Source organism: Phalacrocorax carbo, chromosome 4 (assembly GCF_963921805.1).
Source record: "Phalacrocorax carbo chromosome 4, bPhaCar2.1, whole genome shotgun sequence".
NCBI classification, from domain to species: Eukaryota; Metazoa; Chordata; class Aves; order Suliformes; family Phalacrocoracidae; genus Phalacrocorax; species Phalacrocorax carbo.
The window spans coordinates 40,906,816-40,978,559 of NC_087516.1; the positions used below are offsets into that span (position 1 = coordinate 40,906,816).

The window sequence follows — 71,744 nt, forward strand, 5'->3', positions numbered from 1 at the left end:
ATTAGCAATGAAAATTGGACAATATATTTCTTTAGAGATCCCATTCCATCCCCACCAAGCCCTCAATACACCTCACCAGTCATGCATGCGCTGGACACAAATTCCTCCTTGGCCTTGCTGGCTATGTTCTAAAGCATGAGATTTTGATATTTTTTAAGAGAGTGAAAAGTGTTCTGATGAAAACACAGAGAATGCAGAAGGGACTACCTAAATCCTGGAAGCAGAACAACAACAAGAAAAAGCTTTGAACAGAAACACCAGACACCAGTTCAGATTCCAAGTCCAAAGATCCCCTTCCAAAGGGATATACAGCCTCATTTTTTCCCCCAAGCTCAAAACAGAATTACATTAAACATTTTCATTTTTACACCACTGCTCAACGCTGTCCCAGTTTTAAAGGGGTTCCTGGGTAGAAATCTTGTTGAACTTCTGATGGGTCTAGGAGTCTGAACCGTTCCACACATCACCTTTGAAGATTACAACTTAATCATCATTTTGCCTTGCTCCTGAAATGAGCTATTCCATTGTGATATCAGTACAACCATCGCTGTACTGTATTTTCCCTACTCATTTGTTTTATTTTCAAATGGCTCTCAATATTAGTATACTTTTAATTAAATGCACCCCCTTTGTACTTTACGTTGTTTGATTGTCAGACACGTTACATTGTAAACCTAACTTTTTAAGCGCTATTTGAATAAAATATGTCCTGCTGACACCTGCTTTTGGTTCATCCAGAGACTTTTTCCTGCTTCCCTTGTAGTTTCATTTTTATCTCATCCAGAAGAATCTCCTGCAACCGGGAAAGGCCTCCATATTGAGGGCATACATTTTTCAATGCCATAAACATCTCTACTAGGACTTCAGTTTGCTCTTTACTCAAGACAGCTTCTCTCCTTAAGCAAGAAGTGATTCACGATGAGGATTAATCTCACTTGTTGCTAAGATGAAACTGTACCTGTACAGCAAAGCTCACAAATCTTTCCAGAACACCTCCAGATCGTCCCAGCTTCTTGTGGTTCTAAGTCAGTATTAGTTAGTATATATTTATGTCAATCTTTTAAGTTGTGGGCAAGACCATCAGAAAACTCACTAAACCAAAATCCAAAGTATATCAAAGCCGTGCCTATAACAAAAATACTTTCACTCAAGGCCAAGGTCATTAAATCAACTATGAAATAACTAAAGACATTAATCTTTTTCAGTGTCTTCCCAATCACTAAAACAACTGCTTTTGGTTTTTTATGCTAAAATAACAGTTGCATCCTTTCCTTCTGTAGAGGTATGAGGATTTTTTATACTGACGACAATTTAGGATTAGTGCATCAACGCAGTATTATGCAAGTCAAAGTCAGCTTCAGATGAAAAGTTTGATAGGGTTTAATATGTCATTAAATCACAAAATACTTAGGAGCAATAAATTGTTTGCTGGTATGTCTTCATAAAAGAGGCTATGTGTAATAGAGAATACAGAAATGTTCCAACAGTCGTGCAAAAACACCTACAGTTACTGGTCTTAAATTGCTGTATCACAGCTTAAAAAGGAATTTGATAAAGTATTCAGGCTAGCAATCTCCCACCACATCAGCACCTATTTTCCTGTAGTTCACACAAAAGCAGAACCACTTTATCTGAAATTATGACAGCTGTCAACTACTTTTATAACTACAAGAAGCTGGAGCTTAAGTTACTACTAATACATAAACTCAGGTAAGTTCATGAACTCACCCTGTAGTTCCTTCTATAGGTTCCAATGGAATGGTTTCAATTAAGAGAACTCTTAATACCAGGCTACATTTTTTTCCATTAGCTTTTTTCCTGAGTAATTCTTAAAGTGGGCATAAACAATGAACCAAACCACATAATACTCTCAGGAGGAAAAAAAAGGGAATCACCTAATTTTACAGTTCGAGAAAGCAGACATAAAAAAGTTACTATGACTGACTTATGCAATGATATAGGGATAAGGACTCTATGTAATCCCAGATCATAAGTCAGTATGATAGGAAAGCCATTGCACATTCAGCCTGATCACCTATGAAACAAATGAACATGCACTGCTAAAAATAACTGGAGAGTTTTCATGTATATTAAAATTCGCTTATATTGATAGTAATTAAATGCTTTGAACTACATTAATTATATTGTCTGGCTTATCACTTTACAGTTAAACTAAGGGTGAAAGGAGGATTTGTTTCACGTTTTTATAATACAGTGTGATCACCTATATGAAATATTATTTTAAATGACTTATATGTGCATATGTTTATAACACAATACAAAAGGTTTCCAAACATATTCCCTGAGGATTGGTTTTGCATTTGCCTGTACATTTTATAGTCATTTTACATAGCAACAGAATTTTTTTTAAACACAATGAAAAATATACCTCTAAATCCACAAAAATTGACTGTGGGGGGAGGGGGGACAAGATGGGGGGCAGAATCAGAAGCACGTGTAATAAATAGAGCTACTTTATCACTTGAAAACTGACCCAATTGCAAAATGCAGATTCCCTTTAACCCTATTTTTCAGACACACATTTGCCCCTTCATTCAGTCAATTCAAACATAAATTAAACAAACATGCAATAAACAAGATTTCATTAATTCATACACTGGGACTTTGCACTGGAACTTCTTTACTTCTAGAACACTATGGGCTCAGAGAACAAATCCTTCAGCAGTAAAACACTAGCTTGACCCATTCTCCCTCCTGCTGCCCAGTTAGTTGTTGTCACCACAGCATGCTGCTCCAAATGAAAGTTCAGGCACAAATATTTCTAAGTAATGTCATAAACTGGATCACAGAGATGATGTGGATGGGAAAAAAAAAACAAAAATCACATCAAAAAACCCCAATATCCCTCACAACGCATTTTCAGAAGTGTATACTTAAGTCACATCGGTTACAAAACGCTGCTCATAGCATAGTCAGATGGGAATGAGCAGCAGTGGGAGGAAATCCCTTAAGCTGCCAAAAACTTCAGCTTTGTGAAACTAAGCATTCACAGAAAGTATTCAAGGCTCTCTAACTGCAGTTCTCTCAACCCCAGTTCATATTTCAACATGCACTCAATGAAGTCCAGCAGCTCCAGGTAAGATGAGAACAGACATACAAGTGTGAAAGTTTATGAAGACCTTGCAGTATGTTTTAGAAATATAATTGTGCCTTTGATTAAAATACCCTGAGGTATAATATTCTTTGATTTTGCTTAGACTAAAAATTAATCATTCTAAACCTAACATTGGCAAAATTATATTTCTGCTGATTTTGGAGCCTAACATCAAAAGTTATTTTGCTTTATGGCATATGAAGCTTCCTTTAGGATAACTGGAAAGGTAAAGGGGAGGGGAAAACCAACACACACTGGTGTATTAAAACACGAGCGCTCCACACTACTGCTTGCTGTTGTTAACCTATCACAAGAGCAGTTTTCTCCCAGATAGTAAAAAAGCCTCACTACTTCCAAATCAAGCATCTGCTCTGGATAGAGGCTAAAGAAGATGAGTTTTGCAACCATCTTTCTCTCTTACATAAGGTCACATTACATAAACAACGCTACTAAGTTTACTACACCTCATAAATAAGCTGTGGGATGCTTAAGTGAAGGAGTATCACAGTTTTAGTATGACTTCTTTTCCCCATTTGAAACACTCAAGTAACAAGTGTTTTAACTAGTACCTTTGTATTGATTGCATCATCCTAAGTATCCTACAAATAACAAAACATTAGATCTCTCTCACACAGAAATCTGCCTACCTACCACAGAAGCAACATACTATCATGAAACAATTTTTGCACCTTTCACACCTTTCCTGAAGAAGCTTATTTTGCTGACTGAGAATTATAAGTGAACTACTTAGATTTTCACCACGTAGAGTTGAAAAAATATCTGAGAGAGAAACTGAAAAGGATCTACAGGTGGCATAAAGTGTTTGGAAAGGTAACTATAATGTCAAATAATTTCAAGGTGGAATTCGAACACCTGCAACTGTTCGAAATGTCAAAACAAGCAGCTGAAATAAAAAGCAGTTGTAACCCCTGTTCACTGATGGTTAGTAAAGAATTTTAAGCATCTCTAATAAAAAGTAAGTAAATTCCACAATTAGTAGCTTTTAATACATTTTGATCATCTTACTTTTAGTCTTCCTCCAGAAAAAACCAAACTTTTACAAGACAAGAATGCACTTCTCAAACTTCAGTGTGTCCATATTCTTGACTTTAGTTACTATAATAAAATAAAAATAGATACAATAGTTCAGACAAAAAAGCCAATGCACAAAGGAAGAGGCTGGAGGAAGGAACAAAATAGCCATTAGAAAAAATTTGGGTTTAGTATGAGCAATAGGCTTATTAGGCTGGTTGTATCGCAGGCTGTAATAGCAATTTCAGCAACACAAAATTTGCTGTGAAGCCATAGGGGCACCAGACAGCTATCCCCACAACTCAGCACATACTCTTGTTTAAGAAATTAAAAAGAATAGCTCATTTGAAAGAACTATCAACCTATTTGATCTTCCCCTTGGAGAGAAGAAAACTGCCACTCTCATTAGGTATAGCTAAATTGAAGTCACAACGCTACATGCTACCAGCAGCGTAAGCTGAAAAAAAAACAAAAGGAAAAAAAAAAAGGAAAAAACCCACCACCACCATTTAATATACATGCAGTATTTTTCACATTGGAATATTTCTTCAGAACTCTATAACAAATATACCACATTACAAGAAAAAAAAACAGCAATAAATTTTTCTTTTTATTAGAATTCAAAGAAGATGGTTCTCCTAATCACTGCTAGACTGACAGGGAAGGAAAAACAAGTAACCTCCTTCCCCACAGAGTCTAGACTTCAGTTCTGCAAATTCCATGAAAGATTTTCTCCTTAATAGAACTGATTTAAAGACAACAAGTATTCTGTATCAGGCAAATTTGAAAGAAAGTACAACTTTAAAAAACATTTTCAGTCCAAGTTGTCTTCTGCACCATGTTTGCTGTTGGACTAGAAACTGAATTGAGCCTGACATGGGATATGAGACTAAACCAGGTCAGAAACACATAAAAGAACTCCAACAGTAAGCATAAGAAAATTGGTTATACTTGTAAGGAAACAGGACACACTCAGTAATTAAGGCTTTGAGCTTTGATACACTTCTGATGATGCAAAACAAGTTAGGCATAAACACAAGGATATAACCGAACCCAGCCTGTCTCATACTTGGGTACAACCAGACTGAGCAATCTGCAATACAAGTATCAGATCTTAAACATCAAAAGTAACATCATAAAGAATATATTCTAGTGTCAAAACGGCAATAATTTTCTTAGTATTTATGACACAGAGCATTAGAATTCCACAACATATAGCAGTAGATACACAAACTGAAAATATAACTAGAAGAGGTTATCAGACTGCTTTTCAATGTTACAGATTTGGGGTGAGAGGACTCTTATTATGTTTTAATTTCAGTAAATGAATTAAAGTACATACTGATGTTAGATAAGGCAGAGTCAAAATAAAGTTAGAGAATCCTGTTTTAATATATTTAGAATCTTGCTAAAAAAATGTTAAAAGTATATTTTTGTAGAAGATTAAGTTTTAGCATAATCTTCTACATTAGCGTTTAGAAGAATTAGTTTTACTTTAATGCAATTGTACTTCCTTATCCCAGGTAATGCATAAATAGTTTCAGTTATACAAGGCAGAACTATCAATGTTTAAAGAAATAGAGTTATCAAAACAATTCTTAACTATAAAATTAATAATATATATTTTAAAGTAATCATTAAATTCAGTAACCTTAAACAGCAGTAGTTCAATTAAAAATTTATAATCATAGAACATATATCTTGAACAGCAGGAATCTTTTCCAAGTCACTGGAAAGAGCTATGCATGCTAGAAACTGTAAGGAGGAACATTCTCTGCATTAATTTGATTTATGTTTTGGAAGGTATCTAACATTTCCTGTCACTCAGCAAGATCCACCCATGCAACTGTTTGCACATGTAGAATGTCAACTCTTTGAGTGTTGTGACAATGCTCGAAGTGGCATTGTGCCAGTAATTATTCAAAAACTGCTATTTTCAGTCATGGCACATATTTCCCAGCATTGCACAGCTTTGGTGAAGTTTTACTGTGATACATACCGCTACTAGTTCTAACTCTTTCCAATGACAGAATTAAAAAAAATTATGACTCAAACGTGTAAAGAGGGTTTGAATGCACTATGAATATTTCTTTTTCAGACGATGGCACTACCTTCCAAAACCAGATTTCATTTGAAAAAAGACAGCAAACATGAGAGGAAGACCTTTAGAAAACCAGCTCCACTGCCCTCACAGTAAAACACCCTTGGCTTCAGTTTGATCAAAGTGATCCCCTGCCTGGTCCTGAAAACAGGAAAAGCAAAGCCTTTAATTACAAAGGCTGAATCCCATTGTGCAGAGAAAAGTACTGCATTTAAGCTTGTGGAAGAAGGAAATAGTTTAATAACTCTGGATTTTCAGTTTTGCAGTACCCAGTAGAGATCACATTAAGTTGTACGCTTACAGAAAGACCTTTTTCTAACACTTCCACATCAAGCACATGCATTCAATGATAAATCCTTGTAACTGGAATCATTTATATTGACTAACACCTCTCATTTTTGCCATAACATCAACAATAGATTCATTGTTCTGGTTCCTGCCACGAACATAATCAAATATCATACAGAATAATTATCTTACTTAACATAAAAGCCTCTTCAATTCCAAGACAAAAAGGAAAATTTAAAGACAAGTAATATTTCAAAAATATTTGATCATTACTGGTTTAATGCAATAACTTTAACTGTATAAAAATATACTTTTTTCCTCCTTTGCTAATTACTTTGTACAAAGGTTTCCACAAGATGGTGCTGTAGTCCTGTTTTAGAAAATATCACCTCTTCTGTTCGTCTAAGATTTATAAGAAAATCTTATTTCAATTCATTATTAGGATAATGAAGTGATTTGCAAGGTCTATTTTCAATTAAGGTACAAAACATGTTCACATCATCTAACTTTCCGATTTTTGGCGGGGGGGGGGGGGGGGGGGGGGCGGGGGCAGGCAGGGAACAACTGGAAAACTGGAAAAGTAAGTTCTATTGCAAAAGTCCAAAAACCCTCAACTAAACTTTATATAACATAATGGATCACCATATGTTCTTCTGTTTGTATGTAAAATAAAGTCAATCTACATTCCATATGGTTACAGAAAAAAAGAAATCATAATTATTGTTAAAACATATAAACCACTTTTTACAGCATAAAGTCAAGCAGCTGCTTTTGCCTTTCTTTGCAAACTCTGCCAAAGAAGTCCACTGGTTTTGTGATAGCAAACTCTAAAAATTTTTTCAAATGAAGTGCATATTATAGCACAAAAAAACCTCAATACGATAGGCTACCAATTTACAAAAATAAATAAATAAATAAAATCTTAGCAAACCCCACACATCTTTGGTTTGATTATACGCTTTATGGAAGTCTTACATCTACTTCTGTCTCTGAAGAGAAATTTTAATATGGCTTCAAATCATAAAAATGTTGTGTATCTTTGTATACTGGATGGTGTCCATCTGTGCTGCTGGTCTTAAAACGTGTTGGGTAAGAACACTAAAACACTCAACACATCTCTTGCAGTCAAAGTCTGTGGACTTACTTGCACGTTTTAGTGTTTAGGCTCAAACTGACCCTCACTTTGTCAGTGTTAATGGAAGCCATAATGTGTTGTTGCTCTCCTGCTCTGCATGAAAATTTATATTTTAAAAAAACAGCAAAAAGGTACATATTTAAAATTGTGTATTTAAGTTTTCATTAAGATTTATTCAAGAGTACAGATGGTAAGATGGTGTGTAAGAAATCCTCTTGGGTGCAATATGCAAGTCCCAGCTGGAATGTTTCCAACAGGATGTAAACCAAAGCCTGCACTTTAAAAAACATATTACTTAGCACACTGCTAACAAACGTCAACACAAAAATACACTCCTGTGATGACCTCACTTTACAAAAGTGGAGAGGAAGCTATTTGAACAGTTTTTAAAACGAAAAAAAATCAGGGCCAGGGGAGGGAAGTCAGTACACAGATGCATTAGAAAATATTTATTCAAAGGAATAAAAGCACTGGTGATCATTACAAATTTGATATATTAAAAATTTAATGCTGTACAAACATACATATCGGTTCTGATATCCGTAAGTCTACAGAGACCAGGTCTGAAGACCTGTGCTTTCAGGTCTTCTCAAAGGTGTTGCTTGAGGTTTTCAACAATTCTGAGGTTTCTTCAATTCTGAAAATAAATGTTGTTTACGTACACTTATTAAAATACAGTATGAAATAACTGACTTGTCTTTAACTTTCAAATGAATCCAAAATACTAACAAGCAGCAAGAAACTTTAAATTTCCTCTGCAATTGGTTTGTGTTTTAAATGCCTACCATATATCAATAAATCTTAAGTATACAAAAAGAAAGAAGTAACCCAGACAATAAAATTAAGTAACAGAAAAGACTACAGCTTTCTTCAGGCCAGGCACTTCCAGAATAGTTTCCTGCTTAAGAAACATTATACAGCAATGCACTTCTCTTCAAGCGTAATAAAAATATTTCTTACAAAAAAAATTTTCATTACAGATCTCAGGACTAGTATCAGATAAACCTTAATAAAGTTATCAGAATGCTTAGCCTGAAATTGGTTTTACTTTTCCTTAAACAATAAAAAACAGAGTTAAGATACTGTAGTTTTTCAGGAAGAAAAGTTGCAAGTACTAGGGAATTCCTGTCGGAAGATAAATAATATTCCTATTCCTTGTCAACCAGATTCTAAACACTCTTTAATCCCTGGTTAATACTATTAAGAATGTTTTCTATTGCTTTTTAGAAACCAAAACAGTGACTCATCCCACAAATACAGAACTGTAAGTGGATTTATTATCCAGTGGAGTCATAAGGAAATGCCACACCTGATGTGGAGACCTTTGAGGTTTGGAACACATATGTACATTCTCTATATGCTGTAGTCTAGTACAACTCCCTCCTGGGAAATGAATTCCTGCTGCCCTTTCCTATTACTTACATTTTACTTATCCTTTCCATTCTTTGTCTTGTTGTCTCCTGCAATTTAAAAGCAACAAAGTTAGTGAACTCTTCAAAGCTAACATTCTTCAGACGGACTTTCAACCTGAAAAACACAGAGAAAATGTGACTTTAAGCACTGTTTACATATTAAAAGGATTTTTATGAGACAGACCTAGATGTAGTTTTGCATAGCTTCCTTGTTTTTCACTAGTAGTATATCCAACTAAAGCTAACGCTTACTTGTTCTCTTGACCTCAGAAAGGAAATCAGCTAAGCATTTGCCAGTTTTACTTACCTTTGAAATGTCTGTCAGACCACAAGAATTAACGGTCATGGCTCTGGGAGATGGGTCTGTGGATAATAGTGAACTGTATCCAGACGGCTGATGAAGACTCTCTGGCATCTCCTCCTTCCTCTCTGTATCTACAGAGAAATACTCATTTTTCTGTCACCTTTGCCTTTTTGCTCTCTTATTGCAAGGTCAGCTATCAAAGGGCTTGATTTACAGTACATAATAACAGAAGATAATGTATTGTTTAGAGAGGGGAAAAAGAAAAGCTACTGGTAAGGTTTCTCGTTTTCTTAAAATAAGGTAAGTGCAGTATACTGTGTATAAAAATGCTACCATTATCCTGTTTATAGTGAAATCACCACCTATGAAAGTCTGATTACTGGGTCAAACATTTAAAAGTAATTTCAAGTAGTTTATTTTTATTGTAAACTACCTGTTCACACATTTCTTTAATTTCTAAGTAACCTGTCTTATAAGCAGCAGACACAAACAAAATAATGACCTTCTTGTTTAGCTTAAACTTTGTATCAGGCTCTTGCTGTTTCCCTAGCTCTCCCCCCACTGGGATAGGTTATCATCCATTCAGCAGAAAGAGACTTTTCTTTTACATTGGGAAGGCTTTGATACTCTTTGCAGTTTCAGAACACTACTGTCAGGGAAGAGAATTTAGTATTTAGGAGAAGAGAAAAAGTGTTCCTACATCCTTATTTTCAGTAAGGCCATCAGCTATGGATCATACCTTTGGAACGTATTTAGCTACAGTATATTTAAAATCATATTGAATTATTTTTAATCAATTGAAAAGTGTTTATTCTGTACAGCTGTGATTCATGAAGAGCACTACAACCAAAAAGAGCACCAAAGCATTCCGAGTACTGTACATCTCAGATATAAGAGTTAAGACTGGATGCATTAAATTGTATGCCTAAAAAGTTTCCTGAATCATATTTTAGAAAAACAGGAATAAAAAATTCAGGAGAATTCCATAAGTCTGAAAAAAAAAAATAAATTTCTTTTAAAGACCATCAGCCCGCTTGCTGACTATGAAATCCTCAAGTGTCAGTAGCATACCACTAAACTCATGACAGGAAGTAAACGTTGCAAGCTTTCTAAAGGCCTGTAAAAAGAAGGTCCCATTTTTGAGACTTCAAAATTAAAACAAATTTTGACATAACAAAGAAATTGCCTTCCTAATTTCCACAGAAACTGGATTACTGAGATTCCCTTTTAATTTCAGTGCAACAGCCCAACACTGGACAAAAGTGCCTAACAAGTGAGAACGGGAAACAGAATATCCTCCTTACTGCTAGTGGTAGGAATAACAGCTGCCATGGGGGAAACAGGCCAAATTAATAGAGAATGATGCAAGGTAGGACTAAAGAGCTGCCACTGAGGAAGAGAGAATTCTTTATGGCCTGGGGAACATTTTTAATTTCTTTCCCACTTAAGGCTGTTTCTTTTACCTCTTGTACATTAACAAAATTAAGTTGGAAATAGAAGATTTTATCTTGCTCTTCAAAATAAGGAAGTTTAGCAAAATGCTAGTTGGATAGCTGCTAAGTGCTTCAAAAGGGATGAAACTATAGAGCATGTTCAGCAGTGATTTGAAAAATAACATGGATTATGAATGAATAAGCCCTGATTTTTCCTGAGCTCCATTATAAGAAGTAAAAAACAACATAAATGTGACACTATTTTAATTGTAACAAACCCGTGGCACCACACAATTTCCTTTGTGCTTACAAATGGCTTATTTTTCAAACATTATGATAACTGCTTTAAAGTGCAGCTAACATGATTGTTTTTCACAGCTTTAGCTATAGCACCTAAATTAAATTTGCATCTTTGAGACTTTTAGTAGTTATTTGCAACTATTAATTACTATGCTATATATTTTTATTAGTGCCTTAAAAGCTATTTCAGTAAATAAAGCTTCTGAAGAATAAATTACAAATATTAAATGACAAGCAGGTTAATTTCTAATTTGCAGCGTGCATTTAAACTCAGAGGTCACTAAATTGCAATTGTCTACTTAAAAAACTCTATTTTAGTCAAGGTCAGCCGCGTGTTTAGCGTGCGATGTTAATTAAAAAAAAATCATTGATACTCACCAGGAGAAAATGGAGTCCTATTAGAAGTACATTCTTGACTTATATTGCTAAACTCTGTAGATAAGTCTCTCTGAAATACAAGTTTACTGCATTTTAGCCACACACCCTGTTTAAATCACTTCTTCATTGAACAAAAGTATATTTAAGTACTAATTACGTATGCATCTGCTACACCATCCAGATATGTTGGCACTGCACAAATGTATTTACAGGACTAAAAAAAAATCCAAAGTTTCCATACATACATAACATCAAAAACGCAGTCTATTTCATGGTGACTTTTTTAATATCAATATTGATGTACGTAAACAGGTCAAAACATAGTGCCTAGAACTTAGGTACGAGCAGAATAAACCACCAAACTGTTCTTTGCCTGTACTAACAATTACATCTTTGGCTGCCATTACCTTAACAAAACAGGCATACCTTCTACTTCTGGTTGATATTCAGAAATGCAGCTCCTTGGTCCTAAAAAATTAGCCTATATATGAACTGAAATTCATTCAACTTAAATGCTTAGAACTCAAAAGTCTATTTTAAGCTAGTTTCCCAAGCTTCTAAATAAAAGAGGGCTCTTTTAAGAAAGGTTCTCAGTTTAACTCGGTCTAGCTTAGAAATGATTGTTCATAAAAAAGGAAACAGCATTAATGTTGTACTAACAATAAATGCTTTTTAGTACGATTTTCTAATTTCAAAATTTAAAAAATCCAACACTCAAACATCATTTAGAGTTTTTTCACCAATGAATTATTGTTATGATTTGAAATCTCAGTCTTTGATGAAGTGTATCACTTTATACACTGGAGTAATTATATCAGTTAACAGAGGAATATTATACCCAAATAAGTGAATGAGGGAGAAATAGTAGGTACTGTGTCAGAAGAAGCTGAAAAAAACCTGTAATAATGGATACCAAATTAAAAAAAAAACCAAAAAATTAAAAAAGATAGATATCTGCACTGACTACTTCTGCTCAATTCCTTTCATTGAAACGGATTTCGAAGCTTTCAGATTTTCCCAGAGCTAAATGCACAGCTGCTGCTACTTTGGCAGCAGTGCAAGACAGATCTTAGTGTTCCTGCTATGTTGATTAGATGCCAAAAGTTCCCCAAACATGCAAGACTAAGAAGAAAAGAGACATTCTGGCTTGCTTCTATATCTGTGAAGCACAAGTTGGACAGAATTTCGTGATATAAAGAAGCAGCAATTCTCTGGCCCAAAGGATTTTCTTGGCAGTTTTCAAACGCCTATTGGAAAAAAGGTTAGGGTTTTGAAGACTTTTTTTTTTTTTATATAAAAACCAGCTTTCTTTTCTTTGAAAAAGACAAGCAACAATGCCACACAGAAACTAAATACAAACTTGTTTCTGCAGATGACTTCTTCAATAACAGGCAGTACAGAACTACTATTATCTTACTGGAAATTTTTCAGTGATACTAATGTTAAGTATTTTCCAAATACCATTCCAAACCTTTGAACAACTGCAATAATCATGTTACTGAGGTAATAAGTCCAATTTACAGAAATAGAAGAACATGCCTAGTCTGAAACACAAGCTTTCCTGTGCTGCTACTGTCATAAATACAGCAACTATCTCTTGAAGAGAATACACTTGAAAGAGGAGTAAAACTGCCTATGGCTGTTGAGCTGAAGGCCTCTTGAGACTGCTAGCAGAAGAAAACATTATCATTGGTGGTGTTATCTGGACATATGTCCACTGTTAATTAAATTACAATAACCATGAGAAATTTATTTCAAATAGTAAATCACTTGAGTCATTACTGACTTGAAACTGTGTTTAAAAAAAGTGACTGAGATTGTCAATCCTTACCATTTGAGCTACAGCCTTTAGAAATAACCTAGTGATCAATCTAAACACGTCTTCGTTTCAAGACTTTGCATAACTAGCACGCTTTCAAAGCACACAGAAAAAGATGTGTCTCATACACAAGTATTAGTGACTTTTTCGAATTTGCAGCACTAGCACCACATTCAGAACGCCTGGTAACAAGTAAATTAAACATTTTTATAACTACAGAGAAATATATGCAACACTGATCAACTATTTTCCACAGGGGTTTTCAACTTCTGGAAAACATCTGACAGTATCTGAAGAATACACGAGACATATGCAAATACACTTCAAAATTAAGCATGTGATCCCCAAATTGATGCCATGGCTCTCTGCATCTCACATTACATATGCACATATATGAAATTATATAATCTGCATACAAGAACCTTTCAACAGCATGAAAAATAAGACTTTTAATGCAACAAAATACTTGATTTGCTCTGACTAACATGCCAAAGGTAGCCACATCGCAACTGTAGCAATCTCACACATTTAAAAATTCAATGAACACCACAGACAAGAAATAGGAAGGTGGGGGAGTGGCATGCAAAAAGGAGAAAGACCATTGATTAGGCTAGAAATTTTGAAGAGTCACAAACTAAGAATAGGACTAAAATAAGAATTAACTTTTCCATTAATCTTGTGTTTTCCATTGAGCATGCCATCTATTTTTGTTAATGATAGTAGGAAATATCCGTATCTGATCAGAGTTTGGAGAATTAAGAAACAGACATTCAACTGTAACAGCAACATTTGCAGGCCAGTATAAGAAATTCAGAATAATGCAGACCAGAATAAGGAAACCCTTAAATGTGTCACTAGCATGATGAAATTCTCAACTACAGAAACATTAAGCTTTCAAAGACAACATAATTGAGTCTTCAAAAGCTTCCTTCTACAAGTTTGCTAGGCAATTAACACAGTCGTTACGCGTGAAAACAGGCATAGCTACACCTTCTCTTCCTACAAGGAAAAAAATTTCCAATAGAGAGCTTTGCTCCGTAGAGCATGAGAAAATAACAGAATTTAAAAGTTAAGAAAAAAATACCACCAACTCCATAAACAGCACTTCCATTCAGATCACATTTTTAAGAAGAGTGAAAAGCACCCATCAGGAAGCAGGAAGAACAGAAACAGGCTGACAACATTGTGTCAGGGCAATTTCTGCTGTAGAAGAAAAACAGAAGTTAACATACCTTTTTGGATTGCAACAACAGTTCTGTTTCAAGAAGCAGAACTCGACTCAACAAGTTACTCCAGTCCTTCTCATCTATGATCACCTTTCCGTTCAGTTTCTCTTCTAAAACATGTAGTTTGTCTTCCATCCAATCTAGCTTGTTAAGCTTTTCCTGGCAATCAGCAAGCTGACTCTTTAGGAACTCAATCTGACAATTATCTTCTATGACCTGAAAATATGGATAAAGAACACATCCTCTAATTTCAAAACAGATCTAATTCATCAGTCAGTCAATTAAATTAATTGGAATCTTCCTCAAATTCAATAAGCACATTCTGCTACATTACAAAAATTATTTTTCTTTCAGAACTGCCATAAGATGCCTATTCACGGAACTTGGCTTCTAAAGAAACTGTTGACAGAACTGGCTCTTGAAAGGACACTACAATTTAACTGACTTTTTTTTCCAATATATTTATTATATATCTTTTAGTTAGTTATACTTAAGGAGCATCCAGCTATCTTTCTAAAACCTTTATCCCTTTAGAAAAGCCCTGGAAGAAAAGTTAATACATGTGGACAGCATCTTAAAAGTTCTTACTTGTTCACATTTAACTTCCACAACATCATGATCTAGGTACAATTCTTCTTCGTTACCTCCCTGTGCTGGAAGGGGTAGTGGATGAAGGTCATCACTAACTTCATTTCCGGAATGCCGTTCTACTTGAGGCTTCTTTTGAGCATGTTAAAAAAAAATTCACTGGTGTTATTCATTACAAGAATATTTCAATTCATCAGCCAAGTAACTGACACAAAAGACCTATCATTTTAGTATTTACTGATTTATTTAAAACTGACAACATTATCCCAGCTGGCTGCAAAACACAGAAGGCAACAGCAGGCAGTTTAATTTAAAATATGATATAGTCATGAAAGAACTGTAAAACAAATATGCACACACTTCACCACGTGTACTGTGTACCTTGGTTCCCTTCCATAAGCAGTAATGAAGGCAATAATGTCATCTCTTATTGTAAGGGTTGTTCGATTTCTAAGTGTGGATTGGGAGGTATGAATCTCACTCTATGTATTAATACATGTACAGGCAGTTCCAACATCAAAACCTCCACTCAAACATTCAGGGAATAAAAAAGTTTAACTCAGAAGATTAGAACCCTCTCTTTTCCTTGACAACTGTCAGCAAAATAGCCCTACTAAGCTACACATTTAATTTTCTTTGAATGCTTCCCTTAGAACAAAATAAGAGACAAATTTTGCCTCTCTTTCCAGGCCAAGAGAAGCATAACGAATAAGATCAAGTGTTACTCTTGTAAAACCAAAGCGAACAGGAATGTTACATTAAGAAATCTTTGCTGAACAGATCCAGACAAAAGAGCAAAAAGGGTTTTGAAAGCTGCAATGTTTGAAAACATTGCAATCTTAGGCTAAACGCACTTCAGTCTCCAAACAGGATGTACATTATTTTTCCAGTAGCATCTTCATGTTCATTGCTTTCCCTTCATTTGATACAATTCAAATGTTAAACAACAGTAGTAGATAACTACCACCAAGACTTTGACTTCAACTATTCATTAAAAGAGGGAAGCAATATACTCTTCATTTCAGCTATTATTTCAGTCAGCCACACTTTGGAGAAAAACCAAAAACAAAAACACCCAAGTGGTCTGATCAGCATTAAAACCTAAATGAAAGCACACAGTCCAGAAAGAGCCTGACCTGTTACAGATGAGATCAACCTTTAGACACACAACATAAAATCTATTTTCATACCTGTTTTGAATTCAGAGCACTGCCACTAGAATCAGCAAGGACATTTGACCATACTTCATATTTAAAAGATTTGAGTTTTTTCCTTGTTTGGGATTTAACCTTCAAAGTGAAGAGGAGAATATATTATGCTTCTAATGGGGTGCGGGAGGATGCATGCAGCATGTTGACACATCCCATTTTCTGCCATCATTAACAAGCAGGAATATTGCATAGCACACATATTTAAACCTATGCAGTACAATAATGCCTAAAAAAATTAAATATTACCCAAATTTACAGAGAAAACATCAGGAAGTAAATGACATATTCATATTCATTAGCGCCTATGTGAGGCTGCCTCAAAGCTGGTCCTAACAAGAAAAGACAACTTGCACCAGAGTTGAAAGACAAATATGAAAAAAATGTAGTTATCCTCCCAAAAGTGAAAAATGAAGTATACAGAAGTCCTGAAGGCTGTTATAAACTGAAATGAAACAAAATCCTGCAAAATACGAAGACTGAAAGTTCCTTCTATTAAAGCATACACTGATACACAGCATATTGATAAAAAACCCAATGCCTTAGCAATGTAAAACAAATATGATTAATGAAAATAATAATTTGAGATGTATTTGTGTTTCAGTGGTATACAAATATCATGTTTAAATTAAATGTTACAAGAGCATCAACATATCAAATAGTTTTGCTTTGTTTTTAAGTATACCTCCAAAGTCTACCAAGTTACCCAGTCACTATGTTGAGTATACATCACTTATGGTAAAGATACCAAGTACTAGATTTATTCCACATGACATCACTCCAGCATCTTACAATGAAACTTCATACTAATTTCCCCCTATTTTGACTATCAGTGATGCTGCACCTTCATCTAACCACTCTTCAGCTTCTACCTGCAGCATCAAGCATGTCAAAAGAAACTTGTCTCATAATAAAGTTACCATTTAACCAGTACCTTGTTTGAGTTACTTAATTCCTTATGTTTCTTCACCACACAGTTGATAATGTCACAAACAATTTGCATTTTTCTTTCAGCAAAGCCAAACTGAAGAAACTGCTGTTTCGTTAAAATTGGTTTATATTGAAAATGGTCTCGAAGAAGCTGCAACAAAATAAGAGTTTACTTCACTTTCAAAATCACCACGCAATTTGCTATAGAGATGGTATGCTCAGGTTCTTATTTTTCGACAGTCTTTTCTTTTATTTTGCACTTCGGCAGTTAAACCTTTTCTCATTTGGTTATACATTCTTAGCTGTTTTTTCTAACCAGACTTCCAACATATTTCTTCCAGAAACATTTTTTTTTACTCATATCACTCTTGTAAAGTTTAATTCACAGTTTTAAGATTCATTAAATAAATGATTGTAGATATTAATATTTTAAAAGTTAAATAAAAACTTTCCAAAGCAAATGCATAATAAAAAGTTGCATTAATCTCAGCAAATGCATCAGAGGGCTAAGTAAGGCTCTCAGAGATCCTCTTTGTAAAGGAGTCTCTATCCTCCTCAGACGGTAAACTAGTCTGAATAAGCTAATACTCGCTAATATATCCAGCCAACTTTTACAAACATGTGCTTATCAATATATTTAAGGATAGTTCAAAATTATTTTCATTCAGTTAAGAATTTTATTTGATTCCAACTTATAAACTATTAAGAATTGGACTTTGTGTATTAATTTTGCATGGTGTTTTAAAATAACTGTATTTCTTAACTGTGTTTTCATTATAATTATTGAAGTTTGCTGTGATTTTTTGGTTATGATTTCTTCTGAGGTCACTTCTATAAAACCTATTGTGTAATAAATATTTCAATATTCTCCACATTCTCCACAGAATATTACTGATTCTGCAGTCATCTCAGAATTGCAATCTGGCTAACAACATCCAGCCTTATTTTCATGACAATCTAAATAAGGACTTACCACACAGTGACTTACTACTCATCTTAAATCCTAACAGAATTACAATTCACATTCATCGCCTAAAATTTTTTACTTTCTAGTAAAACCCATACTAGATGTTTAATGAGGCCATACTCAAAACCATGTCTCTTCTGCAAAGAACATAAAGACAGATACCTTATAAATAGCTTCAATAAAACGCAAGTCGCTCTTTGCTGTGAGTTCCACATCACACTTTACCAAAAGTTCTGCTATATAAGTTGAAAAAGATGTAAAACAATAGCTGATGATAGGCAAAAATGCAGCTGGATCACCCTTTACTAACCTATTGAGAAACAAAAGTATTTTACACAGCAGAAGATAACAAAACCTTTTCGTTACATGAATTCAAACATTTAACTTGAAAGGTGCTTTAATATACTGAACGTTATACCCAAGTGTCTCCTTTATTTTAAGATTTTTTTCCTGGTATACCTCATTCATCAGTCTTTACTGTTATCTGTTAAGTGCTCAAAACAATGCTTTTGTGACCCTCATATAATTTTAATATTGTTAGGTCTGAAGCCCACCAGCATTCCCATCTCAACATTCAACACTCTGTGTTTTTTTTTTAAATCTTTAGAAGATAAAATTTCCTGAAGAAAGTTTTGCTAGCACTTATAAAGAAATTAGAAAGGTGAGAGATTAATCAAAGAAAAGAGAAAAACAACAGAAGAAAAGAGCAAGATAGTGATACACTTCAGGATTAGTCTAAGGATCACGCAAAGAAGCAAAACTGCATTCTTTTACCTTCCTGTTCACATGTATGAAACCCCAGCTACCCACAGACATATGCCCTGCCTACTCACCACTGGGTGCAATGCTAATATTTATACATATCTTGTATACAGATCTTGCTGTCATCATGTATTAGCATAAATTTATTCACACCACCACTTACATTGTATAATCCACATCTCTTGGATAATTTAACAAGCGAAGTCCTTGTTCTATTTTTCTTAAACTTCCTTTTAGGTCTCCTGTTGCCATCATTCCAAATGCTATTCTTCTTTCAGATTATGAAATAAAGGTAACGTAGTACAGTCTCCTCCTTAAAAAAAATTATGTACACAAAAATTACAAAATGCAAGAGAATTATCACTGAAATTCAAAGGTTTTTGCTCCTTTTTTCTACACACTACTATTTACAAAGTGTTACAATACAGCACAGAGCTAGGGTTCAATACCAATTAATATCAGTCATCATCTTCATTCATTCTAAATGGGATCAGGTAGTAATCCTAAATCTGATCAACTATCAAAGATCTTTAAAGATATCTGAAAACATATAAGAATTTAGGGCTGGCTTAAATCCAGTAAACCTGAGTGAAAAGAAGTTTCTTCACTATTTCAAAGGAGCGGAAACTCCAGAAGCAGTAAAAACCTTTTGCGTTCTTCAGTTTAGAATTCTTATCCTTTTCTTCACTAGGCCCCAAGATCACTGACCAAAAGAGCAATGTTTGGACATGTAAACGTCAGAAGGCAGGACTAGCAACTCATCACAGACAATACTTCTCTATTTGGATGATCCATTAAATACACTTAAAATTGTTCACGTGGCCGGGGGGGGGGGGGGGGGGGGGAAGGGAACGGGTAACAGGCTGCGTAGATATCCCAAAATAAGTGCAAGTTTACTGGGATGATAACCAAACGGACCCTGTTTAGCTTCTACATTATAACACACAGGTTGAGAACTACTTGTAATATATTGTGGGTTTTGCTTCACAGAAGAAGGACTCTTCTAAGGACTCAGTGCAAACTACAAAAAGGTGCCTTTGTCCCTGCAGAACTATTCGGCAAGGAAACTGAAGACTGCAAGAAAGGGGAGGGGGAAAAGAAAAAAAAAAAAAAGAAGGAAGAAAAAAATCACACAACCACACATACAACAAAAGAGAATCAGCAAAGCATAAAATCACCATCATCCAAATCAGTTTTCAGACCTATCAATGGGATAACTAAATACAGAATGCTCACAATTTTAATACATTTTGCCAAACAGAACTGATTAGTAAATTCTCAAATGGAGGAAGAGGAGACTGCAGAGATTAATATATAAATAAGTAAATATTGCCTTAATAGATCTTAAAATACTGGGAACTCCCCCTGGCTGGCAGAGAGTAAAAAGAAACACCTGAAGCAGTATCTTCAAATATCACGTACTAATAATAATCTTAAGAACCTTGTCCCTAACTCCACTGCTTCATACTACTTTCATATTTAGAGACAACATACAAGTACTATTTACTGTATCTTGCAACTGTTTGTTTATAAGGAACTAATATTAATTCTTCTTCAACACAAGGCTTTAAAAGAACAGCCTGAATGATAGCCCAACACTTAAAGTCACAAATGAAAACAAATGACCTGCATCTTATTACTCTGGACAGATGGATGGAGCTTGAGAAAGTCTATTAGCAAACTGCCAAACTCAGTGGGTTCAGAAAACAAATACTTTGAAGCCTACCAATCCAAGCAGTGAAGAGGCATTGCCTCACAGCCTATACATGAAGGGGTACTATCAAAATACAAAATTTTATATCATTTCTCTTGCTGACGTGAGATTCAGACCAAAAAACCCAAATGGTCCAAAGAGATTATGCCTAGCCTTGTCAGAAATCAAATCCAATGGGTACTCCACTTTGCAGCTTTATTCCGTGGTCCTACCCCTTAAAGCAATGAGTCTTTTTGAAAGGAACTTCCTGACCACACACTTCACTTATAGTAAGAAAAAAAACAACACCAACCTATTAAAAGCTTGCACTCACAAAGGGGTTTGGTTTTTTGTTTTGATTTTTTTTTCTTGTGCCTCTATGGTGTTTAAAGCTTTAAACCAGCAGTCTTTAATAATATTATCTTCACGTGTGTTCCACCTTTGTTAAAGTATTTCCTTCCCATTTAATTATTAGGTTTTCCTCTTTAATCATAACGCTCTGGGTTATTAGTCATGCTAAATATAAGTACACTCACGCATTGGTAAAGGCTAGGGACAATTTAACCTCACATATTTGTAAACTGAGGCAGCTCTCCTTCCAGCATTACCTTACAAAGTGATCCACCCTATGGTTTTGCCAATTTAATCAGCTGTCAAGCCAAGTATCGGAGAGTGTGACATAGAGATGAAGCTCTAATCTGCAATGCAAATACTCAAAGAAGACACCCTCACAGGAGTTCATCTAATTGTATAGGCTGTTTCCCAAAAATATCAACAACACTTTCTAGGGTGGACGTCTGGATGCAAAAACTGGCAACTGCTGTCACTAGAAACATAATAGCTTAAGATATCATAGAAATAACAGAGTTAAGTTAGCAGAAAATACTTTAACATCTTGGGAAGGTGAACACTGTAGAAAGTGGCACATAGCTTTTGCCTGTAGGAATTCATGACAGAACAGTTACAGAACATTGGCTATCCAGAACAGAATCAGGTACAACAAAGCTTTAAATGATACCCTAAAACTGCAAGTGGTTTCAAGAACTCTCAAAATTGCATACAGTATTCAAAGAACTAATGAATGCCCCCCCCCCAAAAAAAAAAAAAAGCAAAATCACCAAAAAGAACAGGCAAGTTACCAAGTTTCTTAGCACTGTAAACACTGTCTTTGAAATGTCAAACAAAAAAGACTTGATTTCTTCAGGTTGTATTTAGACTTCTCTGTTACACGTGGCAGGGAGCAGAGGGGGAATCACATCATTATCCAGAGATGCAAAAACGTCAAACACAAACGTTGCACTTCGCACAGAGGACGCTTGCAAACGGGCGAACCGCGCGTGGCGGGCCGGTTGCCCCGGGCGCCACCGAAACACCGGCAGAAAACAAAGCGCGGCCCTGCCAGGAGCAAGGCCGGCTGCCCTCCCGGAGCACGCCCCTCAGCGCGCCGAAGCGAACGAAGCGAAGCCGCCAGAGCTGGGCCGCGGCCGGCTCTCTGCCCGCCCTCCCGCTCCCCTCACCCCGCCGGAGCCCGGGCCTCCCCCTCTCCACCGCCGGGCTCGCCCGCCCTGAGGAGAGGCCGGGCTGCTCGGGGCCGGCCCCTGAGCGGGGAGAGGCAGACCTCTGCCCCAAGAGAGAGGCCGACACCCCCTCGCGCCAACCAGCGCCGCTGCGGGAGCCCCCTCCTCTCCCCGAGCCCCGACCGCCAGCAGGCACAGACCGAATCTGCCGCCGCGAGACCCAACCGCCGCTTCCGCTTCCCGCCCGTCCCTCTGCCGTGACGTCACTTCCAGCAACAAATAGCAAACGTCAAGCCTGCCAGACAGGAGACGGGGCGGCAGTGGCCTCCGTGCGTGCCGGTGGGGCCTCCCTGGCTCCCACCGCCGCTCCGCTCCGCGCCGCCGGGGGCTGCTCAGCCCCTTCCCGCCCGGCGAGGCTCACGCACTGACTCGAGCCGGGCTCGTCGCGGCGGCGGTTGGGACCCCAGCTCGCACAGGTACGGGGCCTCCGCGGGTTCCCTCAGCGGGGCGGGCGGGCGCGGGGACGGGCGGGCGGCGCATCCAATCGAGAGCCGGGGCCGTTGGGGCGGCCCAATGGCGCGCGGGGGCGGTGCCCGCGGGGCCAGGCCCGCCGGTGTCCGCTGGGCGGGGGGCGGCCCGGCCCAGGCCCCGGCTCCGTCCGCGGGGAGAGGCGCGGCCCGGGGAGGCGGCTGCGAGCCGCTCGGGAGGCGAGGCAGCGGGAGCGCGGCTGTGGGGCGCTGCCGCCGGCCGGGGCGGCCGCGGGCGCCGGGGACCGGCTGTGCCTCTGGGTCCGGTCGTGCCTCCGGGAGCGCCGGCGTCGCTGCCCGCGGTCGGCTTTGGAAGGCACTCGCGCTGGGGGATGAGCCGGCTTCGGTTACCAACGCAGCTGCGATGAACGAAGCTTCGGCTTCGGTAACGTCGAAGGAAGGAACGTTCCTCCCTTAGGGTAATTGTGGTGGTAAAGCAGCGGCTGTAGGGATCGGTGGAGGGGGGTTGTATCGAGAGCGAATGCTGTGTTGTATTTTATAAAGTAGAAGCCAGCATTAGTCTGGTTTCAAATCAGTCAAAAGCAGAAGCGTCAATCTAGCTTACATTTAGCTTTTAGTTTCCTATCATGCTCTTCAACGCTGCAAAAGAATTTATTATGCAGCAACAAAGTAACGTGAAGAACATATGATTAAAATTGAAATCAGGCTCTGATAGATTCCAGGAAGAGCCGGGGAGAGCAGCAATTTATAAGCAAGCTTGATGTTATTTTTACTGTGATAGTTATGACAGCCGAGCTATCAAGAGGTTTCAGTTTTTAGATGAAGTTACATAATTGTAAGTTTGGAAATGTACATTTGAGCAGACTCTCTGGAGATTGAAAATGTATGTTCAAAATAACTTAGAAATATAGTTCTGGGCACCATTGTTTAAAGGGCTTTATAATTACAATGAGTTTACTCATCTTATTTTATGAATGAGTTCTCAAAGCGTTCATCCTGGATTGTTATAAAGCTGAAAGTAATTGTGTGATGAGGAAAATAAGATGCAATCTAGCAAACGGCATATAAGCTGCTGAATAGCTATACACATATTAAAGCTTGTGGATTTCCAGCAGCTAGTTCTAGAATGGTTTGATTTGTGTCTCACTTTGTTTCTTCTCTGAAATTTCTTCAGTTGGTACTTAAAATAACAAATATGTAAAATTTTATCATTTTTTACATTACAAAAGACTTTTAAACCATTTCTGCAGTGTTACCTTCTGTATAAGCATGGGAGCACGTTATAAGAAGGCTAGTTTCTTGAATGACATAGTGGGGTTTTTTCTGACTTGGAGCCGCTTCTAGTGTTAAATAATTTAGAAGTGATTATGTTGTTGTTGTCGATGTACAGCAGTTAGCTTTTGTGTTTGGAGAAAAACCCTTTGAGCACCAGCAACTGTTGTTCATATTCTTGTTAGCTCAGTATTCCTCAATAGAATGTATTTTGTGAACAGGAACTCCTAGTTGAATACTGCGATGAAGATAATAAACTGTCAACTAAAATTTGTGTATTTGATTTGGGGCTAAGCAGGAAAACTTGGTCCTCTATGACCACTACCGAATTCTTTACAGGTAGTACATGTAGAACAGAAAGATAATCTGACTTTGAAGAGGTTTGAAAGCTATTATAAAATTGCCAGATGTTACCTGATAGCATAAAGGTCAGTTGATAATTGACTGGGCACAGCCTTTCTATGAGCTGTTTCTGATAATGCTGCTGGTCTTTCTCTCTTATCTTTCTGGTGTATTATGATTATGCAACTTGTCACACTATGATTTCTGATGATCTTCAGAGCCTTGAATTTCCTGTTACTCCTTTTTTTTTCCTTTTATTTAAACTATGCCTAAATAAAAAAATCTTCTGAAGATACTAGTAACAGTTGGACGTTAACAAATGCATATAGAAATGTGTTTTTTTTATAATGACATAAACTAATGTCAGAAAACTTGGCAAAAATGCTAGCAAAGTAAATTCCTTTATTTGTCTTACAAAAAGTTACCTCAGCAAACAGATTTCTGCATTTAACAAAACTTTCCTTTCTTTTTACTTGACATCCACAGTTTACATAGAATAGGTTGTCTCATTTAGTCTTTTGTAAAATGTATGGTTTAATATTGCAATGTCTTTTTTTTTTCTTGCTGGTTTCTGTTGATTTAGTGGTTAAGGACTTGAAATAATTCGGAGGAATTACAAGCCCTTGCTCCTGGTTCTCTGTCCCTGAAACTAGTATTTTGCTGTTTGGTTATTCTATCATTTTGTTCAGAGTCAGTGCTATATTTTCAGGCGGCCTTTATTTTTGTATTTACTTTGTCAGTGTAGCTCTTTGTGTATGCACATTATATTTGAGTTACAACTACTTGTGTATGTATACATTTACCTTTTTCAAAACCCTAAACTTTTTATGTAGTTGAATTGAAAGATCAGTATTATTCAGTCATTCAGATCATCTGATATCTTCTGAGAATGAACACAGCCTCTAAACTTGGCATCTACGTATTTGAAAGTGTAATGCCTTGGTGGCAGTATTCAGTTTACTCTCAGGGCTAAGGTGAAGAATTGGTTGAAGCCTCCCAAGGTATTAGAGAGATCTCTGTACTAAGTATTGTACTTAAGAAATCAGCAAGCTCATATACAGTACCTAGCAAAACAGGAACTTTATTTTAATTGTTCTGACAGGACAGGAGTAATGGTTTTAAACTAAATGAGGGTAGATTTAGAATGGATATAAGGAAAAAATTTTTTACTATGCAGGTGGTGGAACACTAGAACAGTTTTCCCAAAGAGGTGGTAGATGCCCCGTCCCTGGAAACATTCAAGGTCAGGATGGCCGGGACTCTGAGCAACCTGATACAGTTAAAATGTCCCTGCTCAATGCAGGGGGGTTGGACTAGATGACCTCTAAAAGTCCCTCCCAACCTAAACCATTCTATGATTTATTCTAGGATTCTAATTGAATCCTCTAGCGCAGTGATAGTGTCCCTTTCTGAAATGTATTTGCTCAGAAATATTCCTTATCTGCTCTTTTCATCCCTTAGGAAACTGTCCCCTCTTCCTTCCAGTCCTTGGCTATTACTGCCTACCCACACAAACTGGTTTTTAGTTTGCTTTTTCGCTGCTCAGCAGGGGCAATGGCTGCAGCAGCTGGAATCGGAACAGCAGGCGACTTGATGGGTTTGTGCTTGTAGTCCCAAATGCCAATTCTGGTACACCTACCACTGATTCATTTCATAGCTCTTGGTTTTATTGTGATAGCGCTTGGTGATCCTCCTTTGGGTTGAAGGTTAGTAACTTTCTTCTCCTTGGAGAGATTTAGTTGCTCAAAAACAGGAAAAGGCAGCACTGAGCAACTGCAGATCTAGCAATGTCTCTTTAAGAAAAGTTGCTACCTCATATTTTAATCTAGCTGGGCAATGAAAAATAAAGGCAGAGTTCTTCATCTTGTGGAGAAATACATTTTAGTTACAGCTAGAAGTTTCATAAATTAATTGCAAATACCAGCATGAATTACCAAGACCCACTTTCATCAGACTGTTCATCCTTGTGTTGCCACTTTTTAAATGGATTGTGGTATAGCTTCCTCTCATGAAGCAACTTTACTGGTAGCCCTAGGGACTTTTAAAAATGTTATGCTTCTCTCAAGAAAATTAGAATACCTTCTGTATGCATACGTTCTTGCAGCCAATTGTATATCCTATTTATGTTGTGACTTGGTATGGTTTTTCTTTTTTAAACTTGCCTGATAACTTACAGCAGTTGATCATGGTTTAACATGCCTCTGTATGATAAAAAAAATTAAGCCAAATATATAACTGCACAAGAAATGATAATAAAAATATTAATTTATGTAAAAGCTTGCATATTACTAAATTGAGTATAATACATTTGACTAGTTTGTTTCTTCACAACTGTGCTCTTATCTAGAAATGAATAATTGAACTTGCTCTGAATAGATTCTTATGCAGATAACTGCTTCACCAGCTAGCTGAACCTGTCTTCTGTGTAATTCCACCTCAGTTATGCTTTTTTTTCTTGTAATTTCTCCCTTCTCTCCCCCTTCCCCCCCCCCGCCCCTCCCCCCAGTCACATCTGTGGCTTGTTTCTTTCTGCTTATGTAGAACAGTTTCCATTCATGGCCAACATTTAACAGTTTTAAAGCCCCGTTTTTAGTTCCCTGTGCTAATAGAATATAAATAATTTCAAATACAGGTGAGACCCTACCAGACAGGGCCATAAGTGTTTCTTTCTTGAAAGTCAGCATCAGGAACCTGCAGATTCCTTGTATGATCACTTTAGTGATCTGCCATTATAACAAAGGTTGAAAAATAAGACAGATCATCATATATACGATACCTGTGATGGGATTAAGACAACATTCCATGTTGAATTAGTATGCTTTTTTGTACTTTACTTTTCTCTCTTGGTAAGTAGAGGTGGTTCCTGAAATTTGAGTTGTGGCATTCAGAAATCTTGACAACTGACTAACATTCAGGATCTGTTCTTTTTATTACCATCTGCAGCAAAGTTTGATGAAAAATAACACAGTGACAAGTAAGGCATAGAAGCCTTATCGTGAAGTTTTTATGCTACTGTGCAGAAAGCTTGAAAAGATATTTTGGGTGCTCAGAAGTAAGAAACTGAACCCTTGATGCATTACCATTGAAGTTGTCAAGCTTTGTCTTAACGTCAGTCACAGTCTAATTTTGTGTGCTACCCACTTCTCAGGACATTTTTGTTTCTCCTTAAAATGCTATAAAATGTATAGCACTTCACTGACTCTAAATAAGCTATTTTTATTAAATTTTAAGGGAAGTGTGGAGATAATTCCAAATGTTCTGATGGTTAAGGCTTCTTAATCTGCACAGGACATAGGTAATGTTTGGTACTGTTTGCAGAAGCTTATTGTTAATTTTGTAACGCTTCAAGCATAGACATTTTTGAAAAAATCTTCTAGGTTTTTTTATGGCTTTTGTTTTCAATATTTATTCAGTTTCTCCACTGGAGGCAGATTACATCGTCAGCATAACTTTGACCAAACTCGCTTTTTTTTTTGTTTTCCTATTCAGATCATTTCTACACTTTTATTTTTCTAGTTTGTGCTGAGGCTGTCTTACAAATATTTATAAATAGCTGCCAACATTTAATTTGGATTTTATGTCCAGCAGGCTCGCAGATGGGTCAGGGACTCTGGAGAGTTGCTAGGAACCAGCAACTGCAACAGCAAGGATACAGCGGACAAGGCTATCTTACCAGAGAACATGGTAGGAGGATAGCTACTAACAACATTTCCAACACAACCCATCGCAAACAAGCCCAAGGAGGCATTGACATCTACCACCTGTTGAAGACAAGAAAATCTAAAGAACAAGAAGGATTCATTAACCTGGAAATGCTGCCACCAGAGCTTAGTTTTACCATTTTGTCATACCTGAATGCAACTGATCTCTGTCTAGCTTCATGTGTCTGGCAGGATCTTGCTAATGATGAGCTTCTCTGGCAAGGGTAAGCAAAAAAAAAAAAAAATCACCTGGACATAGTAAAAATAATTACTAGATTTTAAATTTGTCTCAACATGTGCTTTTTGTCATTCTAACCTTAGCAAAGGTTTCTTAAGTTAAATGAGATTTGGTATAGGGGAAACATGAATATAGTTTAGAAACCCAGAATAACATTTTTAACTACTGTCAGGTATTAGTGGAGATTACTACAAGCACAAGTGTGCTTGATACAAGTATACATGTGTATTACTACACATCTGTTATTTGACTTATCGTGGGGAAAAAAAGACTTTTGTCTTTGCTTCTGTGTTGGCTCAAAGCGCATCTCAAATGTTTGTATTATTACTTTTCTGAACTTCAAACAAGTATCTAGCTTGAGCAAACTAACCTATACAGGTGAAGGTCCAGGTAGAAAGGGATGAGAACTCAGCTACTATACTTGCCTTAGAGCAGCTTAAGTGTATGGGGTTTGGGTGGCAGTGATGGGAAGGGGAAAGAAAAAGTCAGTTCTGCAAAAGAGTCAAGTGGAATTTCTGCAGTCTAACAGTTGAAATGCATTTATATAACATATGCAGAGTTTGTATGTCCAGGAAAAAAACTAAAGGAACACTATCAAATAAAATAGTATAAAATTAAAATTAAATTAAAAATATTTTCTTCAATATTTGGTGTTTTACAACACTAGGAAAGACTCATGAAATCATACCTAGCTTTAGAGTAGATGGTCAACAGAACTTGTATCTTCTTTCACAACATATTCTTACCTCTTAACTTAATAAACAGTAAATAGTATTACTGTAATAGTTGGGTGGTTGTTCAAGTTCTGTTTCTTTTCCCTTCGTGGTGCTCTGTGTCTCTTCCTTCCTCATCTATTTCTTTGCTCCGCTGCATTTGAATTAAACAGCTTCCCTTCCTGTCATGCTTTATGAACTCAGCAGTATGATAATGCAATTATAACTTCTTAGTCACAATTGTTCTGCGGTTGGGGACTGTTGTCTTGGCAGGAAACAGGAATTCTAATGAAGATCCTGCTAAGCTTCTAATAGCTTGGCAGTTGAGTAAGTATGCATTGTATTGTACTTGGTTCTTGGTATCAAAACCACGCTAAATACAAATAAGCTCCCTGGACCAAAGCCTGAAGATACTAGAACTCCTTAATTGTATGCAGTATATATTCACAACATAGAGGGGAAAAAATCCCATATTTTCCTCAGAGTTCATCTTGGGAAATAGCTCAATTGTTTTTAGTAAAAGCTTCCCAAATAATACTCAGTTCAAAGTAGTGAAAATGTGTCCTGATTTAGCAAATTAATAAAAACCTCAAACTGCATAATCACACAATCCCGGAATGGTAGGGGTTGGAAGAGACCTTGGAGATCACCTTGTCCAATCCCGCTGCTTGAGCAGGCACACCTGCAGCAGGGGGCACATGAACGCATGCAGGCGGGTTTTGAATGTCTCCAGGGAAGGAGACTCCACAGCCTCCCTGGGCAGCCTGTGCCACTGCTCTGGCACCGTCACAGGAAAGAAGTTTTCCCTCATGTTCAGGTGGAACTTCCTGTGTTCCAACTTGTGCCCATTGTCCCTTCTCCTGCCGTTGGACACCGCTGGAAAAGGTCTGGCCCCATCCCCTTGACACCCACCCTTTAGATATTTATAAGCATTGACAAGATCCCCCCTCAGTCTTTTCTCCAGGCTAAACAAACCCATAATCTCTGTAGACATCTTAGCCTTCAATATTGTACCTTTATTGGATGTTTTTGAGTTTAGGCTTTGGCAAGTCCTGTGGCTGCAGTTCTGAACTCAGTCCAAATAAGACCCAGGTTCCTGAACTGAAAACAAAGCCTCTCCCATGTCCTCAGTGGCTACTTGCTGGGTCCTAAGCATTGTGCCTAATTTTTTGCAAAACAGATGTGTTGAAGCAGAACTACCAGTTCAATAAGGAGTCTAGATAACAACGGGAGTGCCTGGAAAGTAAAAGTTCAAGGGAATTTCAGATGGTGTCATCAAAGAGACTGAGATGATGGGACAGAAACCCATGAACCTGAGATATGGAGTCAGGGTGGGATAGAAGGGAAAGAAACTGAGAAGTGGTGGAAGATACAGAGGAATGGGGCTGGATCAGATAATTAGGAGTGGTCAAGACTGGAAAAAAGGACAGTCAGGTGGAAGAGGACAGATGGGGAAAGCAGTGAGTTAATGGCATCATTTTGTGCAGATGTGGTGTCCCACTCACTGCACAGCTGGGGCACAAGAAAAGAAACCCAATTTTTAAAACTGTCATGCTGCTGCAGAACAACTTGTCACAGTCGTTCAGTGTTCAGGTGGTAGGAGTGCCAGAGGTCTCAGCTGAGTGGATGTCATTACGATGCCACCTAGCGGAATATGTTTTGAGATTGCACTGAAATACACAAAGATCCGTGTGAGAAGAAAACAATGATCACATAAATGAAAACTTTAGGAACACACATGCAAAAGGCTTAATAACTGAGTGTTACAAGTAAGCTATTTCTAACTTTTCCTATAGTTTGAATATTTGGCCCTGCAGTGTTGATTACATTTTGCTTCTGTAAAATATATGAAATACAGAAAAGAATTTTGATAATAGACTCATTTTATTTTCATAGGTTGTGCAAATCCACTTGGGGTCACTGTTCTATATACAATAAGAATCCACCTCTAGGATTTTCTTTCAGAAAATTGTATATGCAGCTAGACGAGGGCAGTCTCACCTTTAACGCCAACCCTGATGAGGTAAGTGAATTGTTGCTCACAGTAATAAACAGTTAAAATAATTGTGATGATTGTTTTATAAGTACAGCCGTATTGAAAGCCAAGTTTTAATAGGTGTTTGCTTTACTGTAGGAATGGTTAATACTAAGCTCCAGCCCTATCCTGGTCTTTTTTTGCATATGGTACCTGTGCACATCATTTACATGGCTTGCCTCTTAAGTGCTCTGTACAGTGGTCCAACCTATGGATGCCAGAAATTCGTAACCACATATTGACTTAGGTATGAGGCAGAGATCCTAACCGAAGAGACAATGGTGAATTTTAAAAGGATGATAATACACCTACATAAATTAAAATGCTTCCACAGAGTATGAGTTTGATCCTACTTCAGTTAAAGCACGATGAGGTATAAATTAACACCAAATTACTTCTATGACAATTATGGTTTCTTGTAAGGGATTTTTAAATCTCTCCACAATCATGGAGCAAATCTTGAAATGTTGTGAAAAAGATGTACTGCTGAACTGTCCTAAAGATCAGTTTCGTTTGGTTTCTGTGGATGTTTGTTATGCATAAACATAATCTTTCTTTATAGTATATAACACCATATTTTTAAAAAATCCCCCATGTCAAACTGAAAGGTTTCCATTTATTGATTCATGTAACTAACTGAAGACATCAGTTTCTGCTTTCACTGTCACCTTTCAAAGAAGAAAGGAGTTTGAGAGGAGATAGCTTTTGCCTGGGAGATACACAGTTAACACCCAAGCTGACAGTCTTTTGTGTCCAAAACCAGACTCCTGCTTCATGTTTCCTAGGAAAAGAAGGTACACAATACTGAACGAAAAGTATGATTAACTTCTTGCATATATTTATCCATACACAAGGAAGTGTTAATTGAATAAATCCAAAGTAGGAAAAGGGTTAAGAGACACAAAAAGATATACTTCTAGGAGCCAGTAGTTTTTTCTGCTGATGTGATACAGAAGACATGAACTTGTGACCATGGGATGACAGAAATAAAGCAGTCATATGAATCATTACACGAATGTGATTTTGTTTAATTCTTGTTTTATCTCATATCCTGCTTGGTGAAGAAACACCCTACTTTTATTAGTTGCAGATTACAGTATTTTGTAATTTCTCTGGTAGAGCTCTGCCTTGAACTGTGGTATGCACTGCTGAGACATCTTATCAGCACCTTGCTGCTTGAGCGATTAACATTGATTTTCAGCAGGCTTTTAGTGAATTTAGTAATAAATGCAAAGCTTTTCAAATGAAATGCAATTTAAGGTAACTTAAATGTGTTTTCAAGAATATATCAGGCTTTAATTTGTAGCAGCTTTGCCACCCACCCAAATTCTTCTTTGTCTTTCAATTTGTTTTAACATAATTTTTCACTTAATATCTTAGTTTATAATATGCTGTTACATTTCAACCTAATTTAAAGTAATCTTGGTAGGTTTAAAGCAATTGGAGCCTTCATAAGAGGCATTGAATAAAAAATCTGTTATTTTTAAAGGAAATTAAGATCAGCAAATTAGAGATACCTTATACTAAATTGGGTATTAAATTTATTATGCTACACTTACTTCTTCTGGGTTCACTATGGTTATATTTTACAGTAGTAGTACAAACAGTCTGCTTCAGGCTTAGTGAGAAATGAGAACCTCAGGATATCTCTTGAGGGCTTCTGTTCCTCTCTCCCTGTGGAGCACCATAGCCTGGTAGGAATTATTCAGGGCCTGAGTTTCAGGAGAATTCACAGATACTATTGCTTTTATTGTTTATGACTGTGATATTGGCAAAATTATTATTATTATTATTATTATTATTATAAGGACATTGTGACTGGAATATATGATATGACATTCCACTATTACAAATTGCGTCTCCGAATTTCCTGCCAAACTCTGCTTTACATTTGATAACAGACCTGATCAAATTACTATAAAAATAGGAATACTTACAGCCACAGGAGCAAGATTCTCCAAAGGACACCGCCCATGTCATGAAAATGGGTAACCAGGCTGCACAGCAACAGCTCCAGAGCTAGCGGTGGCTCACGGGGTAGGGAAGAGCATCTACACACTTTGTGGTAGGATTCTCTGGTTAGCCATTGTTGTGTGCATGGTGTTGTGGTATCTGCTGTAACTTAATGTATTGATTGTGTGCATGAGCTTGCATAATTCATAGCAGGTGCTCACATTCTGCTGAAAGGATGTGCCTAATCACATTACACATAATTCGGAAAAAAAACCTCCAGTGCATGTTTGGTTTCTCTTTTTTGTTTGTTTGTTTGTTGTTTTGGGTTTTTTTTCATATGGCAGCACCATTGTAGCCAAGATTTTGGAACTTGGGTTTTGTTTCTTTGGGGAGAGGGGAGGTTTAGTGTTAGTATTAACACTTGAATATTAATATTATGTTATTTAATCTGCCTACATGGTCTCTGCTGTATTTTATTCTAAAGAGCATATGGTGTATGTGAAATGTTTCTCATGCAGTGCTCATTTCATATCTCATACACTTAAGACTCAGAATTTGTAAGCAACCAGTAGTTATTTCCCCCTGTTTTGTATACTGTTTCTAACTCCCTACAAAATATTTTGTCAAGTGTACTACATGGAGCTATGCTATGTAGTTAAAATTGGAACTGAAGTGGAAAAGAGAATCATTTGATCAGGAAAGGTCTAGTTTTTGTTTCATTCTTAATGAGAACAATTCTAACTGATTCTGTTTAATAGTATTTTATTTTTATGGAATTTTTTGCTATTGGAATCTGGATTGTACTGAAACTCTGGGACAACAAGGTCAGGATTTCCTTTATGTAGCATAATAACAATAAAGGATACTAAGACAGTGCTTATACTAAGCCTGGCTTTCTACTCTTCTGATTGTCTCATTCATTACCAACTGCCCTTAGTTTTTGCCAGGGAGGTCAGTTTTCTGACCTTTTCTTGATTATAAATGAATTGTTAGCCACTTGCATAAAGCTACCTTACCTGTCTTTTAATTATAGATAGTCTAGATGATGGAATAGTTACTGTGAGGTATACTTCTAATGAATTTTTTTTTAAAACTTATCCTATTTCGTAGTGATCTATTAATACATCTCAAAATTGGCTTGCTTGATTTATCTGTCCTAAGAATATTGAAAGTATGTGTATGTTGTAGAGGAAAGAAGCTCTTTTGTGGGATTTATCTAAAAAGTTGGAATGAACCAGGCGGCTGAAACCTTTTGAAAAGTCTACATTGAAGTCAGAGAACTTTAATCTTAAATAAATTATTATTTATGGATTCTGTGTAACATGAAAAATACTTACACGTTCTACTTGTGATTTCTGCCATCATAAATGTGTATCACTGAGACTGTATTTTAAAGACAAACAGTGAAGGAGACACTGTTTGAAATGTGTGTTCTGTATTGTGTCCACATTTGTCACCAATTACTTGATTCGTAACTTAGGCAAAGAATCTTAAAAATTTCTGTTAGAAAATATAACATCAGTACTGTGCATTTTGTTCCAGAAGATGCACCATGAAATAAATTAAGGCATTGCATTTCCCTAGAAAAATGAGAATAAAAATACCATACTTGTCTGCCTGGGTTTAACTCCAGCCAGCAACCAAGCACCACACAGCCACTTGCTCACTTCCCTCACAGTGGGATGGAGGAGAGAATCAGAAGAGTAAAAGCGAGAAAACTCATGGGTTGAGGTAAAGACACTTTAACAGGTAAAGCAAAAGTCACGCACGCAAACAAAGCAAAACAAGGCATTCATTCACTGCTTCCCATGGGCAGGCAGGTGTTCCGCCATCTCCAGGAAAGCAGGGCTCCATCACACATAACAGTCACTTGGGAAGACATCACTCTGAATGTCCCGTCCTTCCTCCTTCTTCCTCCAGCCTTACATGCTGAGCATGACATCATATGGTGTGGGATATCGCTCTGGTCAGTTGGGGTCAGCTGTCCCAGCTGTGTCCCCTCCCAGCTTCTTGTGCCCCCTCAGCCCACTCACTGTGTGAGCACTGCTCAGCAGTAACAAAAACATCCCTGCGTTACCAACACTGTTTTCAGCACAAATTGAAAAAACAGCCCCATACAAGCTACTGTGAAGAAAATTACTCTATCCCAGCCAAAACCAGCACAATGTCTAATTAATATTTACTAATAATGTTACCTAGAAGCCCCAATTAGAAATTGAGGCCCTACTATGCCAGGTACTGTATATACAGAATAAAATGACAGTTAGTGCCCCCAAAGAATTCATCTAAATAATTAATCTAGTATTTAAGCTTGATTTCCTATATTTCCTCAGCTTTTATTTAAGAATGTTTTGATTTGGTTCGTTGGTGATGAAAATCATCTTTTTTTAATACAGTACAGACTAGAAAGAAATCTGCATTTTCTGTTGTTCCTTATATAATCCTACCAAAATGTAAAAGCATATAACTCACAGAAATATAAATTACCTAAAAACGTTAATATCCCACTAGTGATTTATTTAGTCACCTTTTAAAACTATTAAAGCTAAGCAAATAGAGCATGTATACAACCATTTATGTGGAATTCGAAATTTCAAATATTAAGTGAAATTTGTCTTTATTGACAAATGTATTTGTCATATATTTTCCTGCACTACTTTTAAATGCACATTAAGTAAAAAGCTTCATTGTCTCCCAATTCTGATTTTGCAAACAATTCCGTTTAAATACTAAAAAGAGAAATTGTGTATATGTGTAAAATACCGATTCCAAAATTTTTATACAGTTAACTTAGAATATATCTGGTTTGTTTTGTGTGCATATGTAAACAGAGACATCTAAACAAAGGCAACTACAAAAGTTTTAATATTGACTGCTGAACTGTTCTGAAAGTACTCTTAGGGAAGAAAATCAATACAGAAATGGAACTGAAAGAGAAAACTCTTCCATTTTAGATATCCTGTATGGATACAAATGAATGGAAAGTCTCTTGGGAACAGGTAGAAAGCAAGCTAGGGGTGCCAGGGCTGTAATAGAATAGGTTGGTAAAACAGGCACTGTGTGTCTGGAAAAAAGGAACAACTGTAAAAAACATGTTGAAATAAAACAAATGGTTTTTGTTGTTACTATTAGTTGATGGCTATGCTTATTGATTTGAATTACATACGCAAATAACACTTCTAATGCAGTAAAATTTTATCCAGAGCTGTCTGAAATTCAGTGGTAACGTTCTTGCCACAAAGGCAAGGTATCCTTAAGGCATCTTTCCTAATTCTCTAATGCTGAGAACATTACAGTGGAAAGCAGGGTCCTCATATAAGTTAGGCAAGCACAGAGCTACTGGAAATCTTGGCTGTTGTACTCTTCACCTAACTACTCTTCCACTAAATAAGAATTGGAGGAACTTACTGTGTGTGCTCATCCTGCAACGTTTCCTAAGTGTTAAAAAGACCTCATCAGACCTGGTAGACAGTGGCACAGATCGGCCTGCCTGACTTCAGTCAAATGTTTCCTTAGAGAATCACCAGATGACTGATTAATAATCTTAGCATAGATTTTAATAGTGTGTAAAACTACTTATTTCAGCTAGTATACCTGCCACAAGCGACCATTTTAGCTACCAAAACTGATTTATTTGAAGTGTGGGTTCTGAGAGGAATTCCAGGCAGTGTTTACAGTGTTACAAAAAGCAGATTCGATGACATGCCATAAATCTTGTAAATAAATTTCATTTGCTGTGAACCAAATTTTAAGAACTTTAAAGAGAAATCATGTTTCTATTGTTGCAAAGTATTTGTGGTTGCTTAGGAAGAAGTAAAAAGCAAGTAAAAATGATGGCATGTGCTAAAGTATATTTACTTCAAATATTTGTGTTGATTTGTGAAGGAGATGAGGAAGATGAATAATGAGACTGCATTCACATAGAAAGATACTGTCAAGCATTTGGGGAGTGGGGGGGAATTAGAGATGGAATACAAATGCTTTGCAAAGACTTGGTAGGCTATCAGGTGAAGATTCTACACTGAGTTGAAATCTAGTGCGTGAAAAAAATAACTTACGGCATTTACTGTCTCAGGGAAACCAATCATTGCCTGTCTTAAGGTGTTATTTTCATCCTGCCTCATCTATGACTTGCCAGGTATTTTCTGGATATGTTGCAGAAGTGTTTGTTAAATAATTGCAGCAGGAATACTACTGAGACTTCCTCGCCAAGCTTCAGTTTGTATCGCCTTAAGCAAATACTACTGAAGCAAATGCATGTCTCATTAGGTCAGGATATATATAAAGGAGATGTTCTGCTGCTAGTCTTGTATAAATGGCTATAATACTTAAGGAATACAGTTTTGATCTCCCTTTTTTAGTTTCCTATTTAGCTCTAATTCAAGAAAGTACTCAACCTTATGTTGTCCGTCCATATTATGGACAAACTTAAATATGGTCTAATTCGGACTTAAATGCAAGCTTATAGTGCAATACGTGTTTCATTACAGTCCTAAATAAAGAGTCCTCTTAAAATGGGGGCCTAAAATTGCTAGGATTTTTTTTTTATAAAACCTTTATATTTTTATTTATTTTATAAAATAGTCTTTTAAGGGTAAATAAAAAAGTATGCTGGTGACTGCTATTTTCTATAAATATATAAGCAAAAATTATGGGCTGGTAAAAACAGCTAGATAATATTACAGGTGTTTGTTGGCTTTTCACTTGTGTTATCAATATCTTAAGCATATATTCTAGCTTCTTTCTCGCTTGATAGTTATAACTGAGACTTTGCTTTACTAATCCACTTCACAAAACAACTTCCCAAACCTGCACTCAGTCCTTTATTTCTTTTTTAAGGAAAATTGAAAAGCACTGGGAAGTTAGTTTATACACTACATGACAGGTTGCCCCTACGTCTTTACAGATGTAATGTAAACTAAAAGGGCAGACTTGCAAAATGTTGTGAAGTCTGATATCAGAAGATTTATGAAAAAATATTTCAGAAGTATTTTAAAGGTGATTTAGGTCGTGGCCTTGGTACATTATCCTATCCTATGCAGGAATGCCCTGTGCTACATATTTTACATTATTTCAACATTACGGTATAGTCAAGAGATACTGTACTTAAGTATTGTAACACTTCTTTGTAACAAATGCTCAGAACCACTCCCAGCCCTTGCCAAACTGAATTGAAACTAGTTGGTTAGTTCTTCTCAGGTTTAGATTCGTGTTGTTGAAAAATACGAACATTTTTAAAATCCATTAGGTCAGTTTTGGTTTCTGAGATCATAAGCAAAATAGTTTTACGCTTTAGAATGTCTCAATTAATAGAAAGAATCTGGCATATCACGAAAATATTTTTAAATTAAGTTTGGCGTGTGTATTCTATAAGAAATATGTGCTTGACAAAGTGTGGAAATTTCTGGAAATCAAAATATGAATATAAAATATACACAAATTTTCTCTCTTTTAAAACTTTTGTTTATGTTAGGCACAGTGCTCTTATTTATGTGTATGCGTATTTATATATGTTGATATTTACCTATGCTTTGAAATCAGCGTGCTTGTGTTTATTTGCATTATTACACATTTAAACAAATGCATTTAATGCATCTATTTGAATGTGATACATTGTATACATGTGAGAACATTAATGTTTTAATGAAAGATATTAAATACTAAACGCATCATGGCTAAGATTTTCTTATTTACAAAAGTTATGAAATTAAAAGTTATGGTCCCCACAGCATTTTAAATACAATTACAAAAGTATGAAAACCAAAATACTAGTCTACACGGTACAGAAATTATTAAAGAACCATCATGCTCATTATGGGGTTCATAATTTTAAATTTCCTACTGTAAGTATATGTAAAATCTCAACCATAACAATAAATGGTTTCTTTGCATTTGATTTATAATTTTAGAGTGCATTGTGCATGTTGAAATGATATTTAGAGGAAGAGGAATCATTCTGAAAAACAAACCAACTAATTAGTATGATTATGTTCCTACATTGCCAAGTATAACGCTTGATCCTAAACACATTATGAAGATTAAACATACCTGTATTTTCTCTCAGGGAGTCAACTACTTTATGTCCAAGGGCATATTAGACGATTCACCGAAGGAAATAGCTAAGTTTATCTTTTGCACAAGAACACTAAATTGGAAGAAGCTGAGAATCTACCTTGATGAAAGGTAATTTGAATTCCTCTTGAGACGTTCCCCATTTTTTTTCAATATACAAGACCATTCAACAATATTTTGCTTGTACTGATGTAGTTTTAAAGATGTAAAAATGCAAGTAAATGCAACTAAGTAATGCTGCTGCTAAATCTGAACAGTTACTCAGTTCAAGTATTCACGTGACTGTAACACTTCATAAGAACCCCTGAAAATAGCACCTATAACTAATAAATCTCACATTCTCTGCTTTTTCTGCATTTTTGCAGTTCTGGCATAAATTGTTTTGAAGTTATAGTAAGCATTTAAACTACACAGGGTAATCTTCGTGCTGTATGACATTCAGGTATTTTGCTGCTCTTTTTGACTTGGGTTTCTTTTTTCCCTATCTGGCAGGGGTGTTAATTAGAAAACGTGGTTATCACTTTACCAGGTGATGTTAGTTTGTTAACTAATGTTGAGTCATCTAACCGTCATTTGGCTGTCTGATATTTCTCAAATGGAAGTCACGCCCACCTCCTAAGATGCAGTAGAGCATCCTCTTGGAGACAGGATGAGCTGCAGTAGGGAACACACTCCCTGCTGTAGCATGCTCTTCTGCCTCCACAATGCTTTCGCTTGCCCTCCAGGATACCTCCATGTTGGGGTAGTGCAGCATCAGGAAAGAGGAGCACCAACTTCACTTCAAGTGAAGTTGAAACAGGAGGACAGTAATAACAACCTAAATAGGGACAGCAGTGCTTCTAGCAGGAATCCTCTCCTGCTTCTCATCCTCCTCAGTCTGTACCACTAAAGGAATGAAAGGAGTCATCCTGTGGTGTTGTCACCACTGACAGTCCTGTGCTGTAAAGCTTCAGATTATCTTTTTTTTTGACAGTAGAAAAAATACAAAATTATTTAACGGATGAGATTGCAAGTTAATATTAGCAACCCCTACTGCCATGCATCTTCCCTTCGTAAACAGATTGTAATCAGGCACTAAAAACTAGATTTCTAAATGTTAAGACTCCCCTCTTAGTACTGAAATGTTTAATAGAAAGGAGAAACATACAAAAATATTCTTTGGTTCACTTCAAATTTGCTTCCAACTTTCCTTCAGGTGTCTTTTGCACATCTGATCGTGTAGGCTAGTCTGAATCCTTTAGAGGTTTCTGTGTGCAGTGGGAAACGCTAGAGAACATCGCATCCTGATGGAGTTAGACTTTAAAGAGGTTTTGTGAGCAAACGTTGTCTAACTTAAGCCTGGTTTTAACAAGATAATCCTGTAACAGCTTCTACTTAGGCACTAGAATGTGTGACACACATGAATCTATTCCCTTTACTGTCTTTTTTTAATGGCTTTGTCAGACAGTTTAAAGGAAGCTAAGCCTTTATGTAGACTATGAATATGCATGTAAAGAAACTTAGAATTCTGATTAACATGTATTTTTATAGTATTTAGCTACTATTGTAAGTGTCCAAAGAACATGTGTTTATATTATCTTTGTGCTGTTAGTGATAATTTTCTTTGTCTTTCAGCAAAAAACAAAGCTCATAAACTATTTTAAAGCTTTCATTTTTATTTTTAAAACCTACATTTTCATATTTAAACAGTTGAAAGAAACTTCTCTAATGATGTGGGATTTTATTCTATCAGGCGAGATGTTTTGGACGACCTTGTGACGCTGCACAACTTCAGAAATCAGTTCTTGCCAAATGCACTGAGAGAGTTCTTCAGACACATTCATGCTCCTGAGGAGCGTGGGGAGTACCTTGAGACTCTCATAACAAAGTTCTCTCACAGATTCTGTGCTTGTAACCCCGATTTGATGAGAGAGCTTGGCCTTAGCCCTGGTAAGCAAAAAAGAGCTTTGATTCAGTGGATCAGCCTTTATGTTTCCAGCTGATGCTACTGCTTATAAGAGTTTCAAAGTCAGCACCTAAATAAGTATTTCTGAAAGTACAAATATGGCTTAGGAGGGTTCAGTATACAGTATACCCCACTCAGGTTGAAAAAAAACCAAAACATACAGATTCTTTTTTTAGACCTAGCTGATAAGTGGGGTTTATTTTCATGTTATCTTTCCTTCACTTTTGTCTGTGCTTAAGCTCTGTACTATCTCTAAGTTCCCTCTTGCAAAGACTTACACACTTTATGTTTTACCTTGTGGATGGTCCCACAGAAATGAGAGGGGATTTTGGGCCTCCATCGAATTAACAAGCATTTCTAATTGCTTGGGGGGGGAGCCAGTTTCAGCAGTGGGACTACTTATATATTTAAAGATAAGCTTTAGCAGGATCTTGGCCTTAATTTACAAAAACTTCAAGAATCTGTTTAAATTAATGTGAATAAAGCCCTTAGTGACTTTTGGATAATGTAGAAATATTAAGAGATTTGGTAATGTGCTGTCATTATTACTTTGAAAACTGCTATATTAAATTTTGTTTCACTGGGATACCCTTTTGAATTGTTATATGTGTGTGTATAGATACATGTGTAAAATTATAAGCCCAGATGATGAAGACCATAAGGTTCTTGGATAGGGAACAATATTTTTCATGACCACAGTTTCCCTTTTAATTATTTTTATTCATTCTCTCTTCTCTAGATGCAGTTTACGTACTGTGTTACTCTTTGATTCTACTTTCCATTGATCTAACAAGCCCTCACGTGAAGAACAAAATGTCAAAAAGGGAATTCATCCGAAATACGCGACGAGCTGCACAGAATATTAGCGAAGATTTTGTAGGGCACCTTTATGACAACATCTACCTTATTGGCCATGTGGCTGCCTAAAAGCACAATTTGCTAGCACTTAAAATTTGTAATTTTCAAAAACTACATCCATTCAAGAAATTAATTATTTTGTAGAGATGGGGGTTATTTTAGTGCTGGTCATTCTAACCTCTGTATGCAATCAAAGTTTGTGTGTGTAAGTGTGCGTATGTGTAAACTACCTTTTCTATCTGTTTACTGTGGGAACGGAAGGATTTGGAGATTAGGTTTTCATAATTTTTTTAGTTTTGCACAAAACAATGCCATTAGTCTGACACAGCCTTTTACGAATGTTAAACTGACATTACAATCTAAGCTGACAAAGTGGTGAATTTGTGCATTAAATCTGCTTGAAACTTTAATAAGTTCATTCTTTTTAGAATACCATGTAATGTGTATATATTTAAAGAGATTTATAATCATAATTATTTTATTGTAAAATATTTTAACTAAAATGTCTTCTTTTATCTCTTAAAAATAGCGTTGTACTTCTTTCTTTAGCATTTTTTTACAATGCTGACTACCTCAGATACATAACTTAGAGAAACTATTGTCTGAATACTACAATAAAGTTTATTCTAGGAGATGACAGAACACTTGTGAAATATCTAAGCTGATATTTAATACTATATTGACTAACTTGAATTAGTATATTGCCAATCTGCTGTTCACTCAATTCTGAGGAAGATTACAACCTCTGTTTTAGATGAACCCCGATGTCATACAGGGATAGCCTAGGGCAACCGTGCAGTTTACATTGAGAGAGCTAACCTATGTTGCAGACACTGGTTACTGGGGACACAAGGCAACTGCAGTCATCCCTTCAGCACAGTAGGCAAGGAGAAGTCTCAGCAGGGAAAGTGGTAGGGGCAGCTAACGTGTTGCTGCTTTCAGCTGCTTCCCTCGGTCTAGAAGTGTCAATGATGGAAATGCCTAGGCAAATATGTACCAGATGACTCATTGCTAAAGCTGTTAAAAAGTGACTGTGCAAGATTAGAGCAGTGACTAAGCAGGACTGGAGAGCTGTTTCAGACTCAGGCACTGAATTGCTTTCTCTAAATCTGTCATGTAGCTAGATTTTAAATAGTTCTAGATTTATGAAAATACTTAAAGAATGGTTTCGGTCAGGTTGTCTCTTGTATTTTCTGAAGTGTGTAGAATATTAGCAGTGCAACTGCTGTGCATGTGCAGGAATTGAATGAGGATTTGCCTTGTTTTTGTTCAGATAACTCGTAGAGCAGTGCTTTTATTAAATTGTCATAACATGTAGTTGAAATCAGAGCTATTCCTCATTATATTTGTTTACATACTATTCAGCCATCGCTAGCATCTGGATTCATTGTGGTAACAAGCAGACTTACCTTTTTTCCCTACCACACCGTGAGGTGAGGTAGGAAGATAGTTGTTTTTCAGATTAATCTGATTTTTTATGTAGGATGCTTATGGCAGAACCAGGAATTGAATGCAGGTCGTAGTCCTCGCAGGCACGCACTTTACCCACACTGCTGCTTTCCGTTTGGCACCTAGGGGGTGTTATATTTGTCTTAAATATGAGAAGTGATGACAATGACAGTCCATGTATGGGCTACATAAATGAGAGGGAGAAAAAAAATGTAGCTACTGCTGCTATTTCAAGTGTTTAGAAGATTTTGATTATAGCTCTGGTCCACATGCAAAAATGCACCCAGAAAAAGTTGTAATTTTTTAATTATGTTACCTTTAATCAAGTGTAGATGTCATTTGTGTTTGGGTAGCATACACAGCCAAAGCCAGGAGCCAGTAGTTTTGCAGCTATGTGCTGGGCAGGTTTTACAATACCACTCCCCTCTCTCAGGATAACTTCTTATCACTTCACCCTGTGTCATTTCATATATTTCAGAAAGCCCAAGGCAGTGGTCAGTTAATCTGAAACACGAAACACAAATAAAGAGTATATGGTATGTTGGGGAACTTTGTTTAAGGCACAGGTACCTGGTCCTGTTAAAAAAAAAAAAAAAAAAAAAAGGAAAACTTTTAGCAGAATCTGTAAAACCAACAAAAAAGGATAAGTGTCTCTGTGCTCCTTAAAGTGATCTTACATCCAGACTGCAGAATATGGCTTTCTAGGAAATACTCCTCAGAAGTTTTACACTTAAAAAGAAGAATTTAGTGAACTTTGAAATTACAGCTAATCTTATCGGGAAATGTTTTCTTCTCAAAACACAAATGCAGAGCGAGGCCTAATTCTCTTCTGACTGGTAGTTATATATTGGCATTAGTGATACTAGATTTGATTTTGCACTGATACGAGAGTACGAATTGTTAATCTGCATTTCTCTTAATTTCCAGTTACCCTCGGTTCCCATCCTCAGACAGATACAGAACAAAGTCTCCAAGCAGACAGAATGTGTTTTTCTGGAGTAGATGAGTACATCTATTAACAAGGTTTAGAAAGCTTCAAGGCCAGTGTAACAGCCAAGAAGATAAAGTAGAAACAGAATGATATGGTTATAGCTCCCATAAGACACAAGTCTAGGGGAGAAGAAAAAAAGCCAAACCAAAACCCTAACCATGTACGGATGACAGCATCTGACCCTCACAACAGGATTTTGAACTGTGTTAGATGGTTAGTGCCCGACTCGAGCTGTACATCATGTTACTAACTCAGAGTGGAACAGAAAACGGCAAACCCAATATGCCAAGCGTGAATTCCCCTAGAGGTAACCAAGAAACAGAAAATGACAATAGACATTTCTTCTGTCCTTCTTTTGAAGTTTGAGTCTTTCTCCAGAGTGGCAGAGGAATAATTTTTTTCATTTTAAGAATCTAGACTTTTCATGAAGTTAGGCAATTTTCTGCCTTAAAAGGAAAAAATATCTTACGCAGGTGTAACTACTCTTACAAAGTGAGAAGGATCAAGTTTGAATTCTCTTAGTCATCCTCCAAAAGCCCTCTAAAAACTAAGTTTTGGGCAGTGTCTTCTTCAGTGCACTATTGGTGTCTCCACGTACATTTTAAAAGAAAATGGTGATAGATACTCCATTGATCCAGGTGTCAATGAATGATGTGATGTGGAAACAAGCTCCTTGATCAAGCGCTTCAGGAGAGTATCCCAAGGCTTAATTACAGGAGCATGATCATATTCATAACTGCGAAGTGATTCCCAAGCTATTGTGATTCCACCATTTCGTGCCCTTTGAGCTTTGGCTACGTGATATTGCCTTCGTGCTAACTGTACGCAGCACTGAAGGAAGAAATGAGCCTGCAGCCCATCCCCCTGCGAACGCTAGTCGTTCTGGTCCTAAAAGACGCTGAAGTTGTGTTCTGAACGGCCATTTCTGAAATTTTGCTAATTTTAGTATACACAGATGTGACAGAAGGACAACTGGTCTTTGTTCAGGCAGGGGAAATGAGTGTACCTGTGTCCTTGTAAAGTGTCACATAATACCGCTCATTTTTGCCTGTATTAAATTCTGAGGCCCTCATTGCATTTATTCAAGGAATACGGCGTATATTACATATTTGCGTGGTTTAGTTATAGACAGTGTCTGATATTCTACATTTTCTCAAAACTTTCTGCCTTGACTACTATCCATTCATACTCTAAACATACAGCTTTGGCTTTTTAAAATTAATCAAAGCTGCTTCAACGTACAAAAGCGCAAACAAGTCTAAGTTAGAGACACGTTTGTCAACTTTGAAGTGGGCAAGACATGCGCATTCAGGAAAAAAACATTCAGTGTGTTCCCTTCAGCCTTTCCCTCCCACCCCCCACTCTGGAAAAAGAAAAATTATAAACAGTTTCAAAATACAGATTTAGGAAAATAAACTGACTAGCCAGGCAAATAAATGTTACTGTTCCCTCTTCAGTATGCTGCAGTTTGTTAATGTTCTTTACACCACTTCATCAACAGGAATTGCTCCTTTTTGAAGTGGTAATAGTTTTGTTCTCTGTGTAAGGTTGTCATTGTGCAATCTGGTATTTTTTCTAGTTCTGTTTTTAGAAAACAAGTATTAAGTACTTAAGCAAAATTGAGGTATACCTACTTGGTCATGTTAGAATGTCAAAATAACAATATTAAATATTTAGAAAAGTCAGATTTACTTGCCTTATATGGGATTGGGATTTTTTTTCTTTTCACATATTTCATGTAAGTATCAAAACTAATAAACATTAAGGCTGATGACTTGTTCTCTGCCGTTGTGAAGTCTACCACTCTAATCTCAAAAGCACTATTAAAATAGACAAAGGACAGACTTAAAGGATTTCCTGTGTCTCCCATAGGCACATTATGGTTTCATTTGCCTTAAAGAGAAATAATATACAAACATTTATAATCTACATATAATAGTGATTTTAGTAAGATAAAATTTTATGTGATCTTCTAATATTATTTGTCAGATGTTAAAAGTTAAGACTTACCATACGATGTGTGTAATTAAATCATAGCCAGATAGCTGGGATTAGTTACATCATTGAGAAATGAATGTGTGTGTAAAAAGCTTCAGAGAGATCACATTGCTCCTTCATCACTTCAGTGCTTTTGCCGACAATGATGTTAGTAAATCTGCAGTTTTCCTTCCTTATTCATGTAAAAAAGCTTAGACAAGAGATGGATTAGAAAATAGTTACACAGAATACTTCCATTCCCTGTGTGAAATTTTCTTGCATTAAAAAGGAGCTTTCTGAATTTGCTTTATGATTTAAAAAGGCAAAAAACCCACAATTCACTGAAAGAATGAAGAGGCTCTGATTTTCAGATATGTGGTTCACTCAGCACCTAATACAAAAAACGAGCTAAAAGCACTTTTTCAGATTTCTAGCAATTATAAAAAATGCATTGTTTTTTAAGCTTAAAAATACTACTTATTGAGTAGGTGTACGTGACAGAAATCAAGCGTATTTATGTGAAAGCAACATAGTCAGGATACCAGTTCTTTTCGGAGAGAGTATTCATTTGTAAAAGTTAGCTTTCTTCTTGGCAGTGTTGGAGAGGAATGTTGGATTTAATTTAAAATGATTAATGAGATTTTGTCAGACTCCCTGCCTTTACTACCACTGCAGTTTGTCAGCACAACAACCTGGGAAACCCGGACGCCACTCTGTCGCCCAAAACAGCTTTCCAGGAAAAAATAAACCTGAGTAACTGGTGCCAGGTACATGTCAATGGTATTGTCTTTCACTTGTTGAAAGTTTAACTCTAAGTTGGGACATTTACACATTCTGAGGAAGTGAAGCTCATTCGTTATTTCAGTAGTCTGGTTTTGACAGCGGACACCAGTATAAGCTTAAGTTTTCAGAGCAAGCGTAGCCTTTGTTAGTAACTTTATGGCAAGTGCGACAATCCATGCAGATGAGAAATTCTCTAAAGGAAAACAAAAATTACCAAAGCTTGTTCAGGTAAGTTTTTTCTGGAGAAAGACCACCTATGCAACCTGTCTCGGTTTTGGCTGTATTCCGCTAGGAGGATCTCGTCCTCCGAGCCCTGCGCGCGCACGTAGGCTGCCGAGTGGCAAGGAATGCTCTGGCGGACTCGAGGCAGAGGCATCTGTGTGCGCACGTGTGCTAATAGCCAAAACGTAACAAGTTCGCAATGCTTTTCATATGTAACCGTAACATAAGAAAACGAGCAATATTTCTGAAATATAAGGTAGATATTGAAGATCATTTACTATTTGTCTTTTCCGCTTTCCCTGTGGAAATGTATCCTGTTGGGCCACAGCTTGAGCATTGTGTTCTCCTTACGCATGAAATACACCAAAACTGAAAAGAAGACTTTAATTTCAAACGCAGCCTTCCCCTTCCAGCAAAATACATGTCTGCCTGCACTGCACAAGGCTTTCTGCAGCCCCGTGACCCTGCATCAACAAACTGACCTTTCATTCACTCCTGTGGACCCCTTTGTACATCACTTCTATCCACTAACTCGGCAGGCCAAAAACCCTGTGAGGCTTCACAGAGATGTAGGAGGTGAACAAGATTTAGTACTGCTCTGCTGCTCCAGGCAGAACGTACTCCTTATGGGGCCTGATGCCGCAGGTATTCTCAGCATGACTTTCATCTTAGCTATTATGTGTTAAAAAAAACTATTTTCACAACTGCTGTTTCCCTGTCTTCACATCCAGAATTCAGACTGATTGTCATAATTACTTGTCACACAATTGAAGTCAAATGTATTTTTATAACTGGAGAACTTCTTAAGCTTACTTGCCTTCTGCAGCATTAATCACCTGCACGACAAAACAAGCGAGGAAATCACAGAACTGCTTTAAAAGTGCCAGAGAAGTGCATCTCCCAGTGCGCTGCTTAGTGACAATCAAGATCCTGCATTTTTTTCATATTAAATGTGACTTTCCTTTCCATATTCCACTTAGGAATTTATATCAATAAATATATTTGTTACTGTTCCATGCTGTCTAAAGTCTGACAGTACCGCTTCTGACTTGTACTAGCAAAAGCTAGTTTTGTTGGTTTCTTTTTTAAGCTGGAATAGCAGCAAAATTTACAGCATATACACAACATTCATCTGTCACAGTAAAAATATGATTAAAAATGCTTGAATTTTTTTCCCTATATATAAGGTTCAGATATGTAATAAAATACAGAAGTCATATGATTAGTTTCAGCTTTTGTTAAAACTTTTTTCAGCTTTTTAAAAATATTATTTACTTTTCTTGGTATTAAGTGTTCACAATGTACATTGCGCTGCATAACTATACCAAAAATCGCAGGACTTAAAGGCCTAATTTGAAGATTTAAATGGTACATAGACATTGTGCTGACTTCCTATGTAAGTAGGTTTTATTTAAAATCATAAGGACCCTGAAATGTATTGAGAATTCTTTTAAATAAGTAATATTTAGTAATATTAAGTTACATTGTTAAGATTTATGGTCTGGGGCTAAAGACACAAATTAGTAAAAGGGGCGGAAAGCCAAAGGAAGACATTTTCTTTGATAAGACTTTTCATTAAAGATTTCGTTAAAACTAAAATTTTGTCAGTTTTAATGCGGATAAAGACAGAAGTTTTGAAGAGGTTTCTGTAAGAGGTTAGTGGTTTCTGTAAGAGGTTACCTGGTCCCAGCCATATTCATACCTCATCCTCCCTCTTTCCTGTGGTAACATAACAGCCTTCCTGCCCTGTCCAGCAAGTCTGCTCCTCTCCACAGCTGTCCGCAGCAGAGTCTTCCTTTGCAGCCTTCTCTTCTCTTCCCCTCAGATTAGTAAATGGACCGTGTGTAATCTCATTGTTTTAAAAATACAGTGTTCTGTGTAATTTCTTAACACTGGTTAAACAGAAAAAAAAAAACAAACTAGTAGTTAAGATGTACTCTCAGTGAGGGCTGATATTTTTTAAGTGCAGACAGTTGTTACATTCTACAAAAGAAGTCGAAAAGGAAGGCCATGTTGCCGATCATACAGTTTTATGTCAATAACGTCAATCTCATAATTATTCCAAAATCATCCTCAAATTAATTCCACAAGTGCTGATTAACAATCTTTAGTCTATTTTAGAAGTTGTTTCCTACATACTTGAGCTAAACAGAATTTTACATAGGATATGAGATAACACTTGGAGAGGCTTATCTGCATTATCCTTACTACACACTTAACAAGATACACCAGTATCTTGTTTACAGACAGTAAAATTCTGGCCCCACCACTGTCAAAAGCAAATCAGTAACTCAAGGAAGCAGAGTTGGTGTAGCTGTACGCTTCTGTGGGAGAACTTATCTCGGGCCGCATACCTCCGGGACACAGGGCTCTACCCGCCCTGGGGACAGCGATGCACAGACATCAATATGATGGATACAAAATGTCCGTTTATTTAGCTGCGTCACACGCTTATATAGCTCTTGCGCTTCCTGTTCCTGCCACTCCTATGGGGAGGAGTCTGTCTTTCCGTCACAGCCCGTGATCTTCCGGTCGCCGATCCCTGTCTATTCCCCTACATCTTGGGATGTCATTATGGTTTGGAAGAAGCGAAAGCTTAGAAGTTATCTCCAGTGCCTCACCTCCTGACAGACCTGTGGTCTCAGCACACTGTTCAGGCTGGTAAATGTCACTGCGTTAACAGTTGCGATACAGAAGTATTCTCAAACTTTTTTTGATAACCCATTCTCAATAAGGAAGAGAAACAAAAGCAGGTTGACTTTCTGGAGGCTTTATGCTTACTACAAGTAGTGCAAGTAATACTATTACTTAATAAAAATAATTCTTTAGTCAAAAAGCATTTAACCTCAGAGAAAAGAGAAATAGTAAAATTCAAGTCCCATGATGCACAGGAGATCAGTGAAATAAATAGCAGAGGCCCACCTGTACGGGCATAGCAGAATATTGGTCTAAAAGAAAAGATGTCTCAGTTGTAGTAAAATCTAGTTTTCACAAATGGTGATTGAAGTGCCTTTTTGGTTTCACCACCTTTGTAGCCAATTCTCAGGGTGCAGGTGTACCACATAATCTAGCAAAGGAGAATTTGTGTGTTCATAGGCTGATGAATAATTATCTGTCTGCTCTGGCTGGCCCTTCAACAAACGGTCTTTGGTGAGTCAGTAGCGTTGTCTTTAGAAGAGCTTCCAGAGAGAGATTTGTCACTTGCTGTACCACAAAGTTTAGAAGGTATGCTCAAAGGCTGAAGAAGCCAGACTGGGTGGGAGTTTTATACTGTCAGGTATGTGTATTGTATGCTTCCCTTCCCCTTTCCTCCTTCTTCGCTTTCTTCATTTCCAAAAAAGCTTGTTTATATCATTCTTGACAATAATTTATCTTGGGGGGGGAAAAAAAAGGCTGTGAATCTTTGAGGGTAAAAAAAAATGTGTGAGCTTTCACAGTTTTTCCTTAACATTAAAATATCATTCCTGTGGATGCCAAGATTTTTTGCTAATAAAGACTGCAAACTTAATGTGAGCCCAAACTGATCCACTGATACCTGAGAGCAAAGGAGAGTCACCTTACAGTTACCACCCGAGAAGGTTAGAACGTGGAACTGGTGTTACCGTTCTTATAAAAATATCACTTACATCGAAGTTAGTAAATATTTACAGAATCTTCACCTACTATTTTAATTATTGTTATTCATTTCATGTGCTATTTTAACTGGAAATTGTCAATTAATGCTTTTATCCCTCATTGTGTCAGTCTTACCTACCGCAGATCAAGACAAGTTTCTGTGAAAGGGCTTCATGCTACATTGCTATGGAAAATAATACATCAGGTTCACAAGAACAAAGCTTTGCCTGATGAAGTGCTCGCTTACATGGCGATAAGTATAAATTGTTATATAAAAATGAAAACGGCTTTTAAGCAAGCGAGTGATTCAATCCATTTTAAACACAAGTCCTTACAAGGGGGTCTTAGGTGGAAGCGGATGAATAATCCAATCCCTATTCTGCTGATGATACACATCTTCAAACATGTGCTTTTAAGTTCCTGAGAAGCCAATGAAACCAGCTTTCCATACTGTTTATGTCTGTAAGACCCAGCCAGCTTGGAAGGGCAGCGCCAAAACCCATTCTCCTGACGAAAGCAGTACTTGGCTCAGGCTCCTTTTATGATTTAACAGATGACAAGCATGGGGTGAAAGTGAGTTTAATATCATGTTTATTCTTGATAGAAAAACTTGCACACCAAATGCAGCAATTGCAGCAGAAAAAAAATATGCTTGACAGTGGCTCCATAGAGTCAATGCAGTCACCAGGTCTTTCCTGAGCAAAACCAACACTCTGGTCCCCAAATTTACGATCTTGTTTGGCAGGTTTCACCAGCTGGGAGAAGCTCCCCTCCATACTCTCTGCCAAGGCACAGCTTCTGCTCTCTGAGCGTTGCTCCTCCACGAGGCCAAAGCAGCCCAGGATTTCTCGTCGTGCTCACTGTCCAGAAGAAGGGGCCAAAGTTTCGGGCCATGGCAACAGAAGAATGACACACACACACACACACCCCATTTCTGCAGCACCAGCCACTCCTCTGTTTCAGTGAAATTCCTAATTTACACCAGCTCCGAATCTGCCCTTCTCTTTTACATCCTGAAACTTGATTTTCTCCTACCTTGATATGTAACTGTTCTCTTTGCATTATTGGGATGCTTCAGCTCTGTTGTGCTCTTCATGCTATGGATTCCTTGTTCACAAATGTCCTTCTGCAAGCAAAAGACCCTATGTCAGAAAGAAAGGGCACAAACTCCATGCTGTGCAGAGCTCTTATTATCAAAAGATCATTAAAAACAAACAAAAAAAATCCCCAGTGCATTTGCAAGGACCTATCCCTGGGTACAAATATGTTTCAAATTAAAGTAAGACTAGAAATGACTGCAATGTAAAGAATACTTTGCTGACTAGAAAATCTGGTAAACTCATGTCTTTTCCAGATATATCTATTGCATTGTATTTTAAAATGACCAGGTTTCATGTTTTTCAGCCACATATTCCTGAAATTGTGTCCTTGACTGTAAGAATAATAGGATTCTATTTATTTTATTATTTTTTAAGTCCTCGACTTGCTTAGACACCTTGTTTCTTTCTCTTTTCTAACATTTCCCTTGCTGGTATTAAAACATACAACATAACATAATTTCCTAACAATACCTCCTAGTTTTTCACTGTGATTTCCTGACAAAGTCGGGATCTTTTAAGATACAGTTTCTCTTAGAAGGGCTTATAGGAAAAAAAAAAAAAAAAGTGTAAACAGTACAAAGTTGACAGGGTTTATATGTGTATATTTATGCCTTGTATATATCCTAGGCTCCTGGTCTGCTTGCCTGCCACTATGATTGATTGACTGCGTCCCGAAAGATGTTTATAAAAACCGGCAGGTCCCGTATTTGTACAGATCTGCAAACACCCAACGAACGCCAAGCGCCCGGAGATCTCGCTCTTGGCTCTATTCCTGCAGTCTCAGGTAGGAGCATTACTACGGCGGTGGTTATAGCTAACACCGCCGCCGAGCTACCCTTCCTCCTCCTCCTCCTCCTCCCCCCCCCCCCCCCCCCCGGGGCTGCAGCGGAGCCCCCGCAGCCGGAGGGATTTGCGCGGTCGCCGGCCGCGGATGGCGGCGAAGGGAAGCGGCCCTCGGGGCTTGCGAGGGCGACGGGAGCAAATTAATCAGCTTGTCCTTGCCCAGGCTCCGAGGAGGCGGGGGGCGGCGAGAGCGGGGTCTTGGTGTTTCCTCCTCTGTTTCAGGAGGGTCCCCTGTCGCCACAGGGTGACAGCCGGGTCGCTTGGAGCAAAAATAAAATAATAAAATGAAAAAATAAGCTGCCCACAGATGAGGGAGCCTCCCTAATGCTCTCTTTAGTTTAAATGCTTTCTTTATTTTAAAGCCCCGAGCCGAGCTCCGCCCCGCCGGGCTCCACCTGCCAGGGCGCAGGGCCGGGAGGATGCCCCTGCCCTCACCGCCCCCCTCCCGGGGCGCTTTTCCATGTGGATCCCATTATCATCATTTGCTCCTAGTATAAAGGGGATTAAAGTGATTAGAATGAAAATAATTAAATAATCTTTCAATTTACTTCTTCGTGCTGGTTGCAAGGGGAAAGGGAGAGGGGGCTTTACCTACAGTAACCGAAATAGGGCTTCTTTTCGAAGGGGTTTATCTCTAAAGGAAAGGAGGCGGGGGGGGGGGGGCGGACACGACACACACCCTTGCAACCGTCAACTCTTTTCCAAACACTAGAGTAATGCTGGCCAGACCTTCGTCGTAACGTGACCCTACGGTTTTCAAAGGTGTTTTCCAACCTGTAATCGTTTGTTAAGTCTCAGCGTTGAATAACGAAAGCAAAATAAACACCAAAACGGCTGGGATGCTCTGGGCTTTTGTTGTTGTTTCGGAGGTGGGACGGTGGAGAAAAAGTTTGGTGATTGGTTTGTTTGTTTGCTTGGGGTGTTTTCCTGCGACAGGCAAAACCTCTATATTTCGTCGTTTGGAATAAAGCCATAATCCTGATGAAAGGATTTAAAAATAACAGGAGGATTTTAATCTAACGAAAGGATAACGGTTTCTCTGGCCTCTTTCTAAACAAGTGACATAACTGCTTATATATGTACTGACACTATAGCTACGTTTCCATTTCTGTATCTTTATTAATCTGTACTTCAGTCTTTAGTGTTTTCGTTTGCACGGATAAAATTAAGAGGTGAGAACCATGTCCGAGAAAATGTAAAAATTCAAAGGTTAATTAGTCACACGCGCCTTCGCTTTCTTCTTCTTCTTTTTTTTTTTTTTTAAGTAACTTTAACATTAAAGAGCATTAATATATAGGGACCCACCAGAGGAAATTCTCGTGGTAGATTTTCAATGGCAAAGGGCAGGAGCCTCCCCAAAGACAGCGGGAGCTGGGTTTATTGACACCCCGTCCGATTTTCCTAGCAGTGACCTCCCGCGAATCCCAGCCCTGCCATTGGAGCGGGCCGGGAGGCGGTGGGAAGGAGGGAAGGAAGGAGGGAAGGAAGGCAGGCAGGCAGGCAGGCCGGGATGCTGCCTCTCCCCCACGAAACCTCCCTCTGTCCCTACCCAGAGACGCCAAGTCACTGGAACCAGGCTATTACTTTTAAATGGGCAGAGGCGGCGACATCACCCACCCCTTCCCACCTGAATAACACAGAAGTAACTTCACATTTTAAAAGCCCTGCAAGGTCCGGTGCTGGTGGAGGAGGAGGAAGATGAGCCGGGGACGTTCGGGAACGGCGAGGCGTAATGCCTCCGCTGCCTAGAAGGCACAGCGCCAGAGCGGGTAATTCCCTTTCCTAATTGCTTCGTTTGACAACAAGCAGATCAGAAAGAAAATCTTGCAGGAAGAACTTCGGGATCTGCGGGGGTGAATAACAGCCCTGTGCCCCCTGCACAGGGGGAAACCCGAACCGGAGCCCCGCGGGCGCCCCGCTCGCAGCGCCTCCGAGCGCACCCGCCTGCCCCAGGCAGCCCCGCGCTTCCGTTTGGTTTAAAGGGCTCTTCTGAAGCTGAAAAAGTTGCCCTGCGGGGTGGCGGTGTTTTCTCTTTTTTTCAAGTAGATCTGTCAGGGCGAAATTTAAGTATAGACATGCCTTTGATTCAACGAGGAGGGAAAACCCCGTTAGCTGTCAGAAGCTAATTTTCAGCTACTAGAGAAGTCACCGCCTTTAAATATTTTCCTTTCCTCTATAAAAAGCTGTTGGCCTGCTCTCGTAGTTACTTCAAAGCCTATCCGGCAAATGGAAGCCTCAACCCCGGCGCCGGTTCGGCAGCAACCGCTTCGGTAATTCCTCGCTGCGGCGCGGCGCCCCGTGCCCGGCGGGGCTCGCCCACGGGCGGTTTCTCCCCACGGAGGCGGTGGTTAATGCCGAACCCGCGGGCGCGGGCGGCTGCTCAGTCCCCGATAAAACCTCTCCTGCGGCTCGGCCGAGGCCGCTCCTCCGCCTGCCGTGACCGCCTAATGCCTCCTTTCCTGATCCGATTACCGCCCCGCTCCTGTTTGACTGTTTATGGACAATAAAAGCCCCCCGCGTGTCCCGCTGGGGGCCGCGGGACGTGGGCGGCCGCGGGGGCCCCGCCGCGCCGGGCGCGGAGCAGGTGGCCGCTCCGCCCCATTGTAATTTCCCCCCGTTTTAACGCAAAATAGGCAAACCCTCGGCTTTACTCCCACCTCCCCCAGCCCCTCCACTTCTTCACGGAAGAAACGCGAGGGGCAGCGCCTCCCCCCGTGGCATCGCCCGCAGCGGCCGGGGGCGAAGGAAGCCCCGGGCCGGGTCTTGGCTTTTCCTCCCCTGTTTGAGGAGGGTCCCCTGTCACCGCAGGGTGACGGCCGGGTCACTTGGAAAATAAAATAAAATGAAAAAGGGGGGGAAAAGAGAAAGAAAAACACCCCAAAAGACAAACAAGCAGCCCCCAAACCAAACCGCAACCCGCAAACCACCACCGACACAAAAACCCTTCAGCGGCCGAGTCAGATGTACCTCCCCGGCCGGGGGGGCCACGGCGCGCGCCGTTACTCGCCGCTCCGGCGGGACGGGCTCTCCGCGGAGATCCCCCCTCTGCCCCGGCGGCCGCTCCCTCTGTCCCCTGGGAGGACACACGGCCGCGTGTAACACGCCGCGGCGGCTCCCACACCCACGGGCTCTCCCACGGCTCGGGCTCGGCGCCTCGCAGCCCTGCCGGGGGCGGACGCCCTTCCCCCCGCCCGTGCCGGGGGATAAGGCTGTCGGGGGAAGCCCCGGAGGAGCCGCCGGTGCCAAGCGCTGTCCCCGCCACCCCGGGCCCCTTGAACACGGGGAAATCCTCTTTCTCCAACATCACCGCGCTGGTTTGGGGGCTGGTTTATTGTTTTGTTTTGGGTTGGTTTGGTTTTTTTTATCCCCGAGGGGATGTACTGAGGCTGGGCTCGGCGTGCCCCCCTCCCCCGACGTGCCGGGAAGAAGCCGCCCACCCAACTGGGGCTCCTGGGGCACCCCCAGAGCGGCGGGGAGCCCCAGCCCTGCCGAGGCGGGGGGTTAGGAGGGCGGCCGGAGCCCTCATGTGCCCCGCCAGCTCATCAAAACCCGCCCCGCCACCCGCACGCTGCGCCGGGGAGAGCCGCCGGCTTATTTTAGGAGTCAGGCTGGACAGAGTCCACCCTGCCAAGGACATTTGATTTAAAACTGCCTCCGGAGAAACACAAATAAATAACTTCTTCAGGAGGAGGAAAAAAAGTGAAAAAACAAACACACACACGCAAAAAAAAAGTAAAAAAAAAAAACCCAACAAACCACCAACCCCAAAGCTGCCAGGAACTACAACCACTAAATACCGGTAGGGACGGGAGAAAGAGCAAAGGTAGATAAATCTCGGTTACCTAACGGAAAGGGAGAGGCGAGCCCCTTGTGCACACAGAGCTTCAGGGAGCGGAGAGCCGGAGTGCGGGGGACGCGAGGGGAGCGGCGGGGCGCCCCGAGGCTCCCCTCGCCGTGCCGCCGGCGGGAGGCTTGCGGCGCCTTCAGCTCCAGCCCAGCCGGCTCCCCCACCCGAAGAAGAAGAAGAAAAAAAAACAAACAAAAGAGCATTAGGAGGAGTCCAGTAAGGAGGGAGGAAGGCTGAGAGGCACGGAAAGCCTCCCCAGCTGCGGGGACTGGGGAGCCGGGGGTTGCGTGTTTGGGAGGGTGAAGAGGGACGCGGTGCGGGGACGGAGAGGAGAGAGCGGGCCGCTCCTAAAACACGGACGGGAAATGCGCAATGAACCTAAAAACGTGCAAATAAAATTCGATGAAAGGGAAAATCAATGGGGTTTTGTTGGGGTTTTTTCCTCTTCTTTTCTATCTGCAAATAGCCTGTGCCGCTCGAGGAGTGCCGCGGGACTAAGGAAAGAACCCAGCCTTCTAGCTGGGCAAAAAGAACAGCAAGATCTGCTTTGACAGGGGTTTTTCTTTTTTTTTCTTTTTTTTTTTTTGGTGGTTTTTTTTTTGTTTTGTTTTGTTTTGTTTTTAAACTAAATGCTTTGGCAAGTGTATTCGTACTCATGTCTTTCTGCGGAGAAGCCAAATGATCGAACGGGGTTTCCAAATTCAGTTACATCTTAATTACTTGGAGCAAACGCAGAAGCCGCCTAATCCTGAGTCAGTATGATAAAGGACTGAAAACGAATCTCAAGAGAGGGCTATATGGTGTCTCTCACATATACCCGCAAGTTTTTCTCCCCGGATTTATAATCATGCCCAATAATTGCCCAAATGTCGAGGATGACACATACAACCAAACCCTTTCACTGGAACCGTGAAGTTATTCGCACCACGCTCCTTTGAAGAATGAGTCTCTTGCTCTTTAGCTTGAGAGGCTGCATAATGCTGAAGGACGCTCTGCACACACGCGTTCAGACTGCAAATCAATTTTATTCCTTCCTGTAATCCCTTGTATACCCACAGTAATTAATATCAACTGCAATTAACAGCTTCAATTTAATGTCTAGTAGTATCCTCCACACAACAATATGCTGCTGATCTGCAGTTTGCAGATTTTGGTGTTACTACCACACGCAGAACAACTCTCAAACATTTTTTTTCTCAAATGTGACCTTCCAAGTACCCCTTTCCGGGCTATCAAGGGGAGCTTTTCCCCACCAGTCCCAAACCAGTTTGCAACAGTTCAGCCTCTTCACAAGTCAGCCTCTCCCTGGACATTGGTTACAGCATCACTTTCATAAAAACCAGCAGGCTGTAAAATACAATCAGTTCCATTCAGCTGCTTCAGTTAAGAAAAAATCAGTCTATTAACAGATCTGTCCTAAAACTGAATTAATGTGCACATCTACACAATCCTAGCAAATATTAGTATTTTTTCTGATACCGCTCCTGCAAACATCTGTATATTGTGGATGCAGTCAGAAGTGTCTTTACAACCGGTGTACAATATTCTTGATATGCAGGTGCATATTTGGGTTTTCAAGGATCGGAGAGGTTGGAAAGGGCCTGTTTAGTGTCATCAACACTATCCAGTGTCATGCATACACTCCTAATTAGATGGTGCAATTGCAGAGGAGCAATTGCCCTCTCACCTTACTCCAGGCCATCACAACTGCAACTGCAGAAAGTCTTAAGAAAAATAGCTATCACCTTCATCTGCTCTTATCATTTCCTACTATGTTAATTTTCCAACTGCCAGAAACAGTGTTTCGAAAATGCAGTTTTTATGTAGAAATACAAAGCTGATGAGGAAAAAAAAATAAAGTCAATTTATTTATAAAAATGGTGTAACCATTTGTAAGGTGTGGAAGTGAAAATATTTAAGCTGATTGCTTCAAGAATTAAAAAAATCTTACTCAAGTTCTCAAATTCCCACTTTGAAAATGAAGATGTACATTTCATTTACAAGTTCACGTCTAAGGTTTACTTATGGAAATGTTATTGGATTATTTGTTGCACAGGCAACTATGGACTTATTAAAAGGAAATTTTGCTCCAAGAGATGCCATCAGTGACTTCCAGTCCTCCTGACGGAGCACAGCGGCTGTTGGTTCAGTAGTCAGCAGCATTAATCAGGAGTCTACGTCCAGCAGTTTAAAGCAGGGAACGGGTAAGGTAAACAGCTATAAATCCTTATGTCTTAGAGAGAACTCCTGCATTAGTCTATCATATGAGAGGGTAAAAAAGAAGGTGAAGAGAGCCTTTTCTGGCTCTGCTATCAATATGGAAATCTTCCACACTAGTCCTAGTGCCAGGTGAGAAAGCGGGTGAAGCACTGGCTGGTGTGGGGAAGAATTAGCTCTTTAGGCAACTGAAATAGCAGGGTCAGCGGTTTGCTCACAGGAGAAATGTCATGCCTCAGGAACAACTCAAGAGAGAAACAACTCCTTGTAGGCAATTACAGTGTTGGTCTGGCTATTCAAAATAATTACGCTCCCTTCCTATTTTTCTGAGAGTCCAGTCAGATGGACCTTGAGTCCCCCCAAGTGGTCTCAGGTGTTGCTTACTGCTTTGTGCAGTACAATGGCAAATCTAGGCAGAGGACACTGCAGGAGGTTTCCCAAAGACTCGTGCAAGGACCCGAGTGCTTTTTACTGCCTATGACCCTTTACTGAGGCATTTCTGGGAGAAACCTGCTGCAGTGACCTGATCTGCTCCATCACCTTCTGGGATGGGATGGTTGTGATTTCTCCTCTTGCATCTGCTCTACTGGAATATACAGAGAAAGGGGGATGGAAATTTTGAAATAAAGATGAAAGCCATTTTCATGGCTGTACACTCATGTATCAGATTCCTACATTCCTGCTTTTACTTACTTTGGAAATATGTTCTGTGGGTGTTGGCACGAGGTGGACGGTGAGCTGTTATCAAGAGGAGAGTATAAGTAGCCAGGGCTCCTGAACAATTGTCCCGGTACTAGACCAAGACGAGAGGGGAGGATGGCGCAGAGGCATGTAAGCTGGTTTGTACAGTCAGCGTAGATACCCAGAATCTGTACATCTTCATGTGCCTGAAGCCAAAAATCCTGCCAAACAGCTCGTGAGCCCTGTAGTGTAAGTAGCACATATTATTCAGGCAATGCTTATTAGTTTGGCCATCTTGCAAATTGTGGCTTGGCTGCTTTTTGAAAGTCACTATGTGCCTGTCAAGAATAGAAAGAAAAGGAGCAACACACATACAAAATTGCACAATTGTATACTGAACTTTATTTTCTTCCCTGAAGATCAGCTCAGTGCATACAAAGTTAGGAACATATCTTTGACAGTGAGATGACATTTGGACAAAACAGGGCACAGCTGAAATGGAATAACTCTTTAAAGAACTGGGTTTCTTTTTGTGTGTATATTGTGGGTGTTGTTTTTTTTTTAAGAAAACAGCATGAGTACTGCATTACTGCTAAAAACTAGATACTTTGTTGTTACAAATTCATACACACCATTAATCTATATTCTAAAAAGACCCTCAGGTTTCAGCTCTATTTCACTTAAGAATGACTGATACGAGGTACATACACCCTTCCAAAGAAGTGTCTATGTGCCAAAGCCCTACCTTGAACTAGACTTACTGTTCAGGGCTCTCTGTCTTGTTTAGAGAATCCAAAACTCAGCCATGGTTCAAAGTATTCAAACATTTTAGCTACACTGAAGTCAGCTGTTCTTTTTCCTGGGATCTTCTGGTAATTGCTGGATCAAGTTCTGTATCAAATGCAGTTGTATTTAGTCTAAATAAAAAGAACAGCACATAAATGTGCTATTGTTGCTCAGCTTAGTCAGACACCCAGGAAATGCAAGGTAGAGACTCAGTGACTTTTAAAACTGTAAGGGCTCAAATAACTATTTTTTATAATTTTTTTAAAGGAGAAATTGCAATTTCTGTGTTTAAAATCAGTTTAAGATATAGAGTAGAAGTCATACAATTACCTTGCCTTTCATGGACCATTTTGGCTTATGAACCATAAAAAATGGAGCAATTCTGTCCACCCGTAGGCGAGGCAAGTGGAAATAGGTGGGGTTAAAGACACAGCCCTGCCCTCCATGTTTCCACTGGCCAGTGGGTGGTTTTTGATCACCTAACTGCATCCCTGCACTGGACCACAGTGCAGGATCCCACTGCACACCCTTGCTCCGTGCTCCAAAGGGTAGGCATCAAAATTTCTTAGCTGAACCAAGACACAAGTGAATAGTTGCTCATTACTAGACATAATCTTGCCGAGAAACCCAGAGGCAGCTATTATATGTTGCAGCGAGTGAACTGAAAAAAAGAGTGTTACAAAGCCAGGCTGTGTAAGCTGGAGGAGGACTGAGGCGCCCCGTGAGCAGTGTGGAGCTGTGCGAAGGCTCAGGCAGCACCAGCAGCAGCTGGAGAAACAATTGCGGCCCTACTTTTGGAAAGACAAGGCAGAGTGCCAGATGGCAGCCGACCAGAAGAGCTGAGGTCTAAACAAAAGACCTGGAAAAAAATGAAGGGGAAAAAAAAAAAAAAGAAAAGAAAAGAAAAAAAAAGCACAAACCCTAAACAGGGAACTAGTCTTTTGGGGCAACACAGATTTCATTGAGAGGTATTTAAAAAAAAAAAAAAAAGAGTCTATACTCTCTTGCTGTTCCAAAGGGTACATTTTCTCAGATACCTGCATCAAAAATATTATCAAGTGTTACCTAGATTATTTGTAAGCCAGAAAGCCACTAAGACAAAAAACCCCACCTTTCTTAAAGGGGAGTTTGGTGTGCTGTTTAGCCTGCTCTGTCATTTTTCTTGTCTCTCTTCATAATCCCTATGTAACCCAGAAACAGCCAGTAAAAAAGAGAGACCCTCTGCTTGTTTAATTACTTCCTGAAAATTTGACAACTACTACTTCGGTCTCATTGGATAATCTACTTTTAAATTGCCTAGTCTTTCAAAGACAGCATAATTATTTGAGTACACTTACTTCCCTAGCTATACATCATGCCTATCAAAATTAAATGCTTCCAACATACCATTGCAGCATTTTAACATTTCACTTCTGTAATACATTTAACAGTAAATTGATCCTATACTTCCTTTTTAACAAATTTTCATACCTTTAGCAGTAACGCACAGTTAGAAGTTGAAATTTTTTTCTCTTATGAGGGAATAAAGTTATTTAAAGAATGCTTAAGAGATTTATAAAATACAAATCTTGGTGACAATGTTTGTGATGTTTAAGCTTTATTTCTGCTTTAAAAAAAGAGACTGATTCATTAATACAACTAATTTCTGGACAAAATATTTAAGCAGACATAACTTCATGGGTTTACAGTTTTGATCTGCACATAACCAGAATAATAAATGTTCTCTTGAAGGAGTTAATGTCATTTTCCTCTGAATTTTTGAGAAGATTTTTTTTTCAAAACAATAAAAATGTTTTACAAAATTGAAGAATAAACAATTTAGTGTACTCATCTAGCAGACTATTCCACTGACATTTTAGCTGGTGCATATGTCAATTTTTAGAAATATTATTTTTCTGTGATCTATATGATAATTTCTGCTTCTGTATCATCAGAAAACCAAAAATGCTCTTAAAAACACGCATCGATTGATCATCAAAATACACATTAAGCACATATTCAGGGCACAGTCGCTGCAATGGGTGTGTGTGTATTTTTCAAAGCTGAAAGGCTACCCCACACAGTACTAGGGTTTCTCCTGTAAAGACACAGGAAGCTAAAAGCAGTCACGAACACAGACCACTCTCCCACATACTAGCATCGCTTTTGAGCATTCCTCTCTCAGGATATGGTGAATTTGAGGGGTTTCTTTGGTTGTTTGTAGTGAGACATGTCAATAAGCCACATTTTCAAAAGAGAGAGTAGTTTTATTTGCAGGAATGCATGCAGACTCTCACGGTAGATCCTGTTGGTATATGCACCACATGTGTGTGTATGCATGCAAGCCAGAAGACTGTCTACAGCACATGTGCAGGTCAATCCAACATGAGCAAAACCAAAAACAAAGGAGGTAAAGAAACAGCACGTAAAAAAAAGGAAAAAGAAAGAACCCCCCCTTGGTTCTAAATCATCACAAAGACTGCAATATCCTGTTATCTATTGTAGTAACATCATATACAAAATAAAGAAACAAATGTTGCCCTTCTGTGAAGGGATATAATAAAAGATTGATTCATTAAAAGGAAAAAAAAAAAAAGAGTTAAGAAATACGTTGTTTTAAGCTATACTCAAGAAAAGCACAGGCTGACATAACTTTTAAGGAGTCCAAATATCTTCATATTGACTGTTCCTGTTCTCTTATGGAGCAAAAAGTATAGACATGAGATGAAAGGCAAGTAAAACCCATTGGATGTCTGGTCACCACCAACTTGTTTCTAAACCACTCACCAACTGAATATGTTTTTGGGGAGTCAATAACAAATGCATTTCACCTTACTTCATCAAGGATTAGTGTTGATTTAAAACATCTATCCAGAATGCCTCTTTAATTCTGTTACTATGACTACCTAATGGCAATTAGGGAGATATTAGGAAGAAAAAAGTGTCATGTTATAACATTGAATGACAAGAAAATAGTGACACCTCTTCAGAGACCGACATTTTTAAGTTTAATGTAAAAAATTAAAACCAGTTGTCTACCTGTTTCTAAAATTCTGATTCTTTATTTCATTGATTTACCAAATCAAGTTTCATCCTCTCTCATACCCTAAATGTGCTTACATGTTCAGGAAGTATTAAAGACTGGCAAATCTTATTAGAACTTATGAAACTTTTGCAGAAATAACATATAAAATAATAAATAGTATGCATAAATAATTAAATCCTACCCCTTCCCCTACTACGGGATCAACAAAAAACAACATAGGCAAAGTGAAAACTGATACACGAGAAAATATTTAGGCACAATCTAAAGAACTCACAAGAATAAGCTTGAGTCCAGGAATATCTTCAAGCTCCAGAAAGAGTGACATTAATCAACTATGCATACGTTAAGAAATTTTACAGGTTAAGGCTGCTGAACAAAAGCATTAGAAGTATATGCCTACAGTTGGCCTCTGAGGATCTTATCTAGCCCCCTAATAAAGTCATGACAACAATTCCCACTAATGCTAGTGGGAAGTGTCCTGTAAGTCTGAAAATTGTAATACTTTTCAAGCTGCCAGAATAAGGTGTTTGCTTAGACAGAAGGCATATTAAAGAAAGGGAGGAACACTCCACATCCTGACATCTGCATACACACTTTCAGCGTACTTGGTCTGCTACCATACATAGTTGGTGCTATTTATTCTGTGGGTAGCACAGTAACCGTTTTTACTCTTACGTAGTGTTCAATGGCATGCACAAGTTCTCTTAGTTTCCGAGATTTTTATTTTATCGGTGGCTTAGAGACAATGCACATGTAGATTAACCTAAATTGTTACAGGAAAAAAAAAAAGCCAAACGTGATGGTTTATTTGAATTTAGTTGATTTTGATTGTAGTTAGTTGATTTTGCTTAATCGTTTTCAGATTTGGAAAATAAAGACATCTCAAATTTCTCTAAAATATTAAATCTAAGTGCTTTTAATCAGAAGAGTATTTCATAACAGTTTTTACTGAGTATCCCATGGTTGCTTAATATTTAAGGTCAGAATAGTCACAATAAAATTAAATCACTCATCTGAACTGAGTCATGATCATACAGTGATTTATAAAAACGGATTAGATCTTAAAAATCAATCATTCTAAATGAAAGAATTCCAGGTGACATCCCACCTGGAATTAATATCTAATTAAGCACAGCAATCTCAGAAGGGAAAAAAAACCCCTTCCTCAGTAACTTATACACGTGTATCTTGTATTTCCAACTTTTCTTACATTATATAGAAACAGTTATATAGTAGCTGCCAGTCAAGTTCTATACTTTTGTCTCAGTCTCAGTTACCAAATTCATGTTACACTGAGTTGCCATATAAAATAATTAATCACTCCTAAATATCTGACCCATCTTAAAAAGCTTGTACTAAAACTGATTTTCAAATAGAAGTTTGACCCAGAAGTTCTCAAAAATACCTGGAAAAGAAGACGATCTGATAGTGACTCACGATATTAATGAATTTTTAAAAATTTTAAAAATCAGCATTTACTTTCTCTTTCCTGGTTTTGTATGCTTTTGATTTGTTCTTGAAGCATTTGAGCATTTGCATGTTTTCTTCTATCCTCTCCTTAAGCTGCTTTCCTCTAACGGAGCACTGCAGACCTGGTACACAGCAACCGTTTTCCCGACATACCAATAGTTTTCTCGGTTTGAAATTTGTCCTTGTTACTCGCGTGCTCCTCAGGGCAAGGCCAGGAGGAATCCTCACTTCAGTGAAATCTGATGGAGCCAGCATTTTGTAAAGCAAGTGCTTTTGTAAGAGATCTAATGTTCCTGCAGAGGTAGAGTGCCGTGAAAGCAGAAACAACTCAGCTCCTGTAGTCAGACAAGTACTTCCTTATTCTTAGAAAAATAAAATAACTTTATAAGTAAATGTAATAAGGTCTTTCTGATAATGGGTGATTTTGTGACAACCTGCAATAAAAAAAAAAGCCCATTGGGCTAGTGATTCCTCTTCCCCTTAAGAGATTTCTTTTTACTTATTTATTTTTGACTTTGAAGGAGGGTAGGAATTATTTGTTTAAACAACTGAGTGCAGATTGCAATTAACACTGTACATTTCAATTATTATCAATTCATCAGGGAATCAAAAGAGTTGGTATCTTTTAAATTAAAATATTTTTATCAGATAACCTAAGCCTCTAAAGCCATATATTTGATTTTAATTAAAAAAAATTCTGGTTGTGATCATTGTTCAGAATTAATATACCAAATAAAATATGGGAAGAAAGGAGGTAAAGGGAGGTTATATAGTGTTACCTGATAAAAGGAGACAGTAATATTTAAAATGAGGTAAGTGTTACACCGATTTATGATGTATTTTATCTTCTAGAGAAACCCTAGTTTATCGTAGTGTCGTTCAGTTTGAAACGTCAGCTGTATATCTTTCTGCTTTTGAATGTAACTCTAGGTTGAAAGGAAAAGGTTTGCAGTGATGTGATGTATAAGCAGATCAAAAGCTTGGCATTTTTTCTGGGATAATTCACTTTTATATTGAAATATTTTTGTTGTCATAAATACATAAATATTATAAATACCTTATAAATACCTTGAAAGAATATTAATTAATAACACTTAGCATGCCTCTCATCTTCATGGTTCTGTACAAACACCTATTAATCAGAAAGGATGAAAAAGTTCCTTTTGTTTTACTCCCCGCTCAAATTATCCTGTAAACATCCTCATCCCTAACCCATTAGCACCAGGATTTGTATTTTCTTCTTCATTTTGAAAACAAAAGAAAATATCTTCATTCATAGTCTGCTTTCCTTTGTATCAGGAGTCTTGCAAGTGTAAAAGAGATTTAGTCTGTAAGAAAACAGAAATGCCCGTGTGGTGGCCATATAAACATCGTGCCCAAGTAGCACCATATTCATAATGAATTTATTCTCAGTATATACTCCCACAAATTGTAAATAAGACTTTGTGGTGTAGGTGTTTAAAAGTAGCACAATCCTCCTGGTTCTTCTTGTGCTCAAAACAAACAAACAAACAAAAAAATGCAGAACAAGAATAAAAAGCTCCCAATACAAAAACAGCAGGGCAAAGCACATCAGCCTGTAAATCACACCTAATCTAATCACTCAGAAGCGATCTATCAGCCAAGGGCCAAACTAACCTGTGTGCTACAGCTAGCGCACACAGCATGGCAAGCAGAGGTGGCATTTTTCTTCAGCTACGTACTGTGCACAAGATGAAAATGCCCTGGCTTTTAAAGACAGTACTGAATGAGGTTGGTTTGGGGTTTTTTTTAACTAAGATTATAAGCCATCCAGGATCCAAGGGCTTCTATGGCTGAAGGAGGAAAGATGGCACTGATCTGCAGATGAGCAGGATTTATTTTCTTTCAAGGTAGCTGTTCCTACCACCGGCTGATTTCCAAATACCAAATCAGCAACAAAACGCCGCTTCTTGGTGACAGCTCTCTAAAGATGCTGTTAGTTCCCGGCACCTAGGATTATACCAATGGACCATTTGCCATTTAAAATCACACCAAAATCCTGAACTGCTGATCCCAATACTTGAGGGCATTTATCCATCCCCTTTCTGTATGTGCACCCATATATCCAATGCAAAATATATTTCTAATTTTGATTTCATAGATTTAGTAGTAAATACACACTTCTAAGAATTTAATGAAGGACAAAACATTATGGTCTTGATTCGTACTCTCAGTGGCTTAATTTGCTGTGTAAGCTAAGCCAGTCGCCCTGAGCACCACTGTTTATTTCCATTTACAGAAAGTAGTAGGATAATGCATCGTTGTAGTCTAAGGATTATAGTTGCCTGACACAACTGTCAGCACACTTTTTTAATAAAGTGCCAGCCTAAAGTCCCATGACCTTCCACTTTTCATCTTTGGAAAACAACTTTTGGTCTAGGTTACAGTAGATTTATTAATTACACCGTTCATTTTTTTGTACCGCGTATCTTGTTCCCAGAGTAAATGGGATAATAACTATTGTAATCTATAAACCATTAACATATCTGCCTCATGAGAATTCAGTGTCTGGGCTGTATACTTTAGTGTCAACATCTCAGATGTAAGTAGAAGAAAAGAAATCATGACTAAACCAGAAGGATTAATTTTTATTATTATTACTTTTTTTTAAAAAAAAAAAAAGCCAACTTTTTACAATTAAGGAAAAGAAGAAACTTGCATAAATCTTCCAGGGACCTCAGCTCACAATTTAAGCTCATTATAGTGGATAAGGAATTAATGGCTGTTGAGCACTCATATGTGTTCTGGGGATTTAAATGAGCATAATTCAGACATGAACGACAGCAGGATTTCATTTATGCATATGTGATCACTTAGCTTCTCATCACATCAACCTGTTGGATCCATTGGGCCCATTCCAGATCAGACAAATGCAAAAGGAGAGTCTCCTATTGACTTGGGGCGCTTTGGCTTTGGCCCACTGAAGCAAGCACCTCTAGAATACATTTTCAGGCCTCGTCTTGGCCAGACTCCTAAACACATCAAGAGTTTGGAACAAACTTAGAAGTGCCACTTGGGGCTTTAATTTTTGTCTGTTAGTCTTCCACTGAATGGCTCTCAGATTATAATCTGAACCATTTATGCACATGCCCAGACAGATGTACATACATGGATGCTCCCAAAGAAGTAGAGCACGAAGTCTTATTTAGGAAATTAAGTGTATGTTTTTCTGACTCCCTTACAGGGTTCTGAAAAGGAGGAAAAACAAACAAAAAAAGCCCCCCCCACTTACTTTCAGGTCTCCTCTGGACAAGATTCTTGGAAGAGCCAAACCAGGGCAGTGACCTAGTTCATTACTGAACAGACAATGAAACAGAAGCGTGTAGGTATCCCTTGATTCTTCCTTCAATGGCTCCCTGTCAGAGAAGCATCTGGTTGTCTGCTGTTTGCTAAGTTTCCATCAAGCCAGGAAATACATAGAACTTTGCAATATTTGGTGTTGCACTGGCAACAAGTTACAGTTTATTAAAAATATTAAGAAGATAAAGCAATTATAAAATAAGTTTTTGTAAAGGAGCCCAATTACTATAGCTTTCCCTTTCTTTTTCTCTTTCAGAGGGAAACCTTATGCTTTTCTGAAACACTGGGCTACCCTGATTGAAAAGAAAGAAAAAAAAAAAAGAAAAAAGAAAACAAATACATAACCAGGGTGTCACTTTTCCCTTGTTCATTGTCTTGCAAGCTGACTCTGAAGTTTTGGCTGCGGTGGTATATAGAGAGGAAGTTTGCAGACAAACCCCTCTTTTGCCGACAGTAGCAGGGTGGAAGGCAAACATGCAGGCCAAATTATTCCTTCATAATTGGTCATGGTCTACAATTTATAAGGCACATCAACATGCACAGAATGGTCAAAAGACACCACGGGTCACCAGGGAACAGGAGAATTTACCCCTGCACAATTCTGAGAGTTTTGATTTCACTCTTTTGCATTTTGCCATAGCATGCCCTTTCTTTCATTGATTTAGTATTCATTTATTCACACAACCTCCAAATCAAACAAAGGACAAAACCCAGACACTTAGCACTATGGTAGCTGTTGTCAGCCCCAACATTTTATCATTTGTGTTTTACGAAAGGTGAACCCGGAGCACAGAGAGACTGCCATTTACCACAGTCAAATGAATAAGTAGGAGACCTAAAAAGAAAACTTCTCAAGCCTTCTATAACCGGCTGCCAAGGCTCAAGGTATGTATCTATATTTTTCCAGTCACATACTGTGTCCTCAGAATCTGAGGGCAGAAAAGAGCCTTCTTCATTTAAATCAATTTTGATTCCAAGAAAGAGAAACTTTGACTTGTTTGCTATGCTTCACTTGACATACTGCCTCCAGGGCAATGTTCAAAATGACCTTACATAACAGTTTACATTCATAATCCATCACTGCAGAGGGAAATCAAAACAACAGACTCTTTCCTGCTTCGTTCTGAAGGGCTGCTCTTGTTCTATGTTGTGTCCTCAGGAAAGAACAGTGATGAAGTCAGATTAGAACTACAAAAAAAAAAAAAAAAAGCAGAACACCCAACCCTGGCAATGTGCATTTGCAAATTAGTTGTAAAAATGAAGCAGCTTAAAAATGAATAAAACAACTTTTCTTCAAAGCTCAAAGACCTTTTTAATGCTTGGTAATCACGTGACAAAGCCAACTGAAATATGTCAAGTATCACATTTAGGACAGATGAAATATTAATGTATGCACACATTATGCCCTTTTACATGTAAAAGTTACATTTTTTTTCAGTGAAGACTGCATTTAATACAGATTTCTTTTCCCTTCTAACTTCTTTCTGCACCTATCAATATAATATTCCAGGATCTTGCAAAATAATATTATTACTTACCAGAACAGGAGAAATCACACTCTCTCTTAACTTGAAGTTGATAATGAAAGCCTCCCTCATTCTACTTGTCAGTCCAAAAAAAAAAAAAAACCCAAAAACCAACCCCCAAAAAACACCCAACCCATTCCTACTCACCTCACAGAGTGAGTGAATAAACAAATATGACACAGCAGGTTCAGCGATAAGTAGTCAATGAATTGGTAAAAACCTTGAATTCTGAAGTATTCTTACTATCACAAGATCTAAAACAGTTTTGCTAAACAGCTCCCATTCTTTGGTCAGAGAAATGAGGATGGAAGCTTTACAATAGCCTTCAGTGCTTCTTGATAAACAGCAAAAAAACTCACTGGAAATGTTCAACTTTTTTATGATTAAAAAACAAACCTTTAATGTAGTTTTTGTTTACGGTGTCATAAGTGCAGTGTTGGAAGTTGTTGCCAAAGAATCATTGGAACAGGCATCACTAAAGCAGTGTCAGCCAGCCAGCCCTTTGAAAATGATTCAGTTCCTCTAGTCTTATGACTAAAATAATACCCAGTGGCTCCAGCTCGAAGCCTGGTTAATACATCTGTCCAGAACACATAATTACTCGGTCATAACATTCCCCCGGCCACCAGCCAACAAACCAATCAGCATTTCTTCCTAACTCACTAGAATTTTTGCTGCGTCAAACTGTTTGATCTCTAGGTAGTAAAAATGCAAAAAATGGAAGGACACTCCACTGGAAGGTTTTAATTTAACATGGTTTCTCATGGAAATTAAATCTGAAAAGAAACATGTTTTTGTTGACATTGCTGAAGTTGAGATTTTCGTTCTGCTTCGGGAATGATATTAACGTATTATCTTGCGGCTTTCTTATCTCTTCACCAGCCAAGATTCTGCAACATAATCTCACTTTCATTAATTGATTTTACAAGAAAACTTGTATTTATGAGAAAGTGAAATGATACCAGCAAATTTAAAAGGCTGTTATGTGTGTAATTACCCAGAAATATGCTGCTTACACTGTGTGTGGAAATGAAACTGAAAGAGATGAAACATGGTCTGGATTTACACAGATACTACTATCCACAGTCCTCTAAGCTTTATTTGTAAGAGTATATGCTTAATTTTCTAAAGCTAAATTTTGAAAACTCTGATCCAAATCCTGAGGCACTGGAATCAATAAAAGCTTTATATTGACTTCACTAGGACACAGGATCAAGAGAACTGTAGCGTTATACTTATTTCCCATGTCACGTGCCAAAACCACAACCAGGAAAGCACTCCGTGCACATTTCAGAGTAATTAAATCTTTTCTCTATACAGAGATGGTATTTCTAAAATGACAAAAGAAATTGTCAAAATTTCTGTAGTGAAGAACTTAGGCAACACCCTCAAATGTGCAACCTCAAAGAACCCACATGATTTCCAAGATCATAGTATGCTTACTACTCAAGTGTTGTAGTTTTACACAGTATCTTTTTTCATGGTGTCTATAGACAATCAAACACCTTTAGCTCATGGCAGATATTCGGAATTTAAAGGCTCTACAGGAAGACAAATAAAGAACAGTGCACCTCCCCAGTCCACAGTGAATTTTAGTTATTTGTTCTGGTGAATAGGAAATAAACAAACAATTTCCCTAATACCCTTCACAAGAGCCACACCAGATATAGATATTTTGGCTATGTCTAGAGTAGTGCATGGGTGAGGACAGTAAGGTGCCCTTGTTCATCCTAAATGGAAGACTGGAAGGAAGAGGATGCAGCTCTCGTCTGGATTCTGTGTATAAGTTTTTGCTCCATAGGAAAAAGACACAGAAGGAGGAGGGATTGGGAGGATCCCACTTTCAAATGGAGCTAGGGTGTGGTTGGAGTTGATTTTCAGTGAAACTCAGAACCTTTCCTGATTTAGACTTTGCCGTTCGTTCCTTATTAGTATGAAACCTCTTGGATTCAGCACCTACTGTGCGCAAAACTGGAATTTAAGGGAACCAAACAGCATATTCTGAATATTTGGCCTACTACAATATATGGATATTTAAATATTTCAAAGGTATGAGTATTAATAAC

General features: G+C 38.4%; 3 protein-coding genes and 1 long non-coding RNA gene across 19 annotated transcripts; 2 read left to right on the forward strand and 2 right to left on the reverse strand.

Moving 5' to 3' along the window:
• Positions 1-6,177: 6,177 nt before the first annotated feature.
• Positions 6,178-22,640, reverse strand: CEP44 (centrosomal protein 44). 9 transcript variants are annotated; one of them, XM_064449692.1, is made up of 12 exons: positions 22,409-22,425; positions 21,300-21,517; positions 19,162-19,311; positions 18,399-18,546; positions 17,274-17,420; positions 16,322-16,420; positions 15,132-15,263; positions 14,550-14,759; positions 11,499-11,568; positions 9,391-9,518; positions 9,094-9,131; positions 6,178-8,308 (listed from the first exon to the last, which is right to left on the reverse strand). In XM_064449692.1, the coding sequence occupies exons 3-12, from the start codon at positions 19,251-19,253 to the stop codon at positions 8,251-8,253; spliced, it is 1,122 nt and encodes a 373-aa protein (XP_064305762.1). In that variant the 5' UTR covers positions 19,254-19,311; positions 21,300-21,517; positions 22,409-22,425; the 3' UTR covers positions 6,178-8,250. The 9 variants fall into 9 exon arrangements, with proteins under 9 accessions (XP_064305762.1, XP_064305763.1, XP_064305761.1 ...); XM_064449693.1 differs by lacking the exon at positions 22,409-22,425 and adding an exon at positions 21,831-22,402 and having other exon boundaries at positions 21,300-21,389; XM_064449691.1 differs by lacking the exon at positions 22,409-22,425 and adding an exon at positions 21,831-22,402.
• On the forward strand, positions 21,962-22,636 carry LOC135313250 (uncharacterized). Its single transcript, XM_064450812.1, has one exon. It carries the CDS (start codon positions 21,962-21,964, stop codon positions 22,634-22,636), a length of 675 nt encoding a protein of 224 aa, XP_064306882.1.
• On the forward strand, positions 22,549-46,036 carry FBXO8 (F-box protein 8). 4 transcript variants are annotated; one of them, XM_064449700.1, is made up of 6 exons: positions 22,549-22,684; positions 27,896-28,235; positions 30,859-30,985; positions 39,015-39,133; positions 40,755-40,951; positions 41,707-46,036. In XM_064449700.1, exons 2-6 carry the CDS (start codon positions 27,907-27,909, stop codon positions 41,892-41,894), a joined length of 960 nt encoding a protein of 319 aa, XP_064305770.1. In that variant the 5' UTR covers positions 22,549-22,684; positions 27,896-27,906; the 3' UTR covers positions 41,895-46,036. The 4 variants fall into 4 exon arrangements, with proteins under 4 accessions (XP_064305770.1, XP_064305771.1, XP_064305773.1 ...); XM_064449701.1 differs by having other exon boundaries at positions 22,550-22,684; positions 27,899-28,235; XM_064449703.1 differs by lacking the exon at positions 22,549-22,684 and adding an exon at positions 22,846-23,154.
• On the reverse strand, positions 40,846-57,096 carry LOC135313069 (uncharacterized). Of its 5 annotated transcripts, XR_010372661.1 has the most exons (8): positions 56,648-57,096; positions 51,898-51,988; positions 48,950-51,722; positions 46,276-46,453; positions 45,962-46,158; positions 43,591-43,778; positions 43,235-43,458; positions 40,846-40,948 (listed from the first exon to the last, which is right to left on the reverse strand). It is a non-coding gene; the product is annotated as an uncharacterized LOC135313069 (long non-coding RNA). The 5 variants fall into 5 exon arrangements; XR_010372659.1 differs by having other exon boundaries at positions 46,276-49,139; XR_010372660.1 differs by having other exon boundaries at positions 43,235-43,396; positions 46,276-51,722.
• Positions 57,097-71,744: the final 14,648 nt, after the last annotated feature.

Bases quoted from the DNA above. Each gene is read 5' to 3' on its own strand.
- LOC135313250 (XM_064450812.1), top strand. From the start codon at position 21,962: ATGCAAAAACGTCAAACACAAACGTTGCACTTCGCACAGAGGACGCTT.
- FBXO8 (XM_064449700.1), top strand. From the start codon at position 27,907: ATGGGTCAGGGACTCTGGAGAGTTGCTAGGAACCAGCAACTGCAACAG. The intron at 28,236-30,858 runs GTAAGCAAAAAA...TTATTTTCATAG, and splicing joins GATGAGCTTCTCTGGCAAGG to GTTGTGCAAATCCACTTGGG. The intron at 39,134-40,754 runs GTAATTTGAATT...TTATTCTATCAG, and splicing joins AGAATCTACCTTGATGAAAG to GCGAGATGTTTTGGACGACC.
- CEP44 (XM_064449696.1), bottom strand. From the start codon at position 19,253: ATGATGGCAACAGGAGACCTAAAAGGAAGTTTAAGAAAAATAGAACAA. The intron at 18,547-19,161 runs GTAAGTGGTGGT...GTTTCTCAATAG, and splicing joins AGAGATGTGGATTATACAAT to GTTAGTAAAGGGTGATCCAG. The intron at 9,132-9,390 runs GTAAGTAAAACT...TTTAAATTGCAG, and splicing joins GTCTGACAGACATTTCAAAG to GAGACAACAAGACAAAGAAT.